At 34.0% G+C, this 72089-nt stretch overlaps 2 protein-coding genes across 7 annotated transcripts; one reads left to right on the forward strand and one right to left on the reverse strand.

Annotated features, from left to right (window-relative positions):
- Window positions 1-8304: 8304 nt before the first annotated feature.
- On the forward strand, window positions 8305-15365 carry LOC110671887 (protein FLX-like 1). Its single transcript, XM_021834506.2, has 4 exons — window positions 8305-9061; window positions 13906-14069; window positions 14182-14264; window positions 15051-15365. Exons 1-4 carry the CDS (start codon window positions 8505-8507, stop codon window positions 15093-15095), a joined length of 849 nt encoding a protein of 282 aa, XP_021690198.2. The 5' UTR covers window positions 8305-8504; the 3' UTR covers window positions 15096-15365.
- Window positions 15366-21235: 5870 nt separating this feature from the next.
- Window positions 21236-28083, reverse strand: LOC110671902 (transcription initiation factor TFIID subunit 15b). Of its 6 annotated transcripts, XR_009145028.1 has the most exons (8): window positions 27681-28071; window positions 27285-27402; window positions 26371-27088; window positions 25866-26016; window positions 25651-25729; window positions 22590-22800; window positions 22419-22475; window positions 21236-21572 (listed from the first exon to the last, which is right to left on the reverse strand). XR_009145028.1 is itself a non-coding variant. In XM_021834529.2 (6 exons), exons 1-6 carry the CDS (start codon window positions 27910-27912, stop codon window positions 22686-22688), a joined length of 1413 nt encoding a protein of 470 aa, XP_021690221.2. In that variant the 5' UTR covers window positions 27913-28071; the 3' UTR covers window positions 22352-22685. The 6 variants fall into 6 exon arrangements, 3 of the variants coding, with proteins under 3 accessions (XP_021690221.2, XP_057994773.1, XP_057994774.1); XR_002498163.2 differs by having other exon boundaries at window positions 21236-22475; XR_009145027.1 differs by having other exon boundaries at window positions 22419-22800.
- Window positions 28084-72089: the final 44006 nt, after the last annotated feature.

Consider the following 72089-nt stretch of genomic DNA (forward strand, 5'->3'; position numbering starts at 1 on the left):
ATCCATGGCACTTTAACAATTGTGAATGCAACATAAAATGTCATGACCCAACCTATGGGCCGGACCGGCACTAGGACCTGGGCCAGCTTAAAGCCCCCGAGGCCCGTAGTAAGCCTAACTGTTCATTAACCCAACTCTAAGGCCCATTTGGGCCCAATATCAAGAAAACAAACGGACAGAGTCCGGCCATAAAATGGACTTTCCAACGGGGAGTTTTCGACTCACCCGACCTGTAAACACAATATATAGTCAATTGGGGAGCTCAGCTCACCCTCCACATACTCATCAACATAATAATAAACGGGAGCTCAGCTCCCTCATCCAATCCATCAAAACAGACATAGAATATTAAGTTTACAGGTCCAACATGATAATAATATTACAGACCAAATTCAAATAATTACTGCTAACACATGCGGAAATTCTAAGAGTTAATAAAATTACACAAACATTGATAAACAACCTGCGAGGAAAGGGAGCAGGTTAACCTCAAAAATATCCTCCTGTGGCCTGGAAAAATATTGAACAGGAGTGAGCGTTCGACTCAGAGAGTAAAATATCAATTTTAACCATAATCTCTATAACTATCTAAATCTAATACACCCTGTAGAGTGAAATGTAACATCCACATCATTTTCACATCATAACATCAAAAAGGTAATTTGGAGCACTCACGCACCCTGTAACATCAATCATAATATATGGAGCCGATCCCTATCTGACTCTCTTAAATCCAACTTTGGTGCCAAGAACTCAGCTGGACTTCCACTTAAATACCAAATCGGGGTCCCAGAAGAACTCAAGCCGTGTCTACCCCAAGGACCGGTCCCACAAGAACTCAAGCCGTGTCTACCCGTCCTATCCATAGTCCACACCACATCACACGCACGCCAACGCACGCACACTGCTCCCAAATTACCACAATAACATACATGGCACTTTAACATTTATCAATGCATCAAAATCGTGCCTAGAGTTTAACTACATAAATATATGCATATAAGTGATGCATGGGCATCTTGAACATATAATAATATCGAAATTACAATTAAAATTAATATTCTACTCACGACTTGACGACAATCACCGTGGGCGGCCGGGCGGAGGAAGAAGGTCATTCCTCCACTTGACAAACATATTACATTTATTTAATACAATCGACTCAATACAAACAAAGAAAAGACCAATTACGCCCTAAGTCGTGCGAAAATCCGCAGAGTCCCCTATACCTAGGACCTACCCAACCCGCAAAAGGGCTAAAAACGCACTTCTATATTCACAATCCATATATCAGCTCAATCATATCACACACCCTCCCGGGCCCATCAAATCGATCATCCATCACAATATGTAAAATTTCAATTTAGTCCTTATTATTGATTATTTTTGCAAAAGCGCCCAAACAAGCTCTAAAAATTATAAAACTTTGCCGCGGTCCTTAGCAATATTACTAAGCTATTGCAAAAAGAATCGTAATTTTCTAAGCTACCACGAATATTTTATGGATTTTTAATCCTATTTAAGCACTAGAAAATTACGAAAAGCAAGGTTCGGTTTACCTTTGCCGATTCCGACTTCGAACGCGCTCGACGTCGACAATGGGGCTAGCCAAAACCTCGCTCCAATTCGGGACTTTTCCAGAACGGTCCGTTCGCCCGAAATTTGCGCATCTTGGCCAATCGCCGAATTTCCGCGAATCGAGGATACCTACACGAAGCCCATAACACAGGGCATAGTACATAAATTATTCAGAAATATCTAAACTCATTAAATGCTCGGAAAAACACCGCGGTTCCATGGGACCCACCAAAAACGGTGTCGGAAAAATTCGAAATTTATGTCGCTAAGCTCTCGACGAATGGAGCGTCTTGGTGGCCTCGGTTTACGTGGGATTCACGGTTTTCGAGAAATCTAGCCCAAAAGTCGAAATGGGCTAAAATCTTCCCGAGCAAAAATCGGACAATCCGCTCGATGGATTTCGGCGTTCTTGGTGTCTATGGAAAGCTCTCGCCGAGTAGATAATTTTGGACACAAGACCCGATCCAATTGGTGGCCGGATTGGTCGAATTTGGCCGGGGAAGTCGAAGCGGCGCGCGCACGCAGGGGCGTTGCCGGGCAGCCGTTCCGGCCATGGGCTGGCGGGCGGCCGGTCACTGGCCGGGCTAGCGGCGGTTGGCTGGCGGCTGGGGGTGGAGAGGAGAGAGAAACGAGAGAGAAAAGGGAGAGGGACGACGCGCGCGGGGAAGGGAAGAAGAAAAAGGAAAAGGCCGGTCCGATTCGACCGGTCCGATCCGGTCCGGTTCGATTCGGCCGGTTCGATTCAGAATACAAAATTTTGAATTTTTACTCTGCCTCGGGACCGAAAACGAGGTCCAAAAATTCCGAAAAAAATTTCAAAAAACTCAGAAAAATACGTAGACTCCAAATATATTTTTAGTTTTGCCACGTGGTCTCTAAATTAATTTTTATAAATCATCAAAGTTTATATTTTCGGAAAATCGAACCCGATTTTTAAAATCCGAAAAATCTCAAAAAAATTCCTAAAATTTAAATAAAATTAAAGTATCAAAAATACTCATAAATAATAAAATTTAAAATCTTGGGGTGTTACATAAAACGTGCCTAGAGTTTAACTATATAGATATGTACATATAAGTGATGCATGGGCATACTTGGACATATAATAATATCGAAATTACAATTAAAATTAATATTTTACTCACAGTACACCGATGACTATTGTGGCTGCTGGATGTAGGAAAATAGTTGACCTCGATTACCTAATAATTATATTATAAATTTATTAGTACTAAGTCGACATAAAACTCTAAAAAGATAACAAACAACCTAATTTATGCAGGAAATCCGGCAGAGTTTCTCCTATACCTAGGACCTACCCAATCTGCACAAAGATTCAAATAACACTTCTAAATTCTCAATGTCCACAATCACATCTCATCAACATCACATAGCCCCTCCTAGGCCCTCCAAATAAAACAATAGTCATAAACTTAAAAAATTACGTTTTAGTCCCTATAACTAGCCTTTTTACAAAAACTACCCAAACGAGATTTAAAAATTCTAAAATTTTGCCCCACGGTCCTTAATAATATTATAAGGCTATTGCAAAAGGAATTATAATTTTCTAATCATTCACGAATATTTTATGAATTTTATTCTAAAGCGGTATTAGCCGAAAATGAGCAACTTGGAGTTCGGGTTTACCTATGTCAATTCTGACACCTAGGACGCGTCTAGAATGCCTGAAAATGCTAGGATTGACTATAATATTGATCACATTCTGAGACGGGTCGTCGGGCAGCCGGATCTGGCTGAAAATGCGGTCCCGACGCTGGTGAGCTATCCTCGATCCGATTGCACCTAAATTAAGTCCAAATTGTGTTAATAATTATTATAAAATTATTTTTAAATTTTAGAAATTGAAAAAGTTCGAAAATCTCGCCAAACGATCTGGACCGTTCGATTATCGCCTTTTTCAAACGGTATCCAATCGGAGCGGGACTAGTTCTATCTCAAAGATCTCATCGTCTTGAGTCCATTGGTGGCCTCGGATTTTTGATACGATGGCCTCTGAAACTGAGAAACCCATATGATTTTCTTCCATCTTTTCATCGCCGGTTCTCTTTCCTCTGGCCACCAAATGGAGTGCCATTGGTCTCATCTGAAAGTTCATTATCTTGGGAGTCCGTGGCACTTGAAATCACCTGGAATGGCCGCCGGAGTCGGCCGGGGCGACGCTGCAAAGTTGGGCCCTTGTCTCGTGTGCTGTCCCCCTCTCCTCTCTTTCCTCTCTCCTTCTCTCTCTTTCTGCTGCCTCCTGCTCGGTGCTACCGCCGTCTGGTGGTTGTTCCGACACGGGGGAAGGTTTGCAGTACTCGCCAAGCACTAATGCCGGGCCACTGACGGAAATGGGGAGTAGAGTTGGGGAGAGAGAGTATGGGGGAGGGGAGGGGGGCTGCTGCGTTTTAAATTTTTGGGTTTTTTTTTGTTAACTTCTAATTACACTATTAGTCCCCCAACTTTTATGGGGTTTACAAGTAGGTCCAAAATTATTTTATTATGTTAAAATTTAATAAAATTCTAGTAATTATAAAAATAAATATAGTATAAGAAAATTTAATTATTTTATTCTCATTTAATAAATTAACTTTAATTTATTTATTTATTATTACTTTATTTATTATTATTATCTTCCTTTATTTTAAAATCAGTTCAAATAAATCCTATGATATTAATAACATAATATTTCTTTTTTATTTTATTTATAATTTAAAAATTTTTGGGTTGTTACAACTATAATATTGTAGTAGTTTTTAATACCATGAAGTTTTGAATTTGAATCGCAACTAAAGTCAATTATACTAAAGAAATACCCCATAGCCATAAAATAAACCAGCATATCGAAATTCATTTCAATAAAATCACTAGAAAGAGGTTTCCATTGAGAAGTTTGGCAAGGTTGATCTTAAAGTCTAGATGAATGACTTGCTGACGCTTATGGAGATACCAACCATTAGGCTGAGATAATCAAACTCAAACTCATTTAAAATCCGACAAGAATTCATCCATTATTATTATATATTTTTTAAAAAATTCAATTACAACTATTAATTTGTATATAACTTAAATTAATTTTATTTTATTTCTTTAATTGATAGTTTATATATAAAATATATCTTTATTAATAATTTATATTTTAAATTTAATAATCTTATAAAAATATTTAAATTCTATTTTTAAAATATAATATTTTAAAATTTTAAATAAAATAACAAATATAAGCGGAAGAAAATGTAGTATTTGTGTATAAATGGGCTTTGATCCATTAAATATGTGAAAAAATTATATGTGCCTTTTCACATGTAAATGGACTATGACAAATTGTATGTCCCTTTTCACATGTGAATGAATTATAGACATACCAAAGACGCTAAGATTTAAATGTGGAATGAATGCAAACATGCCTTTTTGATTTCTATTCAGATTAATTGTGAAAGAGAAAATAAAAAACAGACAATTTCCCTAAAGTTTCACTATAACACTTATCACCTATAACAATAAACAAAAATGCACTTATCAAAAAAAAAAAAAAAAAAAAAAACGACACCAACTATGTTATTGACGCCTTAAAATGTGTTGTTTAAAGTGTCTTTTTCTTTAATGTCATGAATAAAATGACGACAATTGTATAACAATTTGGCAACGTAAGCTTGTGTTGACAATTAGGGGTGTGCTAATAGTCGGTTTGGTTTCGAACCGAACCGAATCGATAAAATCGAAAATTAAAAATCAAAAATTTTAAAAACTGAACCAAACCGATTAATAAGAGAAAACCGAATCGAATCAAACTGATAAATATCGATTCGGTTCGGTTTTAAACCGATCAAACTGAATTTTATAAAATTTCATATTTTCAACATTAAATCTAAATAACAAAAACATAAAAACAAAAAAAAAATTAAAAATCAAAACTAAAAAATCTTAGGGTTCAGTATAGTTTTCTTTGATTTTCCTAGATATATATATATATATATATATATATATATATATATATATATATATATATATATATATATATATATATATATATATATATATTTATTTATTTATTTATTTATTTATAATTTCGGTTTGGTTTGATTTTTTTCTATTTTTTGTGAAAGTAACCGAACCGAACCGATTAACCGAATTAATCAATAATTATAAACTGAGCCGAACCGATTGAATTTTAAAACCGAACCAATTGAACCAAATTGATTTGGTTCGGTTTGATTTTTCAATTTAAATCGAAATCGAAATCTGCTCTCCCCTATTGACAATCAACATTTAACGACGCAATTAATATGTTGGCATATCTAAATACATGGGTAAATACATTTCATATTGAGCAAACATTAGATAGATGACATCATAAAATTTTGAGATAAATAGTATTCCTTATATATTAATTTTAATAACTAATTTTGAATATTTGTCCATAATTAGTACTTATATATCAAGTAGTTATATATTAATATTTTGTCTAAAATTTTAAATGTCATTAAGATTTCATAACTTTAATTAGAAATAAAAATTAAATAACATGCTAGAAAGTTCTTTGAAAATTTTGATAAGAAAAAGGGACCATAGGTTTTTTTTTTTTGGTGCGAAATTTACACTTGGTGGACACATCAATTTTTGTAATAAAAGTATAATTTCATAAGAACATAAAATGATTTACATTCAAACATGATATCGGAGAAAAATAAATTAATTATTCAATATGTTTATTTTAGATATGTCATCAATATGCGATAAAGAATTTAAAATATTAATAACAAAAATAATGTGAAATGATCAAAAGATACTTCAACTAAGAATTTGTTGATAATTTTATAAATACTTAAAGATAATAACAATAAATATTGATGGAAAATTATACAAAAAAAATTTTATTAATTAAATTCAAACTAAAAAAAATTAAAAAATGACTTTAAATTGAAATAAAATTGATTAAATTTGACATGAAAAAAAATTTAGGTTTAAAGGCTTTTGCAATAGTTTAAAGGCTCTTGAGGGAGGACGACAATGATGGTGGAAGTGAGCGCTTGATTTCTAGTAGGATTCAGCTTGAGAAATCTCTAGATTATTCGTTGGATAGTTTGTCATCAATTGAAGCTCCATATAATAATGAAGAAGAAGGAGAAGAAGATGAGGAGGAGATCAATAGCTTTATTTCATTAAAAGGAACTTTGGCTTGTTTGGATTCTTTAGAAGACTATTTTCCCATCAATTGAGTTTTACTTCATCTTTTCTTATACAAGTTTATATTTTGTTTTTAATCTTCAAAACTTTGGCAAATCTATCAGATGTGGAATTGTGTAAATAGAGTGAAAGATCTAGAGAAACCAGAAAGTCCATTCAGTAAGAAGGGGAGATTAATCATGGCAAACAAGTGGTATAAGAAATCTTCTTTTTATAATTGCCCGAACCCAAATCTATACTTTTTCTTGCATTAAATGAATAAGAAGATGATTATGGTGTTGTTGTTGCTACTAAACAAGAAGAATAACACCAACAAGCAAGCCTACCTTTGGAAACAATGTTTAATACTATTAACATGGGTGTGATATGTGACATATTAAATAATTAAGGATTTTTTTAGACCAAAAAATGTTTAGGAGCTTGCTTAACTTTTGACCAATAGTTTAAAGGCTAAAATAAGTCTTTTTAATCTAAAGTAAATATCAATTAATATCAAGGTGTGTTAAAAGAAATAGATTTGATCCATTCAATTAGTTTAACTATAGCCAAAATCTTACAATTTGGTCTAAAAAATTTGCAATGGAATGCTTAAAATTTTAGATTATAGAATTGCACGTCAAAAATTAATTAAAAGCAAATATAATTAAACAATAAATTAAATAATAACTTCAAGTGATATTATTGTGTTGTGTTATTTTAAAAAAATAAATCGCAATGAGTTAGTAATTATAATTTTTTAAAGTAGAATAATATAATATTTATTTAAATAAATTTTAATAAATAATTATTTTATAATTATTTTGAAAATATTTTTTGTCTGTTCATAAATTTACCCTCTCATCTCTACTTTTTTACATATATTATAAATGTTATTATTGTATATATATAATACATATTCAACTGTTCTTGTATTTGATTTTTTTCATTTAATAATATGGAATGGTTTTTTCAGGAGTGATAATTAAGGCATAAATATTGATAATGTCATGATAAGATACATATATATATATAAAAGGTGAGAGAATAGATAAAATAAAAAAATAATTATGGTAGAAACATTAAGAATAAAATAAAAAATCTATAAAGATAAAATTTGTCTATTTTTTTTTAATATTATCACATAGCAGATTGGGTAGAGAATTTGAGCTGTCAAAATAATAATAAATTATTTACTAAATAAGTTAATAAAATTTTGGTTAATGAATTAATTTTCATCTATTTTAATAATAAATTTCACAATTAATTCTTAAGTTTTTTTTTTCATTAATAAATTAGCTTTCGCTTGTATTAATAATAAATTATTTAACTAATTTGTAGCTTAATTAATACAAAATATTTTCTTTAATTATTTTTATATACAGCGTAATTATATAAAATAAAATTATTTTTAATTTTTTAATTTTTTCTTAATATAGAAAAATTAATTTTCTATATGCATAAAAATTATTAAGTATTATAATTAATCTGAAATTAATTTTAAATTTAACCATTCCACTTAAAAGAACATTAAAAATTAATCATCAAACCCAAAGCCCTACTCGAGTCCGGCGCGATTAACTACTGTTAAATCTGTCTTCTTAAGTTCACAAGGTCGGGTATTTGAAAAAACCTACCTGATATCCATTCTTAGACGCTCGGCTTATATACAACCCAGAACTAGACCCTTGCCAATAGCACCGCAGTCTCCGTTGTCTCCCTAATTCCATCTTTGCACTGCTCTGAGTCATGCATTGTTGCCGATGGCCGGACGCAACCATCTCCCTCCTAATGCCTCGAAACACCGCCAACCTCCAATCGACGACGCTCGCTTCCATCTTCACCGCCTCCCTCTCTCCGTCGTTGCCAATCCCATCACCGCCCGGCCCCACCATCCATCAACTATTCTCGAAGACCGAATTGCTATCCAGCACCGGGAGATTCAATCCCTTCTCCTTGACAAACAACAACTGGCAGCCACTCATCTTGCTTTGAAGCAAGAGCTTGCTCTCGCTCAAGATGAGCTTCGACACTTATCGACTGCTGTGGCTGATGTAAAGGCAGAGAGGGATGATCAGGTGCGGAAGGTTTATGAAAGATCGTTGCAAATGGACTCGGAGGTGCGCTCGATTGATGCATTGAGAGCAGAGCTTGTTCAGGTAAGGAGGGATTGTCAGAAGCTTACCCTGCACCGTCAGGAACTTGCTGCAGAGTTGCAGGCTATTAATGGTGATCTTCTTAAGGCAAGAACGGAGGCACAAGAAGTCACTGTGATTAAGGGTGAGATTGAGGCCATGCAACAAGAGATTCAGAGAGGAAGGTAATATGGTGGTTTTCTTTTTTTTTTTTCTTTTTTTTAAAATTATGTACTTTCTATTTGGTTCTTGTTATGAATTATTTTATTAGAACTTAATCTTTTCTATTTGGTTATTATTATTAATTATCTTATTAGAACTTCATATAGATAGTCTGATACGTTTGCAGTATGGAAAACCATAAGCTGAGCTGAGAATGGTATTGGAACAGATCATGTGAGAAAAAGAAAATTAGGAAGAATTGTTTGGCAATTATGTAATTGAAATTGCTGATGAGAGAATTTATGTCTTTTTTGGTGTGAAGATATCAGTTAATTTATGGATTTTAGGGTTCATATTTAAAGATAAAGAAATTCCAAGGTTGAATGACAAAATAAGTGATGACTAGAACAGGAAATGAAGAGAAATTGGAGGCTGTGTACTGTTCAGAGCTGCGAGCATTACCCAAGGTAACGCAGCTGTAAAACAAATAAGAATTAGTAGAGGATTATACTACTACATAGATACATTATGAGACAGTTAATCAACAAGTTTAAATGGAAAACTTCTTCCAACAGTTCTACCCATGCCTAGAAGTGTTAGGATTTAGACTAATCAACATGAACATTGGATTTAAATTTATTAATGACTACTTGAGTCTCCCTACAGACATTTTTACTTGGCTAATAAGCACCCAAGTTATGAAATGAATCCTCATGCCTTGTAGATCCAATCATGACTGATTATTCTTCCAAGCTTCTACTTTCCCAGAAATTAATAAAATAAATGTTATTGCCTAAGTGCATTGTTCTAGCTTTTCTTGTCATGATTGAATCTATATTGCATCCTTTTAGGTAAGTCATAATTCATGACTATCAATCCATCACCATCAACGCTAAAATCATTAAAGTACATGCATGTGGAGACCAATTAAATTAAGCATATAGAGCATGCCAAATTCCTGCAAATCATGAAGAATGAATCAAAGGTCAGAGCAATTTGCTAGAAGGGGCTTCATTTTGTGTGTTCGTAAAGAATTTTTGTGATTCTAAGCATTTCGAAATCTTTACCTAAAGGAGAATTTTGAGTTTGTTGTGATTGCAACCATCAGCGTCACTACTCAGTGTTGATGGTTGGAAAATTATTCCATCATTTTGATAGTGTTTAAACTTCAGAGAATTCTATGATTTGACTGAAGAATAGTAGAAAAAATCGGGCGGTATAAGTTTAAGAGGCCAGAGCTTATTCTTTTTCCGTACGTTAGTAAAGAATTCTACTAGTATACTGGAAGTGAGGCATGAAGTTGTGAGAGTATTATTGCAGAGGTGAAAGGTTTTCCATAAAAGATTTTGACCTTGAAGTGCTTGTATTGAAGTGAAATGTGTGATTTATCAATTTGTTGTATCCTGAAATTGATATATTCATAGACATTTGTGGGTTCATATATACTAATCAATAGCTCGTGATGCTAGTCTAATTTCTAACATGATTTGATCTGAGTAGAATGGTGTCACAAAATCCCAGAGTTCTGCTTCAGATAATAAGAAGAAGGAGATGAGGGAATAGAAGAAATAGAGATGAGAAGTAGAAGAAAAGAGAGAATTATAGAGAGAGAAGTAATTCTTGTATTATTGAATTCTTTGCTGATCCAATTAGTTACAATGCTATCCTATTTATACAATACTTTTCTCCCATACATTCTCACAGTTCCTATTCCCCTTATTATCATGACATTCCCCACTTCTTCATTCTTGTCCTCGAGAATGAAAATGTTCCATGAATAAAAGAAAAATCTTCTATGCAAGCAACTTGAATGCTACAGTAAAGCTGCACTTGAATGCTATGACTAAATCAGTAGAAAGCATTTTATCCAAACAAGATTGCTTTCCAATTGGAATGTTGGTGTACTGGAACGTTCTGCACATACTTTCTTACAATCAGCCATTGTACATTCTCCCTCCAATGACAAAATTTCAAATTCATTTTGTTTCTTTGCCATTTCTCATACTCATCCCCTTAGAGAAGAACAATTTGATATGAAACCCACTCCAAATTATAGCAATGAAATCCAAAATCAACTTCTTCATCAACCTTAATTACCCTTGAGTCGTCCAGGTTATACCACGTGTTTGGAAAGGACCATATTTAGCAAAAGTAATGCCCATAAATGAGTAAAACTTGGTCAGTTTTTGGCACTCCTCAGGAATTGAAACAATATCTCCCAATTGGTCTTTTGAATTCACCAACTCAAATGACACCCCATCTACCTTATCACCACTGAAAATCATCATGGACTACTTTTTTGAAACATCATGATCCACTAATTCCAACTTCAGCTTAAAGATATGAGCCTTAACATCCACCTCTTGGGAATTTTCTTCCTCAGTAGCAAGTGAAATATGAATTTCCACTTCTTCCTCATCTAAGTTCAACCATAGTTATTAAAGGCTCAACAAGGCGCCAAGGTGTCCTAGAGCCTAGGTGCAAGGTGCAAGGCTCAAGCGCGTGCCCGAGCGAGACAAGGCATAAAAATAAAAAAATAAAAAAAAAGTAAAAAAAATTGTAAATATGTACATAATATATGTTCACATAAATAATTTATAATAACATAAACTTAATTTACCTTATAGCAAAATACAACCCTATTTATAATATTAACAACATAATCCCAATTATAATAACAGAAACTAATAATTTATTTTTTTCAAAAAAGAACTAATAATTTATAATAACATAAATCCAATTTATAGTAACAATAGCATAATCCCAATTATAGTAACACAAACTAATAGTTTGTAATAGCAACATGCAAGTTACAACTCAATTTAATCAAACATAAAACTAAAAGCTAATAAGAAATTTAGAGTAACATGTCATCATACCTCCACAGCAAATAGTAAACAAATTAAGAAATTTAGAAAAAAAGAAAGAAAGGAAACCAGAATATGAGTAGGAGAGCATAGTAGAAGATGGATGAAAAGCATAGCAGGAAAGGATATGAAAAAAAAAAAAAAGAGCAACAGGACAAAACAGCAAGAAAAGATAACTAGAGCTGAGTAGAAGAGAAGAAGGAAAAAAAAAAGAAAGAAATCAGTAGGGTTTAAAACATAACTAGAGCTGGAGATCAAAGGTTAGCCACTGCTGCTTCTTGTTCTTCTTCTTTTCTTTTCCTTTCCTTTCCTTTTATGGCTAGAGGCTGGGTTTAAGATTAAAAAAAAAAAAAAAAAAACCCCTACCATTTCTTATATACTCGCTTGGTATTACCTGGGCACGCCTTGCTCCTCGCTGGGCCTCGCTGCCCAGGGTGTGCCTTAGTGAGGCCAAGCACCTTTCACTGCCTGAAGCTCCATCTCGTGCGCCTTTTGCCTTGGGCGCACCTTTGGTAACACTGATTTCAACTTCTGCACATCAAACTTTTCTATATTGTGATCCTCTTCTGCCATGTCCACATCATTAATGGGCACTTGCTCCTCAATTTCAAATTTCTCCTTTTTTTCTTGAAACAATATCTCCCACTTCTTACATATTTTACCCAGCCTCTCATCGTATCTTTTAAATGCCCTATCAACAATTTCACAAATTCCCTGTTCCAAATCCCTCAACTTTTGTTGATACAGCAACTCTTCCATGCATTTTGTTGATCTTCTTTCAACAATTTCTAGCATTCCCACAAGATCCTTTTGTTTCCAAATTGTACTTCCATGGTTTGTTACTTTGATTATATTTTGCTTCCAAGAAAATTTGAGGAAGAAAATTTGAGGAGGAAAATAGTGAAAGAAAATCAACTGATAAAAGAATCTAGGATTTTTTTTTTTTAATAAGGAATTTCGACAAGCTCAAGAACAGGGTTTTGGTACAATCCAGAATTTCAATAACTTCAAGAAACAGGGACCCAAAACCAGAAATAGAGAAATGGAACCCTTAGAATGAACTGAGAATGGAATTAATTGAGAAAAGAGATAGAAAGAGAGAAAGAAAGAGAGAAAAGAATCAAAAAATAGTGAAAAGAGTAGGATAGTTTGCAGAGAAGGTGAGAAGGAAGAAATAGAGAAAGAATGGAATATCTTGAGATTTGAAAGAGAGTAGATGAGAAGAATTGAGAGGAAAGGAATTTCTATTAATTCTTGGAATTTCAAGAAAGAAAGAAGAAGAAAAGAAGAGGGTCTGCAGAAAATAAAAGAAGGAATATGGAAGGAAAGAAGGAAAGAAATCTCAGGAAAAAGAAGGAAGAATTAGAGGGGAATAAGAGAAAGAAGAAGAAAAAGAAACCTGAATTTGGAACATGGGTGCAACTCAGATGAACCAGGAAGCAAGCAGTGGCTACCCTTTCAAAGCTCTGATACCAATTTGTCATAGAATTCCTGAGTTAGGGGTCTGCTTCAGATAATAAGAAGAAAGGAGATGAGAGAATAGAATAAATAGGAATGAGAAGTAGAAAGAAAAGAGAGAATTATAGAGAGAGAGAAGTAATTTTTGTATTATTGAATTCTTGGCTGATCCATTTAGTTACAATGCTACCCTATTTATACAATATTTTCCTGAGCAAATACGACGCACACCTTATTGTGTCCTGAATAAGAAATTAGTGTTGCAGAGAGCAATGGCATCTATTTTGGATTTCATTGAATTCATAAGGTTTTTGCATAGGGTTAAAGAAGAAATTAATGAATCTGGAGAATACCATTTTTTTGGATGATTCTAGATATGTTTTTGAAATCCAAAATCTTTACTTATGCAATTTGAACTAAACTCGTACAAATCCTTTGATTATAAATTTCCATTTTTAACTAAATGACAAGGTATATGGGATGGGAATTTCTGGTTCTCTATTCAATGATTAAAATACATCTTTATTATTCAATGTAACTAGGGCTGCCATTGAATGTGAGAAGAAGACTTATGCCAGTAATCTTGAGCATGGAAAGACAATGGAGCAGAATATGCTTGCAGTAGCTCGTGAAATTGAAAAACTTCATACTGAACTGGCTAGTGCAGGGAAAAGAGCAACAGCAGCAGCAGCAGCAACAAATCCAAGTAAATATATTCTTCACTTAAATGGTCTTCTAAAGCTATGATTTTGCTAAATGTGACATTTTTTGAAAGTCTACACAAATTTAGCTATGACCTTTTAAATTGTAATGTTCAGGTCCTGGATACGCTGGAAGCTACAGCAATTCTGAAGCTGCTTATGGAGGAAATCCATGCCCTGATCCTTATGTCATGCATCAGGTTCACACTGAATATATTTACTTCCTTTTTTTGTGCAGTGTTGATTTTAGCAAGTCATTTGTTCGATTTAATGTTAGTTTAAGATCAACACATGTACACTGTAAAGCTCTCTCAAGAATCAAGATCTCAATGAGCATGTATGATCCTTTCCATCCTCAATTAATTTTTCAAACAAAGATACCAAAAAAATTCATCAACTTTGATGCTATAGTCCACTCATTTATTCAAATTGCTTTTAATGAATTCATAATGTAAATGCATTTATACAGTAATCAATTTGCTGGAAAGTGACAATAATTGAAGAGAATGAGTCCCACAACATCTGTGCAGCTAGATTATTGATATCATAAGTATCATCTCCCTCAAAGGTGAGGCCTTTTTTGGGGTTGATGGGGATTGATGAGCTTGATACTTGATTGCTTGTATGCTAGAGATGTTAACTAGATTTTGTCCAAGTTATTATTCTTATTTTTCTTCTAAGTTACATAACTTGAAAAGGCTTCTTTATGAAATTTTCCTTTATTTGGATATGGTATTTCTAGATTTCCATTTTTTATGGGAACCCAAAATGTGTAAGAAATGAACAAATGGAACATGTTGAAACTTGAAAAGCAGCTTGTCATCCGTGTAATGGATGAAGGACCCAACCAAGCTGCTTGTTGCCTATCATCCAATCAGAGTTTGCAAAAATTTCCATACTGAATACCTTCTGACTTAATGCCAATTAAGTTGTTACCTTTCAAGCAAGAGATGTGGATACTTATATGAACTTTCTTCACATTTTAGGTTCAAGGTGGTACTGATGAAGGCCCCCCAATTGTGTCTGGATGAGTACCAATCAATCCTTGTAATGTGCAATGAACACGAGCATATAGAGCCAGAGTTGAACAAAATTCAGTCTCAAGTGTCAACAGATACATTGTCTGACTTCTGCAGGAGGCAACTTTTGATGGTGAGAACACAGGTACATCGACATCTCTAAAGTTTGCCGTTAGGGTCTGCATTTTTGACATCTGGTCTCTCTCTCTCTCTCTCTCTTTACTTTTGCTGTAACAATGAATCAATGATTGCTTTAAAGACTCATTTGGGTTGGTGCACGAATCCTGGTGAGGAACCTATAAAAAATTTTAATATATATATATATATATATATATATATATATATATATATATATATATATATATATATATATATATATATATATATTGCAAATGTTATAATATTTAAGTGCTAAATTTTAACATAGAAAGTACTATGAATGAAATTATTATTGTAATCATATTAGTACGCTTTATAGTTGATTTTATTTATTTGCGTATTAATGAGGGATATATGAAGTGATTTGAACATAACATCTACTATTAGATGAATAATTTTGAAAGAGAAATAAACCTTTAGATTTTGAAACATTCACTTTGATGATAAAAACATGATATTTTGCTAGATGGAGAGGCTTAAATGTAATACTTTTTATTTTTCAGATTCATATATAGAGAGAATCTAATTGACAAGTATTTTATAGGTTTACTATTTAAATGAATAATCTACACTTATTATTATTATTATTATTATTATTAATGATAAATACATAAGGATTTCATTGATCAACCCTAAGTAATACAAATAAATCAGGAAGGATAGGACTTCTCTTGAGAAGATCAAACTAAGAGAGTTCACTGACTTTATAAAAAATCCTATCTAAAGCAAATAGATTTTGTGAAAGCATAACAAAATGGATAGATATTTGAGTGACTAAATAATTCTTTGAATTTTTCGTACTTGGCCTGCAAATTTACAAACTAACTGTGAATGGCAAACACAAAAGGCGTGAATAACAAAGTTTCATTGACGGAACAAGTCGCATATTAAGCTCCAGTTGAAGGAAATCAATCTTTACAACCCAAATTTGGTAAAACAAACTTAATACGCAGCGATTTGACAAAACAGAATTAACTCTCCAGACATAAATCTCAAGAAAAGACGGAAAACCTCCAGATTTGAGAACACAAAAAATAAGAAAAAGACAAAAAAAAGTGCTAAGACAAAGAAAACGATAAAAAGAAAAATTAGCAAAATTGAGGAGGGAGAGGATGCTGCCCGCCAAAATTGCCAGTAACAACCGATCTAAGAAAAGCTCGAACTTGTCACGATGAACAAGAGGAAGAACTCCCAAAGAGGATTTTAACTACTAGTGGTTGTTGTATTAGTTTAGCCCTTGTCTTAAATGTTCATTATTATTATTATTATTATTATTATTATTATTAGATAAAATGTTTAAATCTTTTAGAGTATTTATAATGGCAGTTAAAATTTTAAATTGGCCAAATCTCAGTAGTCATAACAATTGTAACCAAATGGATTAAATTAAATTTGAAAAGGTTGATGATAAATTAAAATTACAATATAATCACTGAAGTTTGATTTGATTAACAAATAGTCCATTAGATTTCTATTATACAAAATATATTTATAATATAAAATATATTTTATATTTATTTTTAATTGAAATTTTAAACTAAAAATTATTTTTGTTGATTAAATATATTTTAATCTATTAAATAATCAAAAAATTACATAATAATAAAGTACTCACAAAATAATCACTTTAAATTTTTTTTAAAATTATATAAAAGTCATTATAATAAAACAATTATTAAAGTTACAAATTGAGCATATTGTCATATAATTAATCATCAAAATCAATTGTAATTTTATAATATCATTAAATAAAAAAAATATTGAATTAAAAAATCAAAATCACCGAACAAAATGAATTCAAAAATCAAGGGCGCTTTGGGTCAGTTTTCGCATATTGAAGATCCCTACTTTATTGACTGCAACTTTAGTATTTATTATCGCCGTTATTACTGTCATTTCAAAAGATATTGATGGTATTCATGAATTGGTTTCTGAATCTCTATTTTACAGAAACAATATTTATTGTCATGTGGTTGACTGACGATTACAAATAATTTTGGCCTCACGTAAAAGAGTTGCGGTTCGTAATCCGAACTGATGACAGGTTTTTGGAGTTAGCTCACCTTCTCGTACAAAATAGTGAATAGTTTTGATAATTGATTATATGGCTTGTATTTGATATGCATTTGATATATAATTTTAATAGTTATTTTATTATAATGTGATTACTTTGTGTAATCAATAATTGAAAAAAAAATTTGCAGTTATTATTTTGGAATTATTTTATTATTATATAATTTTTGAATTATTTATTATATTAAAATATATTTTAATCAATAATTTTTTTTTATAAAATTTCAATTAAAAATAAATCTAAAATATATTTTATATGATAAATAAAAAAATATTTAAATATAAAGTTTAAATCAGTGAACTATTTTATTAATTAAATAAAATTTTAGAGACTATTATAATTTATCATTAATTTAATTTTTTAATTGTAATTATGATAATTAATTAAGATTTTACTATAATAAACACTATTTAAAGATTTAATTATAATTATGAATATTTAAAAATTTTGATTTTTTTTTATTGCGTAGGTCTTATTATTATTATTATTATTATTATTATTGACTTATTCAACGCACAATTTGCAAACTTGATTGGAAGTCTAAGGGCCTGTTTGGATTAACTGTTGAATACAACTGATAGCTGTTAGCTGATAGCTGTTACTGTTAGCTGATGGCTGATAACTGATAGCTGATGATAGCTGTTTTATATTAAGTGTTTGGTAAAATCATATTTAGCTGTTGCTGTTAATATGTGAAATGACTAATAAGGGTATATATCATATAATTTATTTTATTATTTAAATAAATATAAAATTATAAATTTATTACATTATATTATTTATTTTATTATTAAATTAAATATATAATTATTAAATTAATATATTCTATTATTTAAATAAATATATAATTATTAATCTTTTATATTATATCATTTATTTTATTATTGAAATAAGAAAATAATTATTTTTTTAAGATAATTAAATAATTTTAAAAATATAGATAAAATAATAAAATAATTATTATTGTTAATAGAAAAATTTATAATTAATTTTAAGTTTTTGGATATAAATAAATATTTTATATTTTATGTTATTAATAAAAAATATTTTAACAAAATTGAAATATGTTAATTAAAATGTTAAAATTACAAATAAAAAAATAAAAATATTAATAATATTAATTTTTAAGTTAAATAAAAAAAGATAATATGGTCAAAATAAAAAATAAAATCAGATCAGCTATCAGCTGATGAGAAACAGCTCTAAAAATAGAGCTGATACAAACTGCAGCTGATGGGTATCATATCAGTTGCCCATCAGCTATCAGCTCTATTTTTTTAAGCTTGCCAAACACCACAATTTACCTGTTTGGGTGTCTATCAGCTATCAGCCGGACTCAACAGGTAAACCAAACACCCCCTAAGACTGCTGGTGGAGCCAACAATTTTTACAAGACCTTATTACACAACTCAACGCATGGTTGACAGGTTTGGATTTAGTATAAATAGTTTTGGTTCATAAACGAATTAATATGGTTATGACACGTTAAGAATAAGGATTTATTCAGGTTGATGAAAATATGAAAGGGCACATTTAATTAATAGGTTAATATGTTTATTTTGATCCATTTAAACATTTTATGACTCTTGTTATTTATATATTAATTTCATTTATACAGCAGAAATATAAAGAGTTAAACTTAATTGAATGTTTGGATATTTGGTTGAGCTTTATTTGAATTACTTTTAATTATTGAGGTAATGTTTATATATTTTAATGATATTGATTAATATGTGTTAAAATGTATTGTGCCGTGTAAATATTGAGATGATTTTTAAATAGGTTAAATAAGTGTGTGATGTAATGATTTATTTACTTAAATGGGTTAAACATATTATATTGTGACATATGATTTTAATAACTTGTTTATTTAAATGGATTACACAAGTCATTTCCGTATTAGAGTTGAGTATTTTGACACAATAAATTAAATGAATTGTATTTGAGTTAGTAATTTTTATATTATATATAAGTTAATATAACTAATTTATGATCCGCAAATACGAATCGTCTAACCCTAACTACAAAGGTAAACATAAGGAAATGTAATGCCAGCCATTAGTTTCTTATTTGGGTTTTATCGTAGTCTATTAATGAAGTAAAATTATTCCATCGAAATGCTGTGACGATTTTTTTATAAATACATTAAATTTTGTACCCACTATAATATACATGTTGCATTTTCTACTCACTACCCATCCTCATGAAACCTAAGAGGTGTAAATTCTTCTTGCTTTTTTAATTCTCTTCGCTTAATAATTATTTCCTTCAATAAATCAACTTATTCAAGTAAAGTTGATTATAAAGTTGCCCCTATTTTTTATTCTTATCTTAAAGATGTGTGAAAATTAAATGATAATGTTACAACACGTACAAGGATGGAAATTGATTGGTTGAACTATGATCTATGGCAGCAGTCAGATCTTATATCTGAATGAATGCATTTAAATTTATACAATTATTATTATACACTTATTAATTCTGTATAAATTTTAGCGTAAATATTTAATCTAATTATTATTAAATTTATTCTCATATTTATTTTATATTAGATGGACTCTTAATCAAACATCACACTTAGTGGGCATGACGTGTGATGATATCTGTTAGTTCCATCGAAGCTATCTTTTGAGAGCACTCTCTTGTATAATTAACATTGAATTTTTGAAATAGCTAGAAAATAATTATAAAAGTAAATAATCTATAAATATTTTAGCAATGAAATTTGTCAATGATAGATTTGTTTTGTGTAAGAACATGAAAAGAGAAATAAATATTTCATAAAATCGTCTTCCTCTCTTTAGTCTTTTTAAAGAGAGAATCTCTTCTTGTTTTCTAAGGCTAAAAATGCTCTTCTCTACCAACTTTTGTGGCAAAAAAAATTATTAAATCGTTGTATGTACAAATTCATCCTCTATCTCCCAGTGCTTATAGATAGATTTTGGTTTTGTGATTTTTTTGCAAGTCTGGGTTTATTGAGGGGGTGCAGATACTTTCGACATGTCTTGAGTATGCTTGAGTGGGTATTGGCTCAATTTCGGCCATGGCCACCGTATATTAAGCTGTGCGTAAATGGGCTTCTCTTAGCTCATTAGATAGAGGTCAATGGACATGACTGGTGCCTTTGGAAGCGCCCTGGCTACAAGAGACTGAGCCACCTAGGCTCTGCCACACATGCAAGTTCCTACGTTCCCAAGTTTATATGCCTGCGTGGAACCTCCTGTGTCAGGGTATCTTGGCCGACCTTATATGGTAGGATTCCCCTGCATGTGCTTCATATTTCAACGCCATGATTTTCCAGCCTGGTGGCGCAGTGCGGCAAGGGTCTAGTTGGCTGTATTCGTCTTTCATGCCCTGAGCCATAGGCTCCCGTTTAATGAATTTGATATTTAAAAAAAATAATAATAAAAAATTTACATTTTTAAAATGACAAATCATTGTAATTTTGATTTCGGAAGTGCACGACGTGCGATGCTTTATCCTTTTTCACTCGATCATTCACCCTTACACCAGCAAAGGCGTCCAGGCGATTGATTTGGTTTTGCATATTCATTCTCATTTTGCCACTAATTGTTGACAATGTTGTGTACCAACTGATGAAAACAAGAGAACAAATTTATAATTAATACCAAACCTGAGGAAATATAACTAACAAATCAATAAAATTTTAATTTCTAATCAAACTGACTTTTATAAAATTAAATTAAATTCTGTGAATTTTATAAAAAAAAAAATTAAAATAACTTCTATAAAATTAAATTAAAATTATCTGAATTTTATAAAAAAAATTAAAAAAAATTAAATTTCATTGATCTTTATGAAAAGACTCAAAGTCCGCGTGTGATACTTACCCCAAAACATGATAGATCAATGTCTAACTATTTCCGATGAAAATGCAAAGATTTGCGCCAAAGAGACCAAGAAAAATACCATTAGCTCACTAGACTAGAGTAACACAAATTACACTTCATTTCCGATCTCCATGAAATCAGTCAAATATAACGCAAACTCCTCAAACCCTGAAAAAGTACTAAGTTTTAGAATCAAGTACCAAGTTTTAGAATCATGTGTATTCTAATCTCGGTGGAACAATGAAGGATTCTAACAGTGACATAATAACAGCAAGCAGCAACCCCATGAATCCACACACATGCTAAAGTCGATTGCCCTGTGCAGGTTAGAAAAGTAGAAGCTCCAGATGACGAAAACCTCCCTTCAGCAATAGGATCGGCACAAACCTCCCTTCAATGGAATGCCTAAAAAAGCAATTTTTTCACCTCCCAACCTCAATAACAATTGTGGGCTCCAACATACACATCCTTGTACACTAGAATAGTAAAAATTACAATAATCTTACCCAGCATTCCTAATGTATCTTACAGAAACTACAACCAATTTCAAGATTAGATGACGCATCTGGCCATCTGTGATTCTGCATGAGAGTACCCTTACTTCCAACACGCCAAGCAAAAGCAAAACTCTAGCCAGGATTCAGAGAAGCACCCAACCAGACTAACACAATAGCAAAATATATATCCTTTTATGCTATATGCATTAGATGGCAATTAAGAAATACAACCACAAAGTATGATTATATTAAAGAAAATCATAATGTATAATTCATTGAGATGCTATAAAATTAGCATTTTATCAACACTTTCAATGCACTGAAGTTCTCAAGGTGATATATTAGCATTTTAACCAAACAATTGAACATGGCAAAATATTGTATGTCTAGAACACACACAAAAAAAAAGGGGGAAAATAACATATTTCCTAGGACTTCAGGGAGATTTATAATGTTAACTCTCGCCCATATCCAAATAATTTTTTATATTCTACCATATGTAACATGGTGAGAATTTTCAACAAACAACTTGAACTAGGACGATATCTCTAACACACAAAAATGCTTTGCATTGATATGTTCCAACCAATAAACGAATTAAGCTAAAACTAGCCCAAGCTGAAATTTTCGTTGGTAGAAAACCAACAAAGTTCCAATGCTATGTTTAGTGGAGGCATGCAAAGAAAATTGACATAATTCACCACTCTGCATTCCAAACAAGGATAAAGTGAGAGTTTAAAAGAGCTGCACTCACCTGAAAATATCAACCTACCTTATAGCAGCGAGAAATTTGGAGTTAATCCACTTGTCTCTATAAAAACATTCACACAATTAAAATCTATCCCATGCCTAAAACAGAAACCCCTCCATGAGTAAACAGAAAAAGGAGAAAAAGGGGTATTGCTCAGTGTAAGTGAACACCTACCTCTTAGTCTCCAGTTTAACCCCCCAAAGGAAATGGAATATAATAAATCCCTCAGATCACAATTCTTAGTACATAAAAAGCTCAATGCTGAAATTCTCAGTATGGACGTGAACGGTTTCCACCATGGTAGTGCCTATCTGGGCCAGAGCCCCCATCTCTATAACTATCCCGGCGCCGATCACCTCCACCATAGCCACCTCTACCACCACCTCTGTAGCACAATCAATTAATCAACATTATATTTAACAACATGAGATATACCCATCAGAAATAAAATAATCAATCACAACAAGAAGGGCAGTTCCAGCACAAGAAGAATTACCCATGAATAGTCTAAGATAGGAATAAAACCAAATAGAGATAAGTCAATGGAACCCCCCACACACCCACCCACCCACCACGTCCCCCAATGGTACTGTGATCAGGGCATGTTCCAGAACGCATTACACCAGCATTCCAGAGACGCTTCAGTACATGACCTGGTTCACTGAAATAGGGCCTCCGAACCTTGATTTACCTTTGCATGGCAGTCTAAAGGCAGTATGCAGTAAGGAAGAATAATAATAAGCACTAACAGCAAAGTCTGAACAAGACGAAATGAAAAAGAAGTCAGACTTGAGCACGAGAAGATGCATCCGGCTCCAGAATTTAATCTCTGAATCAATACAATAAAATTGAACTCTTTGATTTAATCTTGTCAGGTGGGTTTGGCAAGACTTGGGAAAGTAAATATCTATAATTTGTTGTTTCCAAATCCCATAAAGCCCTAAGTTACAAGGCTTGTTGGACTTTAAAACAATGTAACTAGCAACTGATAGAATTATTTTCAGTTAAAGCCCATCATTTTCAAAATATTGCTATGCTTTGAAATTTAATTGACAAAACAATTTAATACTATATTGAAGAAAAATAATTAGATTTTTGGGACTTTCCTTTTGCTAATATTAATCTTGCAAAATATGAACATAAAAAATTAAAAATTATTTTATATTAAAAAAAATTACTATTTGATTTGGTGCTTTTAGACTCAGGGATCACATTAGTTTAATTCTTGTAACGTGAACTGAGTTGATATAGTTCAAGTGTGGATATAGTTCACATTAGAAAATTGGCATAGCAACTAAACCTACCCCTGGATATATTTAGCTACATCGCATACCACGCACTTGAATCCGTACCACAATCCAAGACATACAGTGTTCCATGTAATTATGATAACATAGCCCTCAACACAATCCTCTAAACCCAAACCCCCCCCCCCCCCCCCCCCCGGGGGGCGCAGTTCCATTGGATGCTACAGCAAGCTTGGATGCAAAAATGGGGGTAGCCCTTCTTCCTCTTTAATTAAAGAGAAGATAAAGCAATTCAATAATTAGCTTGAGAGAGGTGAGGTGCACAAATGATAAAATAGGACATCTAATCCTATACAAGACCTATCCACCAATAAGAAAAATTACAGAAAAAAAATTTTAAAATTCTACTACAAATACTTCCGAAATCCTAATAAAAAAAAATTATAAAATTAAGGATGTTAGCCTGTTAAAGAGTTTTAAATCATTCACGTCTAGACATGGGCTCGGTGTGCACAAATGATAAAATAGGACAATCTAATCCTATACAAGACCTATCCACCAATAAACTAAATTACAAAAAAAAAAATTTAAAATTCTGCTACCAATACTTCCGAAATCCTAATAAAAAAAATATATAAAATTAAGGATGTTAGCCTGTTAAAGAGTTTTAAATCATTCACGTCTAGACATGGGTTCGGTCTGCTTTGGGACCGAAACTGGCTAGGTCTAAACCAGGTCCAGAGCCATTCAACGGTAGACTAGAACCCATGGACGGGGGGTTTGGTTTGAGGGTTTCTTGAGCTGGACCATACCAGAACAGCCAGTTTGGCCCGTAGCCCACCAGCCAGATCCAGTTCAGCCCATGTTTTGTAAAAAGATTTCAAATTTTCAATTGACTTCTTTAAAATGTTAAATAAATTTAGGTTAATAAAGGCAAATGTCTCTCCTAAAATTAAGATCAACATTTAGTTAGTTTCATATAAAAATGCACATTTCAATAGAGTTGTCTTAAAAAAATATTAAATAAATTTAAGTTAATTAAGGTAATTGTCTATCCTAAAATTAAGATAATTTATTTCCACATAATAATGCTCATTTCAATTAACTTTTAAAAAAAAATGTTAAATAAATTGAAGCCAACAAAGACAATTGTCTTCCCTAAAATTAAGGTCACCATTTAGCTTCCATATAAATCATGTGGATATATAGAAACTTATCACCATTTAGTTTCCATATAAATCACATGGATATTTAGAAACTAAGGCAATTTATAGGAGAAATTACAATAACAGAAACTAAGCCAACTTCTTATACTATAAATTTCATAAAACACAATATTTTTTGATATCAAAAAAATTATTGTTTTAAAAAAGGAAACTGTTGGTTTGGTTCAGAACCTACTGAGTCGAAATGTGCACAAACCAAAACCTTGAAAAAAAAAGAGAAAGAACTGCCTTTGAACCAAACAAAAACCACAACAGCCAGGCCCAAAACTGTGAGGAACTAGACCTAACTGGTCCAGTCCTGGTTCACCCTCCCTCCGAAATTGGAACCGGCCCGGACGCGACTGCCAGCCATTTCTATGCACATCTTTACAATAAGGAAAGCACCTCATTTAGGTCAGGCAGATTTAACAATTATGAAACAACTTGATGTCTAGTTAAACAAGAAATGTAACCCTGTGTGCACTAAGACTAGAAGAACATAACTATTTTGCACTCTGCTCAAGGGTTCAACAAAATATCTTAAAACAATAAATCTCCATAAACTATCTATTCCAATTATTTAACAAGAGTTTTGCCTGTTATGTCAGCTAAAGAGGGAAAAATATTTACCACAAGACTGTTAAATAAACCCAAAAACTTGCATGTAATATCAACATAATAACATGCTCAGTCAAGCATCTAAATTGGACATTGGCATAAAACAGCTGAGTGTTTGCATGTTAACCAGTAACCACAATAAAAAGGCATAGTTGGGGAAGTTACCCATGGTCATATGAAGGTTGCCTTAGTGCTGTCTTTTCCGCCATTGCAACACTGATTTTATAACCCCTCATATCATAATCTGTAAGATGAAATAAGACATGAGCATGTAACACTAAATTTAGACACAGAATAGTATGGTGCCAAGGAGGGCAATTTGTGGGCAAGGATCAGGTGCCAAACAGAAAATGTGAAAGAAAAAGTTACAAGGTCAATACTGTTATAAAAACCGCCAGCAGAATGTGCAGCAGATGGATCTTCATAAGACAAAACTGCATCGCCTTTGTTGTTTCCCTTCTCATCTGTGTATAATTTTATATTCCAGGGCCACTGATCTTTATAGCCCCGCTTCTGCTTAATCCTTCCAACCTAAGTAATAATTGCGGAGTTCCAATTTCAATAATAAAATTACACTTACACAATCTTAGAAAGTTGGAACTGATCCCAGTTACCAAAGACTGCCAGTTTGCAATTAAGTTGGTTAAATCCAATGAACATCTAATAGATGAATGCCACAGAAGCTAACAGAAGATCTACAGATATCATTTTCACAAATTTTATCCTTCCATGCTGAAGACAAATAATTTAGTAATATGAAGTAATGAAGATTAACAGGTGAAAAATTTCTCAAAAAAGCAAAGAATTTTCACAGCCCCAATTATGGAGCCATAAAAAAAAAAAGTCCATGTGCATTTAAATTCAAAAGAAAAGAGTTAAAATTACTTGTCCAATGCCGCCAAAGAGTTCTCTCAATTCATCAATAGTCACATCAGGGGGCAAATTTGATATGTATATTCTAGAGTTGTCACAAGTATCATCACAATTTCCATCACACTGCTTAATTTTAGCTGGGGCATCAGTGACAGCACCGCTGTACCCACCTCCTCCTTCATACCGAGGACCACCAGTACCGTACCCACCAGGTTGACCACCTCGCCCACCAGTCCTCACATCAGCTGGAGCATCACCACCATAACCACTCACAGGACCACCATAAGACGGTGGGTAAGATGTCGGTCCACCAGTGTAGCTTGTAGGAGGAGGAACTGCTTCCATTCCATAATTTGCATTGCCACCATATGAGTTAGGAGGTGGAGGATAATTACCACTAGCACTACCATAAGATGGGAGTGCAGGAGGAGGCATCTGATTACAAGCACCAGTGTCTCTTCCATGATTACCACCATAACTGCCCCCCCTACTGCCACCTCCACTCCTATTATCATAATTACCACCTCTGCCTCCATCATTGTAATTGCTGCTTCTATTACCATCATAGTTAACACCTCTACCCCCTCGGTTACCACCATATCCTCCACCACTTCCTCCTTTGTTATAACCTCCTCCAGCACCACTTCCACGATCATTGTTGGCACCAGCAGGGGAGGGAGTGCCGCATTTGTTACACTCAACTCTCCTTGCAAAGTTCAAATTGCCACAGCTACATAAACATATAGCAGTTTCAATTACAAAAATGCACAAAGAAATCCCCGCTTGCTTAACCTTAAATATCTTATACGCCCATAAAATTTTGAACTAAAAAACCCAGAACAAAGGAGTACACCATACGGCTAAATGAGAGAGAGAGAGAGAGAGAGAGAGAGAGAGAGAGAGAGAGAAAGAAAGAGAGAGATTACCTTGGATTAGGGCACAGCCAATCACCGTCCCTTCCGCCTCCACCTCGGCCACCTCCTCTGCCACCACCTCCACCTCCACCTCCACCTCCTCTTCCTCCACGATCTCCTCCACCACCACCTGCAGATCAGATCAAATAAGAATTACACACACAACAGCACAGAAACAAAGTTCATAATCCAAACCCTGCGTACACAAAATAATACAAAGAAACAACAGCAAACCCTACGTACATACACAACAGCAAACCCTACGTACATACACAACAGCTAAGAAACCCTACGTAGGGTAATCCAAGCTCTACGTACACACACAACAGCAAAGAAAAAAAATTCCTAATCTAAACCCTACTTACACAAAATAAGGAAATCAAAGTAATCTATAAAACAAAATAGTACCACGATTTTGTGAATTACCACCATATCCTCTGCCGCCACCACCATATCCTCTGCCGCCGCCGCCACCACCACCTCTGCCGCCACGACCGCCATAACCACCATCACCCCCATAGCCGCCACCACTAGCCCCTCCTCCATATCCTCCTCCACCTCCGCCGCCATCACCACCGCCGCCATATCCACCGTAAGATGGAGGAGCAGATTCGCCGTCTTCACCGTACATCCCAGACATTATCTAGTAGTTAGGGTTATCTTTTGCCGGTCTTCTCAGCCAAAAGCAATAAAAAGATTAGGGGAAGGCGCCGTTTGGCTACAAGAGAATGACTGGTTTATATAGGGCTTGACTTTTGGGTTAGAATTTTTTTTTTTTTTTTAACCCAGACCTCTTTCTGTTTGTTCTGTGTAGTACACTCTACGCGTTGTGTGTCCACTGTGATGTCGGTACAATTATCAATAACCGAAACAACTTTTTCAGCAGGATAACAATGACAACTCTATAATGATAGTTCTCTCTTCCGCATTTTAATTTTAATGATGAATGACATTAGAATAAGTAAATAAAATGTTGATATCGACATTTTTAGGGAAAATCTGTTGTATTTCTGGTGTAATGAATGATATACAATGATAATTAATTACAATAGAAAATTAAACAAACGAAACTATACAAATTTGACCCCTAACAACTGCTATCCCTATAATTAAAAGATTCCAACACTCTCTCTTGCGTTATTTCACAGATATTACATATGTTTAATTTACAAATTAAAGTATAAAAAAATCTATTGCTTAAATTCTTAGTGAACACATTGACTAAACGCTCTTTTGAAATTTCAAAGATCTATTTACTATTTTCTTTTTTATGAAGTGTTAGTCAATTTCTATATATTTGGTCCAATCATGTTAATATAGATTATGCACTATACTAATAACAGTTTTGTTATCACAAAACAAAGGATAACCCATTTGTTTTTGAAAACTTCAATTTCTTCATTAATTTTTGTAACTATAACAACTTACAAATGCCTTGTGCCATAGTATTATATTCTACTTCTACATTTGATCGTGCTATTACATTTTGCTTCTTACTTCTTTGGGTAACTAGATTGTCTTCCACAATTGCACAATAACCAAATGTTGACTTTTTATTATCAAGTGATCCAGCCCAATATTCATAAGATGAATAGATAAGCCCAAATCCATTAATAGTTAGTGGAAAATCTCTACACAAGTATTTATGAGAAGAAATAAAGGGCCCATTGTTAAGTGTTGGGATTGGACTCTTGTAAGACAAGAGTTACCAAGTCCACTAACTTGGGAAGTTAGTTGACATTTCCTACACATGTGATGTGGGCTTAAGTAATGGGTTAGAACAAAATGGCTTAGGCCTTATAAGATGGGTTAATGGAATCCATGTGTCTTCATGTAATGGTGACACATACTCTAACCATGGCCAATCATGTGCTGACAAGTGGGTGAGGAGAGAAATTAGTGCTCCCTCCCACCACCTACCACTACTTACGCTTGAAGGGGAAGCTTGAAGAAAGCAAGGGCTCATTCTCTACATCTTCTCTCACCCACCACTAAGCTCTTCTTTTCTTCTTCTTCTTCTTTTTCTTCTTGTGAATTCATAGGAGACATTTTAGAAGTTGTCATTCCCATAGTGCTTTATTGCACTTTAGTTAGAAAAAAAATAGTCTCTCTATCTTAGCTATATTAGGGAATTGTTCCTAACCCATTTTCTTTATTCTTATATTGTTATAAATGAACCCCTTTCCATGTGAGGTGGCCAGCCAAGAAAGGAAGAGACAAGGGGTGATTCGGGCTTAAGTGGGAGCAATCTTAATCATGAAGGTTCATTTGGATGGACTGGAGGACCCATATTTGGGAGTCTCCCTATTATACAAGGTGGGATCGTGATTTTGGGCAATGAAAGGTAAAACTCTTGTTCTTGTATGATTCTTTGTTTCTTGTGTTTACTAACCAAAATTAGGAAGATAGTAATTACCCATCACAATGGTTGTGATGCTTTAGCCCTTTTATTGTATGAGATGCTTGTTTTGAATGTTGCACACCAAGTGTTTGTTGAAATTCTTGTTTGAATTTGAAAATTTAAAATTGCTTCCTTTATCGTATTTCTCTTCTACTGCAGGTTTCTAGCCTTCAATTAGTATCAGAGCCACCCCAATTATGTGTTAAGAGCTTGTTTTGTGTTGTTTGTTAAGGAATTTAGGTGTTCTTTAAGAATTTCAAATTTTGAAACTTGAACAATTTTGGAGAGCAGAGAATATCATGGCTAACTGTGAGATTGGCTATTTCCTGGGGGTGTCTCTGTTAGTTATATGTGTCCTAGAGCATACACTAATCGTGTACCTTGTAAATGACGTTGTAAATATTTTAATGGCAATTAACATTGCATTTAAATGTTGTATGTTTTATATGATATTTATTTGAAATTGTTTATTAGCAATATGTTATATATTCTATTCTTATGCAGTAAGAATATGAGTAATAGAATATATGGGACATTTGCTATAAATCAAAGTTCGCAGCTAAAGGATATTTTGGCGGGCACATTATATCCAAAAACTTGTCACCTCTATTTATCTCCATTAATCAGTATGGAAAGCTTATGTGTATGGAATGGTGAGTCTCATCCATTTGATATGAGATATCAGGATAAACACAGTGTAACACCCCTTACCCGCCTACAGTGTAGCCGAGCAAGGTATGCTATATTCGATGCTGGAGCACCCTATCTTGTCTTGTCGTGTACTATGTTAATTTAATTTTATTATCTTACATGTAGAAATATATATATATATATATTATTCATATCTTATTTTTGTGGAGATCCAAATGGAGTCTCCTCTGTTTTTATTAGTGTATGACGGGTTTCATTATTTACCTGTTAAAAATAATTTCATATCATATGTTATACTATCCATCTCATTCTTTCCATATGCCATGTCATATCATTTCATTATTCATAAAATTTTCAAGAAAGTAAATTTCATTTCATTCATATAAAATTTACATATAGTAATGTACAAATTATATACAATCCCAAAAATTTAATTACATATTTCAAAATAATTTACATCATTACTTATGTACAATGATCAAACTGCAAAATCTAAATATACATGAGCCCTACCAAAATGGACTTCTAAAGTAATAATCTACACTATAGCAAATCTGATCAAAATTTTGTTTAGGCTTTACTGCTACTGCTCTCCTGTAATTACGCAATGGAAAAACCAACGCGCTAAGCATAACGCTTAGTGGTGCATAAATAAAAGTAAAAATAAAAATAACTAAATAATTGAAATATAGATTCCATGAATTTAAAGTTAATTACATGTTTATAGAACTTTGGAAGTAATTAAGTTAATTCAGGATCGTTTCTGTTCATTTATTCTATATTCAGTCTTATCACTCATAACTGTGATATCTTTGGGTACTTATTTAAATTTAAAACTTATTACTCTTATCTGTGCCCAAGTAACCTATAACCAATTATAAAGACTGAATACATGGGAGTATACTAGTTAAACATCCGTATGTCGAACATGTATACATCTATCATGTCAGGCACTAGGCCAGCAGGCAGGCATGAAGCCAGAAATAAAATCAGGCACAATGACCAACGGGCAGACATAAAGCCTGTAGAACAATCATATCAGACATATATTATCTATCAATGATTATTTCTGTGGGCAGTACTGCAATTTGTAGTCCGTAATTGGTATATCAATCGATCCATACTATATAAATAAGTCTAGGTATACTTTGGGCAAAATAGTATTTTTAAGTACTTGTAGTTTCCTTATTTCATATTATGTACTAATTGTATTTTATAGCATTTTCATGTCACTTGTAATAGAAAACATAAGTCCCACATGCATATTCATGTTATTTTTATATTTAGCAAATTATTTTAGTTCATTCCATATCATGTGCCAAGTCATTTTATGAACCTTTCTCAAGGTTCAGATTTGGTGTCTTAAATTCATCTAGCAAATTGATCAAGATGTGGTCACTGTTTGATCACACTTCCTTCATGGAAGTTGTTCCTCTATGTCTTGTCATTGTTTTCCTTTTTGAATCATGTTATTTGGAGTTTTAGAACTCAAGTTGTGGTCAAATAACCAAAACTAGTTCAGTGTCTCTTTTTGGTTCCAGTACCAGGCAGATTCTGGAATCAACCTTTGTCTAATTATTTGAGCATGTTACAGTAATTTTCGGGCCTAACATTCTTCATAGGAGTTGTTACTCTATGTCTTAGGATTACTCAGATTTGGGAATTACAATTTTTCAAGTTTTATAAAATAAGTTATAGCTAATTCACTGGCCTGGACTCATGTACCCTGTGCCTCCAAGATTCCAGGTTCAGGTCAGTGGCTTTGACTCCCATTTTAGGGTCCTTACACTCTCATTTTGAGGAAAGTTCCTAAATTAAAGTTAAAGCCCTATCTCTTGGGTTTCTAGAACAGTTTAGTTAATCCAAAATGAAATATCTAAACACTGTTCTAGGATCAAGTGGTTGTTTAGTAAAATTTCAGGATTTATTATGTTGATTTGTCCTAGCAACTTGACTAGATTCCATTTGGTTCTGGGCTTTGGTCAAAATACCAAAATTATAGTTCTATGTCTTATAAAACTTTTGGCTTTGGTTTCACTGCATTTTAAGTTTTGTGGACCAAGTTATGGCATTTTTGCCAAAACTAGTCGGATAAGCCTAAGTCCATAATTTCAAGGCAATTTTGGTTCTGGACAGATTTATTGACTTAACTTGTGCTAGCAATTTGGTTGGGTTAGAGGCAGAATTAGGCTCTGTGTTCCCCATGAAAAATGTGCTCCTATGTCTAACATTTCCAATGGTTCAAGAATCAGGTCATTCTGATGTTTCTAGAGTAAGTTATGGCCATTTGAACATTTACTATTCATTTGGTCTTTTTCCAGGTTCAGATTAGGGTTACCCAGATTCAAGCAAATTTTAGGTCATGTTAAGGTCAGTTTTTGGGCATAGTCTCTTCATGAAAAATGTAGCAAATTGTCTTAGGTTTCATCTCCAATTGGCTTCACATCAATTAGAGTAACACAACTCTACTTATAGCCTAAAAACCATACTGGACTCAAGATCCAGAAATCCTGCATGGAAAATTTGCACTCCCAATATCAATTCCTCCCAACTCCCAAACTTCAATTGACATTTATGGCACTTCTAATAGTTAACAATGGTCTCAACAAAGTCAATTAAGCATCAATTTACAAAACCCTAATTTTTTTGGGTCAAAACCCTAACTAAAATTCTTAAAACTTCAAAATTGATAGGGATTGTTAGCACTAACCTTGTCTTCAAGCTCTCCTTAGCCTAAATCAATCTTCACTTCAATCAAAACTCCACTTTCCCTTATAGAACCACTTCTTGGCAGAATTCTTGCTTGAGATTTTGATGTGTTTTCTTCACTTCAAGGATGGATATGAAGGTTTCTCTAAGTTTCCAACAAAATTTATAAAGGTAGGTAAGTATTTGGGAGCTTGGATGATGGTGTATCAATGGTGGAAGGAAGGAATTTTAAGAGAAATTGGGGAGAGAGCATATGGACGGGAACAAAGAAGAAGATGGTAGAAAATTTGATCAATTATTGATATATATTAATTTAATATTCAATGGCATATTTGTAAATAAGTAGAAATGACAATTTTGTAATTATTTTGAAGTTTATAATAATTACAATTTGACTTTTCAATAATTATATTTAATTTTCATAATCTCAATTACTTAAATTAATCTAGCTTCATTAAATTAATTTCTCTCATTTTTTTTAATATTGGACCCTCAAATTTAATTGACCAAGTTTGGCTCTTACTGGGTTTATGTCTATTTTTTTTTTATAATACCCAATAATGCCTTATCTTTCTTTGCTTTGTGCTTATTTTCTTTCATTTCTTTGCCTTATTACTTCATAGAAATTCCCTTAATTAAGTCTTCATTAAGGGTCTCATAGGGTTTGGCTTGAATTCAGAGTTATACCAAACTCATTATCATTTCCCAGTAAGGTCACCCATTGCTGAAATCCGGTGTGACACCCCTCACCCAACTACAGTGTAGCCGAGCAAGGCATGTCACACTAGGTGCCATAGCACCATATTTTATCTTACTTTATTCCTTTAAAAATTTTGTCTTCGTTATATTTTAATATCAATTATTTTTCTATGGAGAAACCAGTAGAATTTTCCCTGTTTCTATTACCATTTGGCGTATTTTACTATTCACCTACTTGAAATTTCAACAATATTTTCACAATAAAATCTTATTAGTTATTTTCATAATCATCTCATCACACATTCAATTCTTGTAACTCATTTGCATGCATATCCATTCATACTCAATTTATGTATTAAAATTCTCAAACTCCATAATTTACATGATTTACAAGCTAATTTCACAAATTCACAATTTGCATGATGTACAAATTAATTACAATACCATAGTTTACATTACAATTACTATCTAATTATAAATACATAAAATAACTTTTGTGGGCCCTATCTACATGCATTGCCAAGGAGATGATAACCTTGAGCACTTCGGACGCTTTTGCAGATCTGGACTCCAAAAATCTCAGTCAAAGTACCTGCGTGAGGAAACAAATCCATCGCGTTAAGCATTGCTATTTAGTGGTGCAATAATATAACAAGAAAATAATATATACAAATAAAGAAAGAATCAAACATTCTAAATATTCAAGTATTAATTTGATTTAAAATGATATTTCTAGTATTAACCATCTTATATGCTAATTCATTGCTCTTTGGAAGTACTGAGTTTATAGCCTTACAGTAATAATATGCAATATGCATTTTATTCTAAGAGTATTGTATTTGAGGTCTCTCTACGATTTTACAAATTGTATTTTTGTTATGTTTCTATTGTTAATCTTTTTTTCACATTTCATTCAATACTTTCTAATGTTTTTAATTGCTAATATTCTTAAATAATTTCAATAATTTACATGCCTAGGTAACCTATGACAGGCTGACTAAACTAGATAATGGGTCGTTGGCACTGGACACTGCGGTGCCTTGGGCCATCATATCATGAGACGCGGAACATCAACCACGTATGCAGTCAATATGGCTAAAAAGCTATGATAACACATAATCGGGTATAAAAGCCATGAGTACGGGCATAAAGCCATGAGTGCGGGCATAAAGCTATAAATACAGGCATAAAGCCTTACGCAGTACTATTAAAACAATACCCTATTGGCATACTAATCTATCCAATCTGACACACATGTCTAGGCAATACATGGGCACATAGTACCATTAAATGTTACTATGTTTTGTTTTATTATTTCATTATTTCACTATAAATTCCAATTATAATTTATAACATTTCAATTCTATTCGTAACAGAAATATAAATTTTTAGAACACAATTTTACATAAACTATGTATTTATCATAATCTATACGTTCATTTATTATACCATTTGTGTTGATCACAATTCACAACAGTGGTTCTCATATACCATTGTACTCAAAACATTCTTTTTGTTTCTCATATGCCATTAATTATGTGAGGTATTAATTTCTTGTTACAAAAGAAGCATAAGCCCTAGTGATAATTTCGCTTCATTTTCATATTTAACAGTCCATATATATATAATTCATATTTTATATTCCCAGTTATATTATAAATATATTATGAGGTCCAGAACTGAAAATTAATTTTTTCCTAGCAATGTAGTTGAGATACAAACTTTTTTATGTATTAATTTTAATTTATCTTTTTCCTCATGATGAGAATAAGTATTCATAATTCACCTTAATTCCTCTAGTGTACCACTTATTGGTTAGGATATTATTATTGTTCTAATTACAATGAAACATAATTCCTTATGTTGACTTCATCTCATTTATATATTTGACAATTCACTTATGCTAATTACAATTTCATATTTCCAATTGTATTACTAATGTATCATGAATTCTATTTGTAATAGGCATATAAGCCCTTACTATCTATTCCTCATGATTTAGGTGAATTATCATTCATATTTCAAGTAATCCATGAATATTTCATGGATTTCAAATTTAGCTAAAATTTCCTTAAATCCTAGTGTCACTCAAATTCACTATTCACAATTTACCTATCACATCATATATTAATAACTACAATGATTCTTATAGTTTGATTTTCTACTTCACATAATTTAGTGGTTACTATTCATGTGACCATTCCTATAAAAAAGTTGACTTTTTAATTCATAATAGATTTGTTAAGCCTAAGTTCACTAAGATACCACATTTTGTATTTTATTTTTGTTGGCATTGATTTCTAATACCATTTCAAAGCTTATTTTATGTTATTCAAAATTTTCAAATTTCATACCTTAAGTTTATTATTCCATTAGTTATTGTTACAGTGGAAATTTGATAAAATTCTCTTCATCAAAGTTGTTCATTTATGTGTCTTCTTTAATTTCCTTTTTGAATTACTCTATTTCGAGTACTGTAGCTCAAGTTATGCTCAATTTACCATAACTGGCCGGATTGGTCTTTACTCAGATTTTCTGGGCAAATTTGGTTCGGCCAGATTTGGTGTCTTAACTTAGACTAACAATTTGAATTGATTAAGTTCAGAATTTGAGTTTGTGTTCTTCATGAATGTTGTTCTAAATTGTCTAAGCTTTCTATTGATATAAAATTTAGGTCATTTGAATATTTCTACACTTAGGGTCAATTTTCCAGGGCAGTATGTATGTTACCTAAATTAGGTCAATTTTTAGGCCATTTTATTGTGGTTTTCTGGGCATGGTTTCTTCACCAAAGTTGTGCGATTATGTGTCTAGTTTCATGTTCAATTGACCTTGCACCAATTGAATCTACACCTCTCAAGTTACAGCTACCCAAACTTGCTGGACTCACATCCAGCCCTGTAAGTCACCTAAGGCAGCATACCCAATCTCAAATCCAAAGTCACAATTCACTTCAATTCCTCATTAAACACAATCAAATGATCACTAATTGACCATTAAGACTTCAATTCACTAGCACATGAGCAAAACCCTAAGTTTGCTCCAAACCTTAACTCCAAACTTCCAATTTACTCAAACATCATGCTATCAAATGTTCTAATAATCAATTTCATGTTCAATTGCATCAATTCATAACTATAATTCATGTGAATCATTGAAAATCTAAAGTACTCTAGGCTACCAAAATTGAGGCTTTTTCATACCTACATAATTTGTTTTCTTTCTTCCAAAACTAACACTCAATTCATAATCTACACAAGGTAAACTAATAGATTTATGAAAGAAGTAGCACTAACCTTGACTTAGCCAATTCCCAAGGCTTGAAAACTCCACTTTTTCTCTTCCTTTTTACTATCCAAGTCTTGCTCTAGGTATGAGGAGAAGTTTTTGTGAAGGGAAGCTAGGGTTTTGAGGTGGTTTGGTGGGTGGAAATCAAGCTCACTCAAAGCTTTAATGGAGGTCTCTCTCTCTCTTTCTTTCTCTCTTCTCTTGGTTTGGATGAATGAAGGAGATGGCTACTGGAATTGTTTCATTTTTATCTCATTTTTATGTCATTTTTATCTCTTTTAATTTGCTTGTCAAATGGTGATTGGGTGGAGCCTTTTAAATGACATCATGTGATGTCAAAATTCCAATTTTCTTCATTTTTCTTTTCTTTTCTTTTCTACTCATTTTGAATTAAATTTTTAGCAATATTTATTCATAATTTATGTCATAATAATTATTTACTTAACTAGACAAGTTGGCCAAAAATCATCTCTGAAGACGAAATGACCAAAATGCCCTCCGTTTGGCTTATTGAGCTAAAATCATCTGTACCTATCTAAAAATTTTTCTAAGCATTTTCTTAGCATTCTAATGCCATCAAAACCTCAATAACTCTTCTCTGGAGTCCCAAAAATTATTTCACGAAATTTCCCTTGGGTTTAGGGCTACTAGTTATGAAGACAGCAACTTTCCGTTAGGGTCACCTATCATCAGGGCACTGGCTCATTTAATCTAGGTGTATTTCATAGCTTAAAATTTTCTAAATTTTTCCTTACTATTATTTGGGTTATTTATGACTCTTCACTCTAGTTTACATATAATTCCAGTCATTCAAGCTGTCCGAACAGACATTGATCACCGGAATAGTTGACTGCACGGACTAGCTAAAGTGAGGGTGTTACATCCCGGCTCATTTAATCTATTAGCATTTCATTTTTTTTTATTTTCCCTTAATTTTTCTTAGTCTTTATTAAATAAATTTATGACTCTTCACTCTAGTTTGAATGTAGTTTCAAATATCTTGGCTGTTTGAACAGACATTAGTCTTCGGAACAGTAGAATGTACATACTGCCTAAAGTGAGGGCGTTACAATTCTCCCCCTCTAAATAAAATTTCGTCCTTAAAATTTACCTAGTGTAAATAGTCGAGGAACTGCTATCTCTTTGTTTCTCCACTTCTCCCTGTTATAATGCTTCACTTTTTTCTTAATCTGTCTTACTAGATCTAGCTCAACAATCTTGTCCTTAAATAGTTCTGTACCCATTTTCTTTCATCTCATATACAGTCTCCTTTTCATCTCCATTCGCTATGTTTAATATGATTACTTTCAGCTGATAATCTACCATCACCTTATGACCTAAAGGGTTAGTGACAAGTGTAACACCCTCACTTTAGCAAGTTCGTACATTCTACTATTCTAGTGATCGGTGTCGGTTTGGACAGCTAGAATATTTGGAAAAATATTTAGACTAGAGTGAGGAGTCATAAATAGCTCAAATAATGATAAGAAAAATTTAGGAAATACTTTAGAAATAAAATACAACCAAGTTAAATAAGCCGGTGCCTTAGCGATGGGTAATCCAGTGGGAAGTTGCGGTCTTCACAGCTAGGAGCCCAAAACCTAGGGGAAAATTCAAGAAATAATTTTTGGGACTCCAGAGAAGAGTCATTGAGGTTTCTATGGTATTAGAATGCCAAGAAAAGGCTTAGAAAAATTTTTCGATCGGTACAGACTATTTTGGCTCAATAAGCCGAACGGAGGGCATTTTGGTTATTTCGTCTTTGAAGATGATTTTTGACCTACTTGTCTAGTTAAGTAAATAATTATTATGACATAAAATATGAATAAATATTGCTAAAAATTAAATTGAAAATGAGTAGAAAAGAAAAGAAAAGAAAAATGAAAGAAATTGAGAATTATGACATCACATGATATCATTAAAATGCCCCCACCCAATCATCTTGCAACAAGCCACTAAAACCCAATTAAAAAGAGATTAATTAGAAACAAATCAGCTCATGTTCTTCATTTGGTTCATGTTAGCCGAACCACCTCTTGAGCTTTCCTCCATGGATGCTTTTTGAAGCTCCAATTTCCCATCAAAATCATTCATATTTTCTCAATCATCAAACACAAAAACCTGCTTTTTGACCTAGCTTGAGAGATTAGAAGCAAAAGCAAGGAGATTGAAGATTTAGTGAGAAGAAAAATTAGTAACTAAAGGTTAGTGCCTAAATTTTTGGCAGCTATGAGAATTGATAGGATTTTGATGACATGAAGGTTATACTTGTGGTTATAAGTGTTGATTAATAAGCAAATGTGATTAACATGTTGATTTATATGTGGTGTGCATAAATTGAGACCGTGAGTTAGGGTTTGAGTTAGTTTTGTTACCTTGGTAATATGGCTTGAGATTGATCTTATTGAGACTGTTTTTTGATCATTTGAAGTGTTATGAGTGATAAATTATAGTTGGGAGCAAGGAGGATGGAATATTGGAAGTGATGTTTCATGTGCAGGAAATTTGGACCTATAAGTCCAGGGTTTTGTTTGACCTATATCTGAAGTTGTGTGACTCCAATTGGTATGAGGCCAATTGGTAGTGAAACTAGACTCAAAATACCCCATTTTTCATGAAGAAACCCTACTTAAATTCTGTCCATAAGTTGACCAATTTGCTGGTCCAATAAGGATATCCAAACACTGAACTCAAAAAAATGACCAAATGAAGGCCATAACTCTCATTAGACAGGTCCAAATGACCTGAATTTTATACCATTGGAAAACTTAGACATAGTACTACAACTTTCATTGAGAACACTAAGCCGAGAAATGCCTCTAACCTAATGAAATTGTTAATTCAAATTAGGACACTAACCTGAACCATTCTGCCCAGAATTTTTTGGACATAGACTACCCGATCAGTTTTGGCAAAATGGCCATAACTTGATCTATAAAAAGTTAAATGCAATGAAATCAATGGCAAAAGTTTTATAAGACATAGGTCTACAATACTGGTCTTTTGACCAAAACCCAGAACCCAAAGGAACTAGGTCAAATGGTTAGAAGAAATTAACATATTAAAACTTGGAGTTTGACCAAATCACAATTGACCCTAGAAAAGTATTTATAGCATATCTCCTGCTAGGAAACTCTAATTAGGTTGAGCCATACTGATCTGGAACCCTAAGAAACAGGGCTCCAACTTTGTTTTAGACATTGTCCTCAAATTATGAACATAAGAACCCTAAAATGGAGGTCAAAGTTACTGACCTGAACCTGGACCCTGAAGACACTGGGTACTAGAGTCTAAGCTAATTAATTTAGTATAATTAATTCTAAAAAACTTGAAAAATTGTAATTAAAATTTTTGAGTGACCATAAGACATAGAGCAACAAATTATATGAAGAACGCTAAGCCTAAAAGTAACTACAACATGTCTAATTAAGTTGGAAAAAGGTAATGCTAAAATTTGCCTAATTAAAGAGACAGAATTAGGAAATGAACCAGTTATGGTTATTGCCTACCTTAATTCTGTCCAGAAAGTGACATGAAGATTGACCAAATCCGGATTGGTGACTTTGCAAACCTGAAAATTGACCATTTGAATAGTAGTCAGTATTATGGCTATAACTCATTCAAAACAGGTCCAAATGACCTGAAATGTGTACCATGGAAAGTTTATACATAGAGCTACAACTCTTATGAAGACACCAAAACCCAAAAATGACCATAAGAAAGTGAAAATGCTTGCACAAGTTCGGGTATAAAAACTGCCAGAATCGAAAATGACCTAAAAACCATTTTAGTGTAATCTGTCCAGCAAGAGTAAAATGACCATAACTTGGTCTAGTAAACTTTAAATGACCTAAAATTTATGGCAAAAGTTCACTAAGACATAGACCTACAAGTTTGTATTCTGACCAGAACCCAAAAACTGAGGGAACTAGGTCATCCGGCTAGGTTAAAATAGCATACCAAAATCTGATAAATTGTAATAAAATGCAATACACTTAGAAATGAAATTGGTAACATATACCAACACTTGAGGACTATAAAAGGTGACATATTGTTAACGTTAAAATTAATTCACCTAGTGTGCATTAAAGGTCAACATTATAGGTTGACTAATGAAAGGAATAGTGTTAATAAAATTTAACTATTGAACCTTATTATTAGAGATAGTTTAAATGAGTACTGAAACACTTTAAATTGTGTGTTTCAATTAAAAAGGATATTGAAAATCATAAGGAACATTGAGTCAGGGCCTAGAGGCGACTCAAATCAGATCTGTGCACAATACTTTTTATATTCACTGCTTTTACTAGAAAATTTATTTGGAGAAATGAGTTATGAATAATTTTTTTTTATTGTTTTGGCTTTGGGATTGTAACACCCCGTTGCATAGCCTAGTATATTTCACTGTTTCGGTGACCGGTGTCGGTCCGGACAATTAAGGAGATTAGAGCCACATTTAAGACAACTTGAGAAGCCATAAAAACAAATAATTAGTAATGTTTAATTAGTTAACTATAAATAAGAAAAACAGAACATAAGAGGTTAAACGAGCCGAGAGTCACAGCGATGAGTGACCTCCTCGGGAACGACTGCGAAGTCGTTTTAAACTCAAATTTCGAACCGTAAAAAGTGACGCTGCGGTCCTTAGGACCCTTATGAAAACAGTGGAAAAAGAGAAAATCACGAAAAGGAACTATTAAGCCAGTCAAATAATTAGGTCAGGGTGCCAGAAGAAATATTGGATTATTTGCAAACCGGGATGAACCGGCGAGGGGCAATTTGGTCACTTGACCCCGAGAGCTGACTCCTGACCTAACTGTCAAATAAAATCGGAGAAAAGAAAATTTCGGAATCGAGAATTAAATTAAAGAACTAATAGAAAAAAAAATAAAAAAAAAAGAAAAGGAAAGAGGTTGGAAAAGTCAAAGGGATGACATCATTTATGATGTCATAAAGGTTTAATTTAATTATTTTATTAATTAAGGAATTTTGGTCTTCAAAAAGGGATAAGACTAAGGAAAATAAAACAAAAAAAAAATTTAGAAAAGTCTCTTCTTCCTTCCAATCTTGCCGCCCCATTTTCTTCCTCTTAGCTCCCATGAAAAATCCTTCATTAAGCTTACATTTAAGCTTAAATTGCTCCACTTAATCTTCATAAATCCCATAAAAACCTTGTTAGACCTTGCAATCTCAACTTAAGCACAAGAAAGAAAGAAGAAAGAAGGAGAGAAATTGGAGAATTGGCAAAATAGTTGAGGTTAGTATGCTAACTTACTATTTTTCCATTCAAATGCATGTTTAGGTAATTAAGTGAGCTTAGAACTTGATTTAAATGAAACAAATATGGGGGAAGAATTAAACTGAATTTTCGGGCAGCTTGAGAGGAGTGTGGTTTGCATGAATATGATGCAATTGAGTGAGTTTAGAAACTTTACTTAGTTAAATGATTAACATTAAAATCATTAGAAGTAGTTAAATGCAAGAGTTAGTGAGATTAGGGTTTCAATGCTAGGGTTTATGAACCAAAATTTGGAGAAATGCATAAATGGCATGTTTAACCTATTGTGACAGGAAATAATGGTCAATTATGACCAAATAAGTTGTGTGGGAATGGTAGGAAATTAAACCAAATTCGTAGGTCAATGGTCATGCTACTGGCAGCATGACCAAACCCACTTTGAAGGACCAAAACTCAAATTTTACAAGTCCAATTGATATGCCACCAATTGGAGATGAAAATAGACATAAAAGAGCACAATTTTCATTAAGGAACCATGGCCAAAAACTGACCAAAACTTGGTGAAACAATTGACCAAAGTGAATTGATTGCAGGCTGCCACTGCACTAAACTGACCAAATGAATAGTAACTGTTCATTTGGTCATAACTCGAGTTAGACAGGTCAAATTGACCTGAAATTTGGCCAGGGGTTAGAGGGAATATAGATCTAAAACTTTCATGAAGAACATCACCCCAAATTATGCCATTAACCCATTCAAATTATTGAGCAAATTTAGGTTACCAAACCTGCAACTCTCCAGAATTTTCAGTGAGCAGCAATGTTTGAATGGCTATAATTCCCTCTAGAAAACTCGGATTTAGGCGAAACTTGAACCGATGGAAACCTAAGACATAGTAGAACATTTCATATGAAGAAAGTGAGACCAAATTATGAACTTAACTTGATCAAATTATTGACCAAAGTTGGATCAAAATCTACCAGAACCCAAAATTGCAGCATGAACAGTGCACGTGAATAGTAAACTTATTTTGGCCATAACTTGAGCTACAAAACTCCGATTGAGGTGATCCAAAAATGAGAATACACTTAAGACAATAAGGAACATTTGCTATGAAGGAAGTTTTGTTAAATTCCAATAGTAGATCGACCAATGGAATAGTGTAACTTCGGAGAACCAAAACCGAAAATTGGCAATTTTGCCAAAATGACCTAAGCTTTAAACAAATGACCAAAACCAACAAGTTTGGTGACCAAAATGTGGTATGTGGGTGAAGTTGGAGTTCCCATACCTATTAAGCCTTAGAAAGTCAATAATTTAACTTGAATAGTGCAGTGAATAGTAACCCAAAACACAAAATTTCGAGAACGTTGAATTTAACACGTTAGAGCTAGGTAAATGTGAAGTTAAGTTTATTTTGGATTTATTTTAAGTTTTAGTACTGAAACATTGGAAAATTTCGTGTTTCAGTAGAAAAGAATATCGGGACAGAACCCGAGGAGTCGAGTCAAGGCCAACAGGCGACTCGTTTGAGGTTTGTGCAAAACATATACTTTTATAATCATCTTTTGCATATCGTTTTGAATAATATGAAATATCGGATTATGACATTCTTATGATGTTTGATCTAAATTGTTGAAAGTTATTATGTATATTTGAAAAGATAATGTTTAGCAAATTGTTAAGATAAGTTTTGAAACCACAGTGTCATGACCACATATTTGAACACCTCACTAGCACGACTAGTGGGGGTAATTAGTTTCGAATTTTGATTCCTTCTCTGGAGAAGTATTGAGGTGTACCAGTAGAAGAGGATGTGAATGGATATCCATATATTTGAGCTAGCTAGCCTTGTGACATGATTTCTCTTTAGCCTCTGGCTATTGAGATTCATGTGATTTCTCTTTGGCCTCTGGCTATTGAGATTCTATTTGTTTCGAATGGCGTGATCTAACTGTGGGGTTTATGAAATGTGTTTTGATACTTTGAAATGAACTTGGTTTACATGTAAAATCTCACAATGCATGATTGTATTTAAATGTGCTTTAAGTTTTCATGTTTAGCCAAATTTTTGAATGAATGTGCTTTAAGTTTTGCATAAAGATTATTTTAGTATATTATGCACCACTGAGTCCTAGTACTCAGCGATAGCTTTTATTGCTGTCGCAGATACAGAGACTAGAGGAGCAGCAGAGTGAGCTGCTGAAGTGTGTGAAGTCATCAGCTTGAAGCCTTCGGGTATAATTTATACCCTAATTGTAAATACTTCTTTTGATGTATATATTGCACAAAAATGTATGGACATGTAAAAAAATGGGTCTTGAGCAGCTTGTACACAAATTTGTATGAAGTTTGTAATAAAGTTTAGTTTATGTTTCTTTTGATATAAATTTGTAAGGTTGTGTATAAATTATTTCGTTTTTAATGAAATATGAATGATATTGATTGACAGTATTTTGAGAACTATTGAACTTGTGAATTTTGAGAAGTTGACTGAGTTTGATTGTGAAACCGAAGTAGTGGTTGAGAAAAACTTTTAGAAGTGCTTTTTACAGGTATTCGAAGAACGATTTTCTCAAAATACAGAGGAAACTCTGTCAAAATTTTTATAAAATTTGCGGAAAACTAAAATGGCCAAAAATATTAATTAGTTTTAATTTCAACTAAATGTATTAAATACTTATTAGAAATGCTCACCACTTGTCAAAGATAAGAAAATTGTTTTAAAATCCCTTGTAGGGTACTTAATAAGTTATCGGTAGGAGAAGTTCGGTAATTCATTAGGTATTCTACGGGATCATGTTATGCCTTACAGAGGGGTAAGGTGTGACAGGGAATTTTATTTGGAAATTATTGTGTTGCCTACCTTGCAAATGGAAATTTTGAGATAAAATGTGATTTGTGGTTTGCATGAAATATTTAAATATTGTGATTTAGAATTGTTTTGATTCATACTTGGCGTGGCAATATCACTATGTTCCTCCTCCATTTATGGGGTGTGTTTGACTATATTCCTCCCTCTTTGACTTGCCAGTCTGAGGTGAGTATGAATGAGTACTCATTAGTTAGCTAGCCACCTCCTTCCTTAATTTCAATTAGTGGGATGAGTATGCCTTGTCGTGGTGTACAACACGGCATGTTCGAAAAAGTTTGTCATGACCTAAGTTGTAACACCCCTCTCCCGACTAAAGTGTAGCCGAGCAAGGCATGCTACATTCGGTGCCGGAGCACCCTATCTTATTTTACTTTATTCCTTTAATTATTTTCAAGTTATTATCTTTTAATATCAATTATTTTTCGACGGAGAAACTAACAGAGTTTTCCATATTTTATTAACGTTTGACGTGTTTTACTATTCACCTGTTTGAAATTTTAACAATATTTTACAAATAAAAATCTCATCAATAATTCTCATAATCATCTCATATGTCAAATCTCATCCATATATCTCAATTTCTTCCATGCATTTCCATTCATGCACCATTTATGTATAGAAATTATCAAGTTTCATTAATTTACATGATATACAATTTAATCAAATATGAATTAACCGAATTATTAATTTACATCACATACCTATTAATTACATTTTCATAATTTACATTATAATACTATAACCAAGCATTTTATACAACATATAAATTATGACCTATATGGGCCCTATCTATATGCATTGCTGAGGAGGTGATAACCTTGAATACTTCATACAGTTCTGCAGATCAGAACTTCAAAATCTCTGTTTAATATTCGTTGGGCTTTACCTTCAGTACCTGTGCAAGGAAACAAATCCATCGCGCTAAGCATTGCTGCTTAGTGGTGCAATAATATAACAAGAAAATAATATACAAATAAACATAGAAATAAACCATAATTCGAATAATTTAGATTTGTAATTAATTTAGTTTCTGATATTAACTATCTTTATCTTGCCATGTTCTTCTTTGGAGGTGCTTAGTTCAGAAATTTGCATTAATAATGTACCAAATACGAATAATCTAAAATTTAAACTTATACTTATATTTTTATGTAAGTCACATTTGTAATGTTATTTAAGTTATAATTCTTCTACTAGTCTTTTTATCACTTCCTTGATACTTTCGAAGTTGTTTACAATCATTTTGTAATATTCATAATTTTTTTGGAACCAATTTTATTTACTTCAAACCATTCTAAGCAACAAATTTTTGGAGCTAATCTAATTTATTTCAGAACTTCTTACTCATTTATTTGCTTTCTAGCATTTTTAATTACTAATATTCGTAACTTATTTTAATAAATTAGACTGTCCAAGTAACCTATGACAGGCTGACTAAACTGGATAACAGGTCGTTGGCACTGGACACCGTGGTGCCTCAGGCCGTCATACCATGGGACGCAGAACGTCAACCACGTATGCAGTCAGTATGGCTAAAAAGCCATGATAACACATAATCAGGCATTAAGCCATGAGTGCGGGCATAAAGCTATGAATACAGGCATAAAGCCTTTCGCAGTACTGCTAAAACAATACCCGATTGGCATGCCAAACTATCCAATCTGACACACATGTCTAGGCAATACAAGGGCACATAATATCATTAAATATTAATATATTGTGTTTTATGATTTCATTATTTCATGATAAATTTCAATTATAATTTATACATTCATTTCATCATTTATATGATCACAATTCACATCAATTATCCTTTTATAATATTGTACTCAAAGTACTTTTCCTTTCTACAATAATAAGAACTAATGTCTCATTCATATATTAATATGGTTCATTTATTCATTCATTATGTTATTCATGTTGATCACAATTCAAAACAATGGTTTACATGTACTATTGTATTCAAAACATTTTTCCTTTCTCATTTATACATTTTATGAATTCTATTTGTGATGGGCATATAAGCCCTAACTATCTATTCACATCAATTAGGTGACTTACTTTTCATGTTTCAAGTTGTATTGCTAATACATTATGAATTCCACTAGTGTTGGGAGTATAAATCTCAATTACCTATTCCAAGTAATCCATAAACATTTTATGGATTTCAAATTTCATGCCTTAATTTCTTTTACTAATTTAGTTCTTACACTTTGTGTCTTTGTATTACTATTTACCTTACTATTCACTCAAATTATTGACTTTTTTATACATAATAAATTTATTGAACCTAAATTCACCAAGATACCACATTTTGCATTCTAAAATTGTTGGTATTGGTTGCCAATACCATTTCAAAGCTTAGTGTTAGTTATTCACAATGTTTAGATTTCAAGAACTAAGTTTACTGTTCCATTAGTCATTTGTACAGTAGGAATTTGGCAACATTGTCTTCATGAAAGTTGTTCCTTATTATGTCTAGGTACATTTCTTTTTTTGAATCACTCCTATTTGAGTTTTGTAGCTCAAGTTATGTTCATTTTACCATAACTGGCCGGATTGACCTGTATCCAGAATTTCTGGGCAATCTGGTTCTGCCAGATTTGGTGACCTAAGTTTGATTGGCAGTTTGACTAGGTTATGGTCAGAATTTGAATTTGTGTTCCCCATGAAAGTTGTAGGACTATATCTCAGATTTCTGTTGGTAAAATTTTAGATCAATTGAACTTGCCTACACTGAGTTATGACCATTTGAACAAATACTGTCCATTTGGTCATTTTCCAGGGACAGCATGTTGGTCACCCGGATTTGGGTAATTTTTAGGTCAACTTGTTTTGGTTTTATGGGCACGGTTTCTTCACCAAAGTTGTGCCATTATGTGTCTAGTTTAATGTCTAATTGGCCTTGCACCAATTAAACCTATACAACTCCATTTATGGCTGCCCAAACCTGTTGGACTCACAACTAGTCCTGTAGATCACCAAGAGCAGCATGCCTAAGCTCAACTCCAACATCCTTACTCACTTCAATTCCTCCTCACACACATTCAAATGGTCACTAATTGACCATTAGGACTTCCATTCACCAACACATGAACAAAACCCTAAGTTTGCTCCAAACCCTAACTTCCATACTCAACTTCCATGCAACCCATACTCCATCAACCTATCCATCACATATATACATATCTCAAACCATTTCTAGGCAAGTTTAATATCAATTAAACTCATCATACCCTCATACATCAAAGCTTCCAAAAATTTAAGTTCCCATATACTTGATAATTTCTTCAATTTCATGTCATACTAACTTGATTTAGCATGCTTATAACACTTAAAGGAAAGAAGTAGGATGATTATAGCACTAACCTTGTGTGAACAGAATTTTCTCTTGGTTAATCCTCAATTTTCTTTCACTTTCTTCCCACTTTTCTTGGGTTTAAAGGCTGGTTATGGAGGTTTATCAAGGCTGCCAACAATTTTGGTGAAGGAAGGTAGGTGTTTGGAAGCTTGATGATATTGCTTTAATGATGGAAAGAAGGAAAAATAAAGAAAATGGAGAGGAAGTGTTGGGACGGCAGAATTTTTTTTGCTGGAGAAGAAGATGGCTTTTTCCCATTTTAAGTTTATTTTTATCCCTTTTTATTAGTTTGTCAAATGGTGATTGGATGGGAGTGCTTTAGTGACATCATGTGATGTCATAATTCCAAATTTCCTTCATTTTCTTTCCTTTTCTTTTCTACTCATTTTCAATTATTTACTTAACTGGACAAGTCGGCCAAAAATCATCTCTGAAGACGAAATGATCAAAATGCCCTCCATTTGGCTTAACAGACTAAAATTATTTGTATTGATTAAAAAAATTTTCTAAACCTTTTCTTGGCATTCTTATGCCATAGAAACCTCAATCACTCTTCTCTGGAGTCCCAAAAATTATTTTATGAATTTTCTCCAGGGTTTAGGACTCCTAGTTGCGAGGACCGCAACTTCCCACTGGGTTACCCATCACTAGGGCACTGGCTCATTTAACTTGGTTGTATTTTATTTCTAAAATTTTTTCTTAATTTTTCTTACACTTATTTGAGTTATTTATGACTCCTCACTCAAGTCTAAATCTTTTTCTAGATGTTCTAGCTATCCAGACTGACACCGGTCATCGGAACAGTAGAATGTGCGGAATTGCTACAGTGAGGCTGTTACATAAGTTGTGTTATTGATTGGCAATACTGTGTTATTCAATTGTTTGATTAACTTTGAATTATATGAGCTTTGAAAATTGTGACATGAAATTGTGAATTATTTGAATTGTAAATTGTCAATAAAAGTTTTATATACCGCATTTTAAATTGTTATTGTGCACCACTGAGTAAATTTTACTCAGCGATAGCTTTTTCATTACTGTCGCAGGTAGACAGATAGACAGAGCAGCAGAGTAGGCTGCTTGTGCTACACTTTTGGGATTCTGCCTAGTATATTGAGTATACCATCTTTTTTGTAATTTTTGTTGTAATGTATGTGCACTGTATGTATATATTGTACTTGGTCTTGAGCAGTTGTAAACTAAAGTTGTAATATATTTATTTCTTATCTCAGCTTTTGAACTACTCAATCATTTTGTAGTCTATCTTTGGAAATACTGAAAATTGATGTTGAATTGAGTTTGACAAATGTTGAGAAATTTATTTGTGTTGAACTATTATTGGAGTTTGGGATTGAACAAATATATTGGAAGTGTTTTTTTTACAGGTTTTTAAAGAACTGTTTTATTCAAAATACAGATGGCATTCTGCCGAAATTTTTATAAAATTTGTAGCTATTTCAGACCTAATATGTGATTTAATTTCAATAAAAAAATTTTAACACCTGTCAAAAGTGCTCACCACTGTAAAAAGAAATAAGAAAATGTTTATAATCCCTTGTAGTAAATCTAATGGGTTATCAGTATACGAAATTTGGTAATTCATTAGGTATACTACGGGATCATGTTTTGCTTTATGGAGGGGTAAGGTGTGACAGTCGGAGCACCATATCTTATTCCATAACAATTTACCCTTCTTAATTTATTTATTTATTATTCACTAAGTGCAAAATTTTACCAATTATATCATTTATTTACAAATTTGATTAATTTAAATTTTTCGTAAATTTTTATAGAAAATCTGGCAGAGTGCCGGCTATAAATTGGAAAAACAGTTCTTCTGAATTTGTTAAAAAAAAAAACACTTCTAATATGGTTTTCAGATGTAACAACCCGATCCTTCTCCAGTTAGTATTGTTCGCTTTGGCCCATGGGCCTCACGAATTTGTCCCTTGGGAGGTTTCATTCCCAAAAGCGTGCTGACCAGGTGAGGAAGGCTCCTACATATATGGCCCAAATCTTTTCTTCCCGTTTCCGATGTGGGACACGAAGTTTCCACCCCAGTGCGTAGCTGGTTGAACAAGCACGTCCCAACCCCATCCCTGGGTCGTGACAAGCCCACCAGGCGCCAGCTTCCGCCTGGTGCGTCCTCGCACAACACACCGTATTAGAGGGAGTCCAGCTATGATACCAAATTGTAACAACCCGATCCTTCTCCAGTTAGTATTGTTCGCTTTGGCCCATGGGCCTCACGAATTTGTCCCTTGGGAGGTTTCATTCCCAAAAGCGCGCTGACCAGGTGAGGAAGGCTCCTACATATATGGCCCAAATCTTTTCTTCCCGTTTCCGATGTGGGACACGAAGTTTCCACCCCAGTGCGTAGCTGGTTGAACAAGCACGTCCCAACCCCATCCCTGGGTCGTGACAAGAGATCCAGATCTCCAATATACATACATATCAACTCAATCTCCAAATCTCAACACAATTTTCAAAATTTTTGTTCACATCACAATTCGAATCAATTTCATGAATAACTCCCCAACATTTAATTTTTCAACAAAATATACTGATTATTACAGTAACATGAAATTTCATATATTTACATTGTCATATGATTTCATGAGTTTGTAATTACAATCAAGAACTAGTACAAAATGCAAAGTACAAAATACAACTCAAAATCCTAATATTCTACCAAGTGCACTGCAGATATGACGTGACTCTGAACTCTACGTAGATCTGACTAATCACCCGGTCTGAGGTCTGCTGGGCTCCCCAGCTATGTCTTCAGTACCTGTGCGTGGCAAAAGCGACACGCTAAGCAATTCTGCTTAGTGGTGCCAATATAAAAGAAAATAACTAAAATAAAATGGATGTGCAAAATGTATGCTGACATTTTATGTAGACTAAGTTTCTGGCAACTATTGTAGTATTATTTGATTAAAATTTGGTAAGATTTATTTTACTAGTGAACTGGACTAGATAAACGGGTAAACTGGCACTGGGTACCAAGTACCTTGGGCCATCACACCATCGATCACATTGTGTCTCCCGGTGTGCAACAGAACAGTTAATAAGCTATAATAATTATTAGGCATGAAACCTAAGTATAGTAAACTCAATCAAAATAGCCAAAGACTATTATATCACAGAATGGCACGTAAGGCCATAAAATAAAGAATGGCATAAAACCATATGCAGTATTGCTAACAGAACCCTATTGGCATGCCAACCTATCCAAACCAATCATTCTAGGCATACTAGGGTATTTTACACAGTTAACGATTCAATTATTTATTTTTGTCACACCCTACCCCTCTGTAAGGCATAACATGATCCCGTAGTATACCTAATGAATTACCAACTTCATCTACTGATAACCCATTAAATACACTACAAAGGATTTTAAAACTTTTCTTACTTATTTTTACAGTGGTGAGCACTATTTACAGGTGTTAAAATTTTTTTTGAACTGAAGTGAAACAGCTAATACATTTGAATTATTGGTAATTTCTGTAAAAATTTTGGCGGAGTGTCATCTGTATTTTGAACAAAACAATTCTTCATAAAACCTATAAAAAGCACTTCAAATATATTTCTCAATCTCAACTCCAACAGTTAAACAACACAATATATTTCTCAACTCAAATCCACAATAATTTTTTTTTAATATTTCCAAAGGATGAGATAAAAGGAATATAGTACAAATTTTACAAGCCAAAATAATTTACAATTTATTTTACAACTTCAATGTACAATTTTAGTTTACAACTGCTCAAAACTAAGAACAATAAATACATACAGTGAACATACATTACAGTACAAAATGCAAAATATGGTATACTCAATATACCCGATGATCTCTCAGTGTTGCCCTAGCAGCCTTGTCTGCTACCCTGTCCGTCTGTCTACCTGCGACAGTAATGAAAAGCTATCGCTGAGACAATGTCTTAGTGGTGCACAACATTAACCAAATACAACTTTAAATCACAAATCATATCAGTAGTGGATACTTAAAACCATAGTTAAATTCAAGACAATGAATGTCATAAAGAATTTAAACTCCATTTCACAATATCACAATAAATCTCAATAATCAAAACATGGTTAAATTCAAAAGACAGTGGATGTCAACAAGAGTTTAAAGTCCATTTCACAATATCACAATGAATCTCAATAAATCACACATAGCTTAATCATGTTTCAAAGTTCAATTTGTCCCAAAAGCCGATGGCTAATGAGGTATTCAATTCGTCCCAAAAGCCGATGGCTAATGAGGTATAACACAGCTAGCTAGCAAAAATATGAGTACTCATTCTATTCATCCTCAATAGGCACACACCTTAACACTTCAGCCAGAGAGGGAATTCAATTCGTCCCACTAGACAAGCTAGCGAGGAATACAATCAATATACATGATAGCTATGGTTTCAAACCATTTACAATGCTTTTCAATCAATAAGTATCCATCAAATATCATTCAAACAATTTTTCACAGTTTCAAACTATTTACAATGCTTTTCAAGCAATAAGTATCCATTTAAACACATTTCCATAATTGAAACAATAATATACAAATAGTCATAATTTATTTCAATTGAAAAATTCAAAAGAAATAACTGTTGTGCACAAACCTCTGATAACTGTCTCCTGGCCTTGACTTAGTCTTTCCTTCCCTTTCCCTGAGTCTTTGCTAATTGAGAAACATAATTTGAAGTGTTTCAGTACTCATTTAAACTGTCTCTAACGATAATGCTTGATAATTAATTCACTGAATTCTATTATTTGCTTAGTTAACCTAATATGTCGACCCTCGATGCATTCTAGGTAAATTAGGTTTTAATGTTACTAATATGTCACATTTGTAGCCTTTTAGGGTTGGTACATGTTACCCAATTCATTTCCATGTATATTGCGTTTTATTGCAATTTGCTGGATTTCAGGGTACTAGTTTGACCTAGCTAGACTACCTAGTTCCCTCAATTTTCGGGTTTCGGTCAAAACTACAAACTTGTAGATCTATCTCTTATTGCACGCGGGGCAAAATTTCAGGTCATTCTGAGTTTACTAGACCAAGTTATGGTCATTTTACTATTGCTGGTCACAATGCATCAAAATTGGTCACTTTAGGTCATTTTAGGTTCGGCCAGTTTTTGGACCCGAACTTGTACAAGCTTTTTGACTTGCCTATGGTCATTTCTGGGCTTTGGGGTCTTCATAAGACTTGTAGATATAGGTCTTAACTATTCATGATAAAAATTTCAGGTCAATTGGACTTATTTTGAGTGAGTTATGGTCAAAACACTAAATGCTGCCCAAATGGTCAATTTTCAGGCCTTAATTGCACTAATCCGGATTTGGTCACTTTTCAAGTACCTTACAAGCAGAATTTTGGTAAGCTTCCTTCATGAAAGTTGGCACATTTTGTGCCTAGTTTTACCTCCAATTGGTCTCATACCAATTGGAGGCACACACTTAAGGTTCTAAGCCCAAAACATAAACTGCCCTATTGCATTTTGTTTATTACTCATCAAAGGACACTTTTAACACTTACCAAACTACACATTCATGCCAATTCTGGTTTGTACCATAACCTAAACACAATTCACAACATATTGTTGGTCATTTTGGCAGCTTACAGTCACACTCAATATGCACCATATAGTACAGAATTTTTCAAACTCAAATTACAACAATTCAATCACCTAACCTAGCTCATTTACATGTCCAACCTCACACCATCATACATATACACAAGCTGCCATAACGAGTACCACAATTCAACATTAATATTCCATAAACCAACATGAAATAACATTTTTATGGTTCACCAAATCAAGCTGCCGGTTCATACACCTCTCTCCATTAATTTCCAAGCTTCCAAATTCAAGTACACATTAACATATACTAAGTATACATCACCCAAATTAATTCCTACGCACATAAACATTTAATCAACCCTTTAATCTACCATTTACAAGTAAGAATAAACTGTCCTCAATAAGTTTCCATGGCTGGCAAAAGTACACATCCCCCTTTAAACATCAAACCTAAAAAATCTCTCCATAATTCAAGTACCCATAACATCCTTACAAACTTTAATGAAATAATAATAAAAACACAAACTTACCACTTTGGAAAATTCTTCAAAACCTCACCAAAACTTCTTAAAATTGCTATCAAACTCTTCCTTGCAAGGTTAGGATAAACTTTAATGAATACAAGTGTGGGAAAAGATGGCTTGATCATGGAGTTTTAATGGCTTGAAGGTGGGCGGCCATGGGAGAGGTTTTGAGAGTTTCCATTTGGTTAATTGAACTTTTCAAGTGAAGAAGATGGATTGCAGATTGTTAGTGGATATTTCTGTCCACTTATGATATAATATGTTGTATAATGGTCCACTAACATAGTTTAATAATAAATAAATGTTAAACTTTCCATATTCCCACATTAAGCTCCTAATTTTTGCTAATTGAATTAGGTACCACCAATTTAATTTTTCATGACATTTTCCAAGTGTAATATCATGTATTTTTAATGTAAATTTAGGTCAAAAGATAACTCGGGGTGTCAAATGACCACAATGCCCCTGTTCGGATTGCATTCCCGATTTTTCGGTAACACCGGGTTTGTCCGTTTTTCGATTTCTCACTTTTCTTTGTACTAATTAATTAATTTTTCTTTAGTATTTCTAATGGTATTTATACTTCAATAGACATTTATTTAAGTCCTAAAAATATTTTCCAGGGTTCCCTGTGCTCCAAGGCTAGTCAACGGTCCACGCCGCGACTTCCCGGTGCGGTCACCCATTGCTAGGGTTCTTGGCTCGTTTAACTTGGTTACATTTCATTGCTATTATTTTTCCTTTATTTTTCTTGTATTTTCTTTTCTTGTATTTCATTATTTTATGTCTCCTCATTCATATCTAAGTGTAGTTCTAAGCATCCTAGCTGTCAGGACAACACTGGTCATCAGAACAGTAGAACGCACTACCGAACTTAAGGGTGTTACAATTCTCCCCCCCGCTTAAAATAAATTTTGTCTCGAAATTTTGCCTGGCATTAGTCTCTGAACATCTGTTGGTGTTGTCTCCTCATATCCTCTTCACGTTCCCAAGTAGCTTCCTAGCCTGAATGATGGTTCCACAGCACTTTAAACGGGTGTATCTGTTTGTTTCTCAGCTGCTTTACCTCATATTCCAGAATTTCTATGGGTTCTTCCTCATATGAGAGGTCTGGATTTACCTCAATCTCTTCAACTGATAGCACATGAGATGGGTCAGATCTGTACCTCTTTAACATGGACACATGGAAGACACTGTGTATCCTTTCTAGCTCTGGAGGTAATGCCAACCGATATGCCAAAGGACCCACTCTTTCCAGAACCTCATATGGTCCGATGAAACGAGGACTCAGTTTCCCCTTTCAGCCAAATCTCATAATCCTCTTCTAAGGAGAAACATTGAGGAATACCTTATCACCCACTGCATATTCAATATCTCTTCTCTTTAGATCAACATAGGACTTTTGACAGTCTAATGCAGCCTTGAGTCTATCTCTGATCAATCTGATCTTTTCCTCTGTCTGCTGAACAATTTCTAGCCCAATCATCTTTCTTTCACCTACTTCATCCCAACATAAGGGAGTTCTGCACTTTCTGCCATACAAAGCTTCATATGGAGGCATCCCAATGCTTGATTGGTAGCTGTTGTTATAAGCAAACTCAATCAAAGGCAAGTGTGTATCCCAACTACCTTCAAACTCAATCACACAAGCCCATAGCATATCCTCCAATATCTGAATTACCCTTTCAGATCGCCATCCGTCTGGGTGGAATGTCATGCTAAAGTTCAATCTAGTTCCTAGGGCTCTCTGAAGACTACCCCAGAATCTAGAAGTGAACCTAGGATCTCTGTCAGATACAATTGATACTGGCACTCCATGCAATTTTACAATTTCATATATGTACAATCTGGCCAATCTTTCTAGGCTATAGTCCATCCGAACTGGCAAAAAGTGAGTAGACTTGGTTAGTCTGTCAACTATAACCCATACTACATCATGAATATTCTGTGTCCTCGGAAGTCCCGTAACAAAATCCATAGTTATCCGTTCCCATTTCCACTCTAGTACTGGCAATGGATGTAACAAACCAGCTGAAACTTGATGTTCTGCCTTTACTTGCTGACAAGTTAGGCATTTGGAAATAAATTTAGCTATATCCCTCTTCATACCCATCCACCAGTAATGCTCTTTTAGCCCTCTGTACATTTTAGTTCCACCAGGGTGCATAGCAAAAGGAGACTCATGTGCTTCCTTCATAATGATCTGTCTCAATTCAACATCATTAGGAATGCACATTCTACCCTGATGTAGCAATAAACCACCATCTTTCACAGAAAATTTAGGTTTCTTGCCCTGCTGGACTTCTTTCAGTAGTTTCTGATATTTATCATCACTCTGAGCAGCCATTCTGATCTGATCAATCAACACTGGCTGTACATGCCATGCAACTACTGTCCGTCCCTCATCATCAATCTCTAAACTGGCATGCTGTGTGTCACACCTTACCCCTCTATAAGGCATAACATGATCTCGTAGAATACCTAATGAACTACCGAACTTCACCTACTGATAACTCATCAAGTACCCTACAAGGGATTTTAAAGCAATTTTCTTATTTTTGATAAGTGGTGAGCATTTCTAATAAGCATTTAAAACATGTAATTAAGTTGAAAGCTAGTTGGAAATTTTGGCCCATTTTATTTTTTTTCGCAAATTTTATAAAAATTTTGACAGAGTTCTGTCTGTATTTTGAGAAACCAGTTCTTCAAATACCTGTAAAAAGCACTTCTAAAAATGTTTTCTCAACGACTACTTCAATTTCACAATCAAACTCAATCCATTTCAATCAATTTCTCAAGTTCAAAATTCAATACTCCTCAAAATACTAGCAATACATTTCATTCAAATTAAATAAAATAGTTCCACTCATATTTTATTTGAGACAAAACAATTTATATACATCCTTACAAAATTCACATCAAAAGAAATACAAACTAAACTTTATTACAAACTTCATACAAATTTTGTACAAGCTGCTCAAGACCCATTTTACATGTCCACACATTTATGTGCAATACGTACATCAAAAGAAATATTTACAGTTAGGGTATAAATTATACCCGGTGACTTCAAGCTGATAGCTCCTTGCACCTCAGCAGCTCAGTCTGCTGCTCCTCTAGTTTCTATATCTGCGACAGCAATAGAAGCTATCGCTGAGTACTAGGACTCAGTGGTGCACAACATACTAAAATAATCTTTATGCAAAATATAAATCACATTTATACAAAAATTTGACTAAACATGAGTATTAAACACAAAACATGAATTATGAGATTTTAATGCAAACCAAGTTCATTTCAAAGTATCAAAACACATTTCATAAAACCCACAGTTAGATCATGCCATTCGAAACAAATAGAATCTCAATAGCCAAAGGCTAAAGAGAAATCACATCACAAGGCTAGCTAGCTCAAATATATGGATATCCATTCACATCCTCTTCTACTGGCACACCTCAACACTTCTCCAGAGAAGGAATCAAAATTCGAAACTAATTACCCCCACTAGTCGTGTTAGTGAGGTGTTCAAATATATGGTCATGACACTGTGGTTTCAAAACTTATCTTAACAATTTGCTAAACATTGTCATTTCAATATACATAATAACTTTCAACAATTTAAATCAAAACATCATAAGAATGCAATAATCCAATATTTCACATTATTCAAAATAATATGCAAAAGATGATTATAAAAAGTATACGTTGTGCACAAACCTCAAGCGAGTCGCCTCTTGGCCTCGACTCGGTTCCTTGGGTTCTTTCCAGGTATCCTTTCCAATTAAAACACACAATTTTACAATGTTTTAGTACTAGAACTTAACATAAACCTAAAATAAATTTAGCTTCACTTTTACCTAACTCTAACGTGCTAAATTCGACGTTATCAAAATTTTTGTGTTTTAGGTTACTATTCACTATACTATTCAAGTCAAATAGTTGACTTTCTAAGGCTTAATAGGTATAGGAACTCCAACTTCACCCACATACCACATTTTGGTCACTAAACTTGTTGGTTTTGGTCATTTTCTCAAAACTTAGGTCTTTTAGGCAAAATTGCCAATTTTTAGTTTTGGTGTCCCTAATTGTACTGTTTCATTGGTCAGTTTATTGTTGGAATTTGGCAAAACTTTCTCCATAGAAAATGTTCCCTATTGTCTCAAATTTATTCTCCTTTTTGAATCACCCCAATTGGAGTTTTGTAACTCAAGTTATAAGCAAATTACGTTTACTGTTCATGCTGCAGAATTTTGTTCTGGCAGATTGTTAATTCCAACTTCGTTCAGCAATTTGATCAAGTTAGGTCCATAATTTGGTCTAATATTCTTCATATGAAATTTTCTACTATGCCTTAGGTTTCCATCGGTTCAAGAATCACCTAAATTGGAGTTTTCTAGAGAGAGTTATAGCCATTGAAACTTTACTGTTCAAATGGCAAATCTGCAGTCTGCAGATTCAATAATCCAACTTTGCTCAGTAATTTGATTGGGTTAATGGAATAATTTGGATTGGTGTTCTTCATGAAAGTTTTAGGTATATATCTCATCTAACCACTGGTAAAATTTCAAGTCATTTTGACCTGCCTAGCTCGAGTTATGACCAAATGAACAAGCACTGTTCATTTGGTCAGTTTGTGCAGGGCAGCGTGCGATTTCTCAACTTCGGTCACTTTGTTCACTAGGTTTTAGTCACTTTTTGGGCAGGCTTCCTAAATGAAAATTGTGTCATTTAGTGCCTATTTTTATCCCCAATTGGTCCCATATCCATTGGACTTGTAAAATTTCATTTTTAGTCCCTCAAAAGAAATTTTGGTCATGCTGCCATCACATGACCTTATCCAATCCGAATTGGCTTTTAATTCCAAAACTTCTAACACACATCATTTGGTCACAAATGACCATTTTTCACTTCACATTAGGTCAAATATATCATTTACCAATTTCTCCAAAATTTTTGACACAAAACCCTAGGTTTCAAACCCTAACCACACAAATTCATTGTAATTAACTAATTCAAAGCATATAAACACAATCTTTCAACTCATTCAAGCATTTTAACATGTTTAACTCAATCAAACTCATGCAAATCACTCTCCCCTCCCTGCTGGACGAATTTCAGTTTAGTCCCTCCCACATATTTTTTTTTTATTTTAAGTTTATTTACAAGTAATTCAAGCTAAAAACACAATAATTAATCTCAAACTTTCAATTTGATGTGCTTACCTCAACTTTGATATCCAATCTTCAATTTTTCTCCTCTTTTCTTCTTTCTTTCTTGTTAAATTTCTTTCTCAAGGGAAGGGAATAAGGTTTTATGGAGTGATTATGGAAGAAGTTGGGATTTGATAAGGGTTTCAAAGCTTGAAGACAAGCTTTAATGGAGGTTTAACTATGGAGATATGATGGAGAGGGAAAGTGACGTTTTGAAGAATAAGACTTTGTGTTTTTTTTTTCTTTTCTTTCTTTATGTCTTTTGTCTTATGGAAGACCCAAAAATCCATTTAATCAAATTATTAATTATGGGATTTATGGCATCATGCATGATGTCATGCATGATGTCATTTCCTTACACCTTTTTCATTTTCCTTCTTTTTTTCTTTTTTTTTTTCTATTAGTTCTTTAATTTAATTTTCGATTCCGAAATTTTTTTTCTTTGATTTTATTTGACAGTTAGGTCAGGAGTCAGCTCTCGGGGTCAATTGACCAAATTGCCCCTCGCCGGTTCATCCCGGTTTGCAATTAATTCCATATTTCTTTTGGCTCCCTGACCTAATTATTTGACTGGCTTAACAGTTCTTTTTCGTGATTTTCTCTTTTCCACTATGTTCGTAAGGGTCCTAAGGACCGCGGCGTCACATTTTACGGTTCAAAATTTGAGTTTAAAATGACTTCGTAATCGTTCCCAAGAAGGTCACCCATCGCTATGACTCTCGGCTCGTTTAACTTCTTATGTTCTGTTTTTCTTGTTTATACTTAACTAATTGAATATTACTAATTTTTTGTGTTTATGGTTCATCTAGTTATCTTAAATATGATTCTAATCCCCTTAATTGTCTGGACCGACTCTGGTCACCGGAACAGTGAAATATACTAGGCTATGCAAATAGGGGTGTTACACTGTGCTTTCAATTCATATACCATGGACAAAGGAGAAACTCTGAGACTTGCCATAGTCTTGTGACTTAAGGCGTCAGCCACCACATTTGCTTTCCCTGGCTGATAGTCTATTAAGCAGTCATAGTCTTTAATGAGTTCCAACCATCTCCTCTGCCTCAAATTCAATTCCTTCTGTGTGCCCAAATACTTCAAGCTCTTGTGATATGTGTAAACGTAACATTTCTCCCTATACAAATAGTGTCTCCAGATCTTCAGAGCAAAAATAATAGCTGTTAGTTCCAAATCATGTGTTGGGTAGTTCCTCTCATACGGTTTCAGCTAGCGTGATGCATAGGCAATGACATTCCGATCTTGCATCAGTACACAGCCTAACCCATTGTGAGAAGCATCACTATAAACTGTATATTCTTTACCCGGAGTAGGTAAAGTAAGGACTGGAGCTTCAGTTAAACACCTCTTCAACTCATCAAAACTCTGCTGACATTTATCTGTCCACTAAAATTTTACATCTTTCCGAAGCAGCTTGGTCAGTGGAGAAGATAACATAGAAAATCCTTTCACAAACCGACGGTAACATCCAGCTAAACCCAGAAAACTGCGAATTTCTGTGATGTTCCTCGGTGGCTTCCAATTAAGGATAGCTTCTACCTTGCTGGAATCTACCTTGATCCCTTCAGCTAACACAACATGTCCCAAAAAGGAGATTTCTTTCAGCCAAAATTCACATTTCGAAAATTTGGCATATAACTATTTCTCCCTTAAGGTCTGCAGTACAATCCGCAGATATCTATCATGCTCCTCTGCATTCCTCGAATATACAAAATGTCATTAATAAACACCACCACAAATTGGTCGAGATATGGTCTGAAGATAGTGATCAGATCCATAAAAGCAGTTGGAGCATTAGTTAATCTGAATGGCATTACTAGAAACTCATAATGGCCATACCGAGTTCTGAAAGCAGTTTTTGGAATACTCTGCTCTTGCACCTTCAACTGATAATAACCAGATCACAAATCAATTTTGGAGAATACAACTGCACCCTTCAACTGATCAAACAGATCATCAATGCGAGGCAATGCATATCTGTTCTTTATTGTTGCCTTATTCAACTACCAGTAGTCAATACACAAACGAAGAGTGCCATCCTTCTTCTTAACAAACAATACTGGCACTCCCCAAGGTGACACACTGGGGCGGATGAAGCCCTTTTCAAGTAGTTCTTGCAACTGTATCTTCAACTCCTTCAACTCTGCTGGTGCCATTCTGTATGGTGTTATGGAGATTGGATCCACACCAGGCAGAACATTAATTTCAAACTGCACTTCTCTTTCTGGAGGTAATCCTGGTAATTCATCAGGAAACACATCTGGAAAGTCATATACTGTAGGGATATGCCTCAATGCTGGAATCCCCACTTGGGTGTCTACCACATGTGCTAAGTATGCTTCACACCCCTTTCTGATCATTTTTCTGGCTAGTGCAGCCGAAATAATGTTTGATGGCAATAGCTGCCTCTCCCCATGTATTACCACATCACTGTACTGAGGAAGGCCAAAAGTGACTGTCTTTAGCCTACAGTCAATCATGGCATGATGCCTGGCTAACCAATCCATGCCCAAGATGATATCATAATCTCTGAAGGGCATTTCAAAGAGATTAGATAGAAAAGTATGTCCTTGGATCACCAAATGATAATCCCTATACATTCTATTAACCCTGACCTCCTGTCCCACCGAACTTGTTACTAGCACCTCAAAGTCCATTTTTGTACATGGAACAGCAATGCAATCAATGATGCTAGCACTCACATAAGAATGGGTAGAACCCAAATCAAATAACACAAACACATCTTGATTAAAGGTTGAGAAGGTACCAGCCACAACATCAGATGTCTCGGCCTCTTCTCTCTGTCTCATTGCATAGACTCTGACCGGAGCAATGTCTTGCTATGATTATTTCACTGTGCCTTGGCTGCCTGCTGGGCTACCTCTACCCCTGCCTCTACCTCTGCTGGGTGGTCGTGAACTTATGGTGACAGGGCTCTGAACTAACCCTTCTGCAGTAGTAGGAGGTGGTCCAACTCTGCGAGCACTGGTGCAGTCCTTGGCAAAATGTCCTGTTCCTCCACAATTATAACAGGCTCCAATAGCCTTGTAGCATATCCCACCATGATTTCTTCCACAAGTTTCACATTGGCGGGGAGGGTAGGAACCTCTGGTACTCTGCTGACCAGATAGAGTAGGCTTTTGTCCTGAATATCTTCCCCTACCAGACTTCTTGCCGCCTCTGCTGTGTCCCCTATGGTTCTTCCTCTTTCCAGTACGACCACTGGAACTCTGTTCTACTGATTTCCCCTCTTTCTCTGTCTTCTCTGATTTCTTTTTCTCAGGGGCAGCTTCAGATTCAATTCTTTCTAACTCTAAGGCTTGAGAAACAAGTTCAGAGAAATTAGTGTGTTTGAATCCGACCACTTGTAATCTGATACTGGGCTTCAAGTCGGTTTCAAACCTCTTGCATCTCTCCCTGCTGGTAGAAAGTAGACTTACTGCATAATGGCTTAGGCGGGAAAATTCCCTTTCATATTCAGCCACTGATCTACTCTCCTATTTCAGACTTAGGAACTCTTGCAGCTTCTGGTCTACATAAGCATCAGGGACAAATTTTTGTCTGAATTCCCTGAGAAAGTCATTCCATGTTAGCACTGCAGGTTCTACCAGACTGTAGGGAATGGTTTTCCACCAGTCATAAGCATCCCCCTGTAGCAAAGATACTGAGTATTCAAATCTGAGCTCCTCTATGCAGTGCAGTTTCTTGAATACCCTTTCCAACCTCTCTAATCACTATTCTGCCTCTAGAGGATCTACTGTCCCCTTGAACTCTGTAGCCCCATATTTCATCAATTTGTCATACTGCCTAGCAAAAGACTGTGGTTGTACCACTGGTGTCTATATTGGGACTTGAATAGGCACATTACCAGCCATTTATTGAAAGATTACAACCATTTCTTGAAGCGAGCAGAAGCTGCGGTACTACTGGTGTCTTCTTTGAACCATCGACGTTGTGTAGGGCTGGGGCATCCCCTTGCACCTCAGCCTTTATAAATTGATCGACTGAACGATCACCCTCTTCCATAGTCAATGCGAGGATCTTAGACCTCTTGAACAAATAACACAAGGAGATTTCCTCCTGTTAATGCATATTTATAATGTAATGTACTATATATATCAAACAATGATATTGAGCAGTTGTACTATGAAGAAAGAATATTCAAATAACAGGTGAAAACATAATTTAAAAACTAGCTCTGATACCACTAAAATATGTCACACCCTACCCCTCTGTAAGGCATAACATGATCCCGTAGTATACCTAATGAATTACCAACTTCATCTATTGATAACCCATTAAATACACTACAAGGGATTTTAAAACTTTTCTTACTTCTTTTTACAGTGGTGAGCACTATTTACAGGTGTTAAAATTTTTTTTGAACTGAAGTGAAACAGCTAATGCATTTGAATTATTGGTAATTTCTGTAAAAATTTTGGCGGAGTATCATCTGTATTTTGAACAAAACAGTTCTTCAGAAAACCTGTAAAAAGCACTTCAAATATATTTCTCAATCTCAACTCCAACAGTTAAACAACACAATATATTTCTCAACTCAAATCCACAATAATTTTTTTTCAATATTTCCAAAGGATGAGATAAAAGGAATATAGCACAAATTTTACATGCTAAAATAATTCACAATTTATTTTACAACTTCAATGTACAATTTTAGCTTACAACTGTTCAAAACCAAGAACAATATATACATATAGTGAACATATATTACAGTACAAAATGTAAAATATGGTATACTCAATATACTCGATGATCTCTCAGTGTTGCCCTAGCAGCCTAGTCTGCTGCCCTGTCCGTCTGTCTACCTGCGACAGCAATGAAAAGCTATTGTTGAGACAATGTCTTAGTGGTGCATAACATTAACCAAATACAACTTTAAATCACAAATCATATAAGTAGTGGATACTTAAAACTATAGTTAAATTCAAGACAATGAATGTCATAAAGAATTTAAACTCCATTTCACAATATCACAATAAATCTCAATAATCAAAACATGGTTAAATTTAAAAGACAGTGGATGTCAATAAGAATTTAAAGTCCATTTCACAATATCACAATGAATCTCAATAAATCACACACAGCTTAATCCTGTTTCAAAGTTCAATTCGTCCCAAGAGCCGATGGCTAATGAGGTATTCAATTCGTCCCAAAAGCCGATGGCTAATGAGGTATAACATAGCTAGCTAGCAAAAATATGAGTACTCATTCTATTCGTCCTCAACAGGCACACACCTTAACACTTCAGCCAGAGAGGGAATTCAATTCGTCCCACTAGACAAGCTAGCGAGGAATACAATCCAAATGGTCAATTTTTAGGCCTTAATTGCACTAATCCGGATTTGGTCACTTTTCAAGTACCTTACAAGCAGAAGTTTGGTAAGCTTCCTTCATGAAAGTTCGCACATTTTGTGCCTAGTTTTACCTCCAATTGGTCTCATACCAATTGGAGCCACACACTTAAGGTTCTAGGCTCAAAACATAAACTGCCCTATTGCATTTTGTTTATTACTCATCAAAGGACACTTTTAACACTTACCAAACTACACATTCATGCCAATTCTGGTTTGTACCATAACCTAAATACAATTCACAACATATTGTTGGTCATTTTGGCAGCTTACAATCACACTCAATATGCACCATATAGTACATAAATTTTCAAACTCAAATTATAATAATTCAATCACCTAACCTAGCTCATTTACATGTCCAACCTCACACCATCTTACATATACACAAGCTGCCATAACAAGTACCACAATTCAACATTAATATTCCATAAACCAAACATGAAATAACATTTTTATGGTTCACCAAATCAAGCTGCTGGTTCATACACCTCTCTCCATTAATTTCCAAGCTTCCAAATTCAAGTACACATTCACATATACTAAGTATACATCACCCAAATTAATTCCTACACACATAAACATTTAATCAACCCTTTAATCTACCATTTACAAGTAAGAATAAACTGTCCTCAAGGAGTTTCCATGGCTACCAAAAGTACACATCCCCCTTTAAACATCAAACCTCAAAAATCTCTCCATAATTCAAGTATCCATAACATCCTTACAAACTTTAATAAAACAATAATAAAAAACACAAACTTACCACTTTGGAAATTCTTCAAAACCTCGCCAAAAATTCTTAAAATTGCTATCAAACTCTTCCTTGCAAGGTGAGGATAAACTTTAATGAAGACCAGTGTGGGAAAAAATGGCTTGATCATGGAGTTTTAATGGCTTGAAGGTGGGCGGCCATGGGAGAGGTTTTGAGAGTTTCCATTCGGTTAATTGAACTTTTCAAGTGAAGAAGATGGATTGCAGATTGTTAGTGGATATTTTTGTCCACTTATGATATATTATGTTGTATAATGGTCCACTAATATAGTTTAATAATAAATAAATGTTAAACTTTTCATATTCCCACATTAAGCTCCTAATTTTTGCTAATTGAATTAGGTACCACCAATTTAATTTTTCATGACATTTTCCAAGTGCAATATCATGTATTTTTAATGGACATTTAGGTCAAAAGATAACTCGGGGTGTCAAATGACCACAATGCCCCTGTTTGGGTTGCATTCCCGATTTTTCGGTAACACCGAGTTTGTCCGTTTTTTCGATTTCTCACTTTTCTTTGTACTAATTAATTAATTAATTAATTTTTCTTTAATATTTCTAATGGTATTTATACTTCAATAGACATTTATTTAAGTCCTAAAAATATTTTCCAGGGTTCCCCGCAGTCCAGGGCTAGTCAACGGTCCACACCGCGACTTCCCTGTGCGGTCACCCATCGCTAGGGTTCTCGGCTCGTTTAACTTGGTTACATTTCATTACCATTATTTTTCCTTTGTTTTTCTTGTTTTTTTTCTTTTCTTTTATTTTATTATTTTATGTCTCCTCATTCATATCTAAGTGTAGTTCTAGGCGTCCTAGCTGTCTGGACAACACTGGTCATCAGAACAGTAGAACGCACTACCGAACTTAGGGGTGTTACAATTTTTGTAATGCAGAGGTCACTATTCACTTGACTATTTCCACTCAAAGGTTGACTTTTTAATTTATAATAGATTTGTTGAATCTAAGTTCACCAAGATACCACATTTTAGTTTACAAAAGTGTTGGCATTAGTTGCCAATCAATACTTAAAACCAATAGGAAATAAATCAAAAATTTTAGTTTTGGGTACTAGAGTTCACTGTTCTATTAAGCAATTCTACAATGCGAATTTTGCCAAATGTTCTTAATCAAAGTTGTTCCTTGATGTGTCTTCTTTAATTCTCTTTTTGAATCACTCCATTTGGAGTTTTCTAGCTCAAGTTATGCTACTTTCTTTAGGACTGGCTGGATTGGCATCTACCCAGAATTTCTGGGCAGAAATGATTCTGGCAGTTTTGATACCCTGACTTTGGTTAGCAATTCATATGGTTATGGTCAAAATTTGGTTTGGTGTTCTCCATGAAAGTTGTTCTAAATTGTCTAAGCTTTTCATTGATATAAATTTCAGGTCAATTGGACTTTTCTACACGGAGTTATGACCATTTGAACAAATACTATTCATTTGGTCATTTTCTAGGGATAGCATGTTGGTCACTCAGATTAGGATAATTTAAGTCAACATGATTTGGTTTTCTGGATAGGGTTTCTTTACCAAAGTTGTGCCATTATCTATCTGGTTTTATGTCCAATTGGCCCTACACCAATCGAACCTACACAACTCCAGTTATAGCTGCCCAAATCTGTTGGACTCACACTAGTCTTGCAAGTCATCAAGGGCAGCATACCTAACTTCAATTCCCATGGAACAAATCACTTCATCTCTTAATCACACATAGCCAAATGGTTACTAATTGACCATTAAAACTTTTTTTCCCCAATACATGAATAAGGTCTCAAATTTGTGCCCAAACCCTAACTCTACCATTTTAATTTATACATTAACTTACATTTCATTATCCTAATCATGAGATTAGTGTTAAGGGCAGCTATGATGCCATTTTAATTCAAAGAAATCTTCAAAACCCTACCAAGTCCAAGGCTGCAAAAATTTGGGGGGAGGTATACACATGATTTTTATTCAATTTTCTTGTAAATTTTCCACTTAATTCCACTCCTTTAACATGAATTGAAAGAGAAAGGAAGAGCTTGGTCACTAACCTTGAATGGAGTCAATTCTAAGCTTGTAAAAGCTCTTCTTTTCTATTTCTTTTTACTCTCAAAATCTTCACTAAGATGAAATATTAAGGTTTTATGTTAGAAACTTAGGGTTTGGTTGAAGGAAAACCAAGGAACTTAAGCTTTGGTAAACAAAAAAATGGAAGTGAGAGAGAGGAATATGGTTCGGCTTGGAGAGAAGGAAGATGGCTGATGATTTATTCCAGATTTTTTACTTCTTTTCTTTTCTTTTTTTTTTTAATGTATTATAAGTGTATTTATTGAATTTTGATTAGCCAAAAATTTTAAATGACCTCATGCTTACTTAATAATTCACTATTATCTTTATTTCTTTTCTTTCCCTTTTCTATTCATTTTTAATAAATTTTCCATCAATTTTTGTTCATATTTTATGTCATATAATTCACTTACTTAAATGGACAAGTTGGTTAAAACTCATCTTTGAAGACGAAATGACAAAATGCCCTCCGTTTGGTTTAACGAGCTAAAATTGTGTGTACCGATTGATTAAATTTTCCTTGCGTTTTCTTAGCAAGTTATTGTCATTGAGACCCCAATAATCCTTCCTTGAAATCTCAAAAATTATTTCATGGAGTTTTCCCTGGGTCTAGGTTTACTAATGACCTTCGCCGTCACTTCCCGTTAGGGTCACTGATCACTGGGGCTACGGCTCATTTAACCTTAGGGCATTTCATTTCTAAAAATTTTCCTTAATTTTTCTTGTCATTATTTGGTTTATTTATAACTTGTCACTCTAGTCTAATTATAATTTCAGATATTCTAGCTGCTCAGACTGACATTGGTCACCGGAACAGTAGAACGTACGGACTAGCTAAAGTAAGGATGTTACAGCTCTTCCCCTCTAATAAAAATTTCATCCTCAAAATTTGCTTGATGCAAATAGTTGAGGGAACTATTGCCTCATCGTTTCTTCACTTTCCCAAGTTGCCTCCTTGGTATTATGGTGCCTCCAAAGTACTTTCACCAGTGGAATTTATTTATTTCTCAGTTCCTTCACTTCCCGAGCCAGTATCCGTATGGGTTCTTCTGCATATGTCAAATCCGGTTGGATTTCAATCTCTTCCATGGAGATGACATGTGAAGGGTCTAAGCAGTATCTTCTTGGTATAGAAACATGAAACACATTGTGAATCTTATCCAGCTCTGACAGTAAAGCTAGCCGATAGGCCACTGGTCCCACACGTTCAATGACTTCATATGGGCCAATGAACCTAGGGCTTAACTTACCCTTTCTTCCAAACCTCAGTACCTTCTTCCATGGTGAGACTTTGAGAAACACTTTGTCGCTAACTGCATACTCTATCTCTTTTCTCTTCAAATCGGCATAAGATTTCTATCTATCTGAGGTAACCTTCAAATTAGCTTTGATTAATTTTACTTTTTCCTCAGTCTGTTTCACTAGGTCTGGTCCTACTAGTTTATCTTCACCCAATTCAGTCCAACATACTAGGGTTCTACACTTCCTCCCATATAGTGCTTCATACGGGATCATTTGAATGCTAGCTTGGTAGCTATTGTTATATGCAAATTCTGCCAGTGGGAGATATCTATCCCAACTCCCCTCAAGCTCAATGACACAACTCCTCAGCATATCTTTAAGGACCTATCACATAATTCACACTGTTACTATCATTTCAATTTATTATTTGTAAGAATTCAATTTATTTTTAGGTTTACCTGGATTACTCGTTCCGACTGTCCATCCGTCTGAGGATCAAAAGCCGTGCTAAAGTAGAGTTGTATAAACAAGGCTTCTTGCAACTTCTTCCAAAATCTCGATGTAAACCTTGGGTTTCGATCAAATATGATGGAAAGTGGGATTCCATGCAGTCTAACTATCTCACTAATATATAATTCTGTTAGCTTCTCCAGTGAGTAGTCAGTCCTAACTGGCAGAAAATGTGCTAACTTCGTCAATCTATCCACTATCACCCACACTACATCATGCTTCTTCTGGGTGAAAGGTAGACCACTAACAAAATCCATAGTGACTCAGTCCCATTTCCATTCAGGTGTGCTTATAGGCTGTAGCAATCCTGATGGAACTTGATATTCTACTTTAACTTGCTGACATGTCAAGCACTTAGTAACATAGTCAGCTATATCCTTCTTCATACCAGGCCACCAATAATGAGGCTTCAAATCATTATATATTTTTGTTCTTCCCGGGTGCATAGCATAAACACTAGTGTGTGCCTCTTTCAGAATACTGATATTCATTTCCCCATTATCTGGTACACACACTATCCCTTTGTAGTACAGACACCCATCTGCTTTCACCTCATAATCAGTTTCCTTCCCCTCTAAGATTTTACCCACAATAGCCATTAATTTTTTATCTGCCTTCTGCCCATCTTGTATCTGCTGTAGTAGGTTTAGTCTCACTTGTAACTCAGCCAAAATAGCTCTATCTTGAGCTAGGGACAGATGGGCATTTAGTGATCTTAAAGTTGTGATGGATTTTCTGCTCAAGGCATTAGCAATTACATTTGCCTTCCTAGGATGGTAATCTATCACACAATCATAGTCCTTTAGGAACTCAATCCATCGCCTCTGTCTAAGGTTGAGCTCTTTCTGGGTTGGCAAGTATTTTAGACTTTTGTGGTCTGTATAGATGTAACACTTTTCACCATACAAATAATACCTCCATATCTTCAGTGTGAAGATAATTGTTGCTAGCTCCAGATCATGAGTAGGGTAGTTCTGTTCATGTGGCCTTAACTACCTGGAAGCATAGGCGACCACTTTCCCCTCTTGTATCAATACATACCCTAACCCATTATGCGAGGCATCACTATAGACCACAAAGTCCTTTCCCGTCACTGGCTGTGTTAACACTGGTGCCTCTGTCAACATAATCTTTAGCCTCTCAAAACTGGCTTGGCACTTGTCATTCTAGCTAAATTTCACATTCTTGTGTAACAACTTGGTCATTGGAGCAGCTATGAGAGAGAATCCCTTCACAAATCTTCTGTAATACCTAGCTAGCCCCAAGAAAGTTCTTACATCAGTTGTATTTCTAGGAGGCTTCCATTCCATCATTGCTTCTATCTTCTTAGGATCCACTCTAATCTCCTCAGCTGATACTATGTGTCCAAGGAAGGAGATCTAACTCATCCAGAAGTCACACTTAGACAGCTTAGCATACAGCTTCTTTTCTCACAGGGTTTGTAGAACAATCCTCAAATGTTCATTGTGTTCTTCCCTAGTCTTGAAATACAGCAGAATATCATCAATAAAGACCACTATAAACCGATCTAAATATGGATGCAAGATACGGTTCATAAGGTCCATGAATGCTATTGGTGCATTTGTTAACCCAAATGGCATCACTAGGAATTCATAATGCCCATACCAGGTTCTGAATGTAGTTTTTAACACATCTGCATCCATTACCCTCAGCTGATGATACCCTGATATGAGATTAATTTTTGAAAATACACCAGCTCCCATCAACTGATCAAACAGATCATCGATTCTGGGCAACTGTAACATCCTCACTTTAGCTAGTCCGTACAGTCTACTGTTCTGGTGACCAATGTTGGTCCGGACAGCTAGAATGTTTGAAATTATAATTAGACTAAAGTGGAGAGTTATAAAGAAACTAAATAATGCTTATAAAAATCAAGGAAAAATTTTTAGAAACGAAATACACTAAGGTTAAATGAGTCGAAACCCCAGTGATGAGTAACCCGAAGGGGAGGTGATGGTAAAGGTCGTTAGCAACCCTAAACCCAGGGAAAAAATTATAAAATAATTTTTGGGACTCCAGAGAAGGGTCATTGAGCTTCTTATAGCATTAGAATGCCAAGAAAATGCTTAGAAAAATTTTTCTATCGATACACATAATTTTGGCTCGTTAAGCCAAACGGAGGGTATTTTGGTCATTTCATCTTCAGAGATTATTTTTGGCCAACTTATCCAGTTAAATGAATAATTTATATGACATAAAATGTGAATAAATATTGTTAAAAATTTAATTGAAATTAAATAGACTAGAAAAGGATAGAAAATGAGAGA

The sequence above is a fragment of the Hevea brasiliensis genome, chromosome 16, assembly GCF_030052815.1.
Source record: "Hevea brasiliensis isolate MT/VB/25A 57/8 chromosome 16, ASM3005281v1, whole genome shotgun sequence".
In the NCBI taxonomy this organism is placed as follows: domain Eukaryota; kingdom Viridiplantae; phylum Streptophyta; class Magnoliopsida; order Malpighiales; family Euphorbiaceae; genus Hevea; species Hevea brasiliensis.

Coding starts and splice junctions, on each gene's coding strand:
- LOC110671887 (XM_021834506.2), top strand. CDS start 8,505: ATGGCCGGACGCAACCATCTCCCTCCTAATGCCTCGAAACACCGCCAA. Junction 14,070..14,181: donor AGCAGCAGCAACAAATCCAA/GTAAATATATTC, acceptor TGTAATGTTCAG/GTCCTGGATACGCTGGAAGC. Junction 14,265..15,050: donor ATCCTTATGTCATGCATCAG/GTTCACACTGAA, acceptor TTCACATTTTAG/GTTCAAGGTGGTACTGATGA.
- LOC110671902 (XM_021834529.2), bottom strand. CDS start 27,912: ATGTCTGGGATGTACGGTGAAGACGGCGAATCTGCTCCTCCATCTTAC. Junction 27,403..27,680: donor TGGTAATTCACAAAATCGTG/GTACTATTTTGT, acceptor TCTGATCTGCAG/GTGGTGGTGGAGGAGATCGT. Junction 22,801..25,650: donor CAACCTTCATATGACCATGG/GTAACTTCCCCA, acceptor ATTGTGCTACAG/AGGTGGTGGTAGAGGTGGCT.